At 53.2% G+C, this 55,925-nt stretch overlaps 3 protein-coding genes across 7 annotated transcripts; all 3 read left to right on the top strand.

Moving 5' to 3' along the window:
* The first annotated feature begins 3,070 nt into the window (after positions 1-3,070).
* Lbhd2 (LBH domain containing 2) lies at positions 3,071-8,482 on the top strand. Of its 2 annotated transcripts, none has more exons than XM_041633059.1 (4): positions 3,071-3,235; positions 4,937-5,018; positions 6,791-6,947; positions 8,198-8,482. In XM_041633059.1, the coding sequence occupies exons 2-4, from the start codon at positions 4,950-4,952 to the stop codon at positions 8,305-8,307; spliced, it is 336 nt and encodes a 111-aa protein (XP_041488993.1). In that variant the 5' UTR covers positions 3,071-3,235; positions 4,937-4,949; the 3' UTR covers positions 8,308-8,482. The 2 variants fall into 2 exon arrangements, with proteins under 2 accessions (XP_041488993.1, XP_041488992.1); XM_041633058.1 differs by having other exon boundaries at positions 8,177-8,482.
* Positions 8,483-14,954: 6,472 nt separating this feature from the next.
* Positions 14,955-28,390, top strand: Exoc3l4 (exocyst complex component 3 like 4). 4 transcript variants are annotated; one of them, XM_041633299.1, is made up of 13 exons: positions 14,955-15,088; positions 18,848-19,001; positions 19,437-19,849; positions 20,705-21,359; positions 22,328-22,439; positions 22,624-22,746; positions 23,019-23,119; positions 23,273-23,353; positions 25,074-25,188; positions 25,730-25,849; positions 25,929-26,081; positions 26,681-26,802; positions 27,908-28,390. In XM_041633299.1, the coding sequence occupies exons 3-13, from the start codon at positions 19,453-19,455 to the stop codon at positions 28,089-28,091; spliced, it is 2,163 nt and encodes a 720-aa protein (XP_041489233.1). In that variant the 5' UTR covers positions 14,955-15,088; positions 18,848-19,001; positions 19,437-19,452; the 3' UTR covers positions 28,092-28,390. The 4 variants fall into 4 exon arrangements, with proteins under 4 accessions (XP_041489233.1, XP_041489232.1, XP_041489234.1 ...); XM_041633298.1 differs by having other exon boundaries at positions 14,961-15,088; positions 18,919-19,001; XM_041633300.1 differs by lacking the exon at positions 14,955-15,088 and adding an exon at positions 17,949-18,136 and having other exon boundaries at positions 18,919-19,001.
* Positions 28,391-39,528: 11,138 nt separating this feature from the next.
* Tnfaip2 (TNF alpha induced protein 2) lies at positions 39,529-50,694 on the top strand. Its single transcript, XM_041633271.1, has 12 exons — positions 39,529-39,685; positions 41,806-42,169; positions 42,404-43,034; positions 44,791-44,905; positions 45,017-45,139; positions 45,285-45,385; positions 45,946-46,044; positions 46,442-46,565; positions 47,287-47,409; positions 47,630-47,785; positions 47,903-48,024; positions 49,170-50,694. Exons 2-12 carry the CDS (start codon positions 41,821-41,823, stop codon positions 49,309-49,311), a joined length of 2,085 nt encoding a protein of 694 aa, XP_041489205.1. The 5' UTR covers positions 39,529-39,685; positions 41,806-41,820; the 3' UTR covers positions 49,312-50,694.
* Positions 50,695-55,925: the final 5,231 nt, after the last annotated feature.

Raw genomic sequence — 55,925 nt, 5'->3', positions numbered from 1 at the left:
CAGACAGGTGAATGCAAATGTGACAAAACGCCATTCACCTGGTTACCTAGGAGACAGAATGCTGGTGTATTTCCCACTCAGTTTATGTTTTGGTATAAAAGCTGTTTGGAAAATAAACGAGAAACATTCTTCAGGATGTAAACTCAGGATTTCATGAGGGATCATGGAGAATCTCCCTCCCGATAAAGCCATGTGAGTTTTGTCTTTATTCCCGCGCCTCCATGCCTGTCCAGAGAGAGATAGTTTATGTTGGGGTCTGGTCAAGAGAAATAATCTATGGTCCAGGCTACGGACACTGACATGTCAGGATCACAGACGACGAGATGGAAGTGTGCTCAAGAGGGTGAGCTACTGTGTGGCTGGAAGGCTAGGTGGGGACGCATGTTGCACACAGCGGTAGAATGATGTAAGCGGGATGTATGCACAGGGGTGAAGCAGGCACTGGAAACACGGTCGTTGGTTGTTCTACCATGGTGGATGCATGGAAGAGAGAAGAAGTATCTATATAAGGTAGGCGGCTGAGTGGTGATAAACAGATAAATTGTAGATTGATAGAAGATCGGTTGTATATGGATGAAGAGTCAATCGGTAGAAAGTGAATGAATGGGACTGGAGAGATGACTCGGAGGTTAAGAGCACTGACTGCTCTTCCGGAAGTCCTGAGTTCAATTCCCAGCAACCACATGGTGGCTCACAACCATCTGTAATGAGATCTGGTGCCCTCGTCTGGCCTTCGGGCATACATGAAGGCTGAACACTGTGTACATAATAAATAAATAAATCTTTTTAAAAAAGAGTGTGAATGAATGTATAGATAGTAGGTGGGCTGTAGGTGACAGATGGTGGATGGTGGACATTTGGTAGTTAAAGCATAAAGCATAGATGCAAGGTGGATAGTTAGTAAGTTGGTTATGTTGGGTCTATTCAAATAAAGTCAAGTGGAAAGTGCTCATGGCCACAGGATCGGTGGATGGATCATGAGTGATGGGCAAGAGCATGTCAGACAGAAGGTGGGTGGGGCACGGATGGTGGATGAGAGCTGTCCAGAGGAGCAGAACGAGAGAATGGATAGATATTACAGAGGGATTTATCCGACATAGCCTGGGAAGTCCAGCCCTGGTCCTCTTCACACAAGAGAGGCTGAAAACTGTGGTTGCTCACTCCCCGAGGCTGCATGCCCCAGCAGTCCTAATCTGGTTCTGAAGACCTGGGGAATTCCTGCAGAGCCAATGGGCTTCAATCCACTCTGGGAGGCTGAGGAAGTCGGGTGCTGATTTGGTGAAAACAGCAACAACCGTGGCAGTAGCAGCAACAAAGTGGATGAGTTCACCAGGGGGCTGTGAAGACAGCCAGGCTAAACCCCCCTAAAACTTCCTTATAGTTGGGCCTCCACCAAAAACTACTGTCTACACTTAGACTGGGTCTTTCAACCAAATTAAGAAAACCCCCACAGCCGTGCCCAGAAACTTGCCTCTTGGTTGATTCCAGAGCCTGTTGAGTTCACAGCCAAGAGTCACCATCGCAAACGGCAAATACATGGTTGCTAGCTGAAGGACACCAGGCGGAGTGCAGGCGGACGATGGAGAGTGGATAATGATGGGTGGACTGAGGGGAGGCAGAAGGTGGCCATGTGCAGATGGAGAAAGGCTAAGTAGTTGATGACGACATCCTGGAAAACTAATTCATGAAACCCGAATGGTGGATGGATGGACAGTGAGGAGATGGTGGCTGGCCGGAAGGCAGCAAGCGGTATGTAGTGGATGATTTGATGTACAGATGGGTCAATGGCAAGTGGATAATGAGAGACACCTGAAGATAAATATGAAGTGACAGGGAAAGCTGGCTAGATGAGAGATGAGTGGGTAGCGCCTAGATGGCAGCGGGGAGGAGCAACGGTAGCTGCTTCTCTCGTCTGTCCTCAGCGGGCAGAACAATGCTTGACACAGAAGCGGAACTCCATGAAGAGTGCATAGATGGCCAATGATACTTAGGTAGATTTGGGTTTAATAGTGAGCTATGGCAGATAACGGGGGGGGGGTGGATAGTGTGAGGTGGACATGGACCAGGTAGACATGCGATCAACGAGGTCAGTGGGTGAATGAGATGGAATGCAGTTCCTATAAATATGGATGATAGTTGATGACTTGTGACTGATCAGATAGAAGCTAGCAGAAAGCTCAGGATACATGGATAGGAAGCATGTAATGGACGGTTGAAGCTAGGAAGTGGCACATGGAAGCGTGAAGTTATCTGCTGGAAACCTGTGGCACTGAACAATTCTGGAGAGATAAGTGGATGGTAAGTGGATGTCTGTTAGATGGGTATTTCGTAGTATGCTGGTGTTCAGTAAATTGCGTGTGTGCAGTCGTTGGATGGTGTGTGGTGATGACGGGGTGTTCATAGTTAGTAGTATTGGCTGACGATACCAGTAGATTAACAATTACATGAAAGGAGGATGGATGGATGACTAGGTATTCGGGTGACTAGTGAGGGTGGATGGTGAATGCAGTAGGATGAGCGTGTGAGGGATGGAGCAGAAGAGCTGTGTGGTAGGCAGCAGTGAGTGCGTGTTAGCTGGGTGATGGATGGAGAAAGTTGGCAGTTGAAAGGTAATGGTGGCTTGACCATAGAATGCATGCTGGGCTGTTGATGGTAGGCAAGAGGTGATTTGGCTAAGCAGAAGTGGATGTTGGTTGTAGATCTCTGAGAGAACTGGGACGTTAGAGAGTCCACAGTGGATCCTAGAAGGAGAATTTTGTGGATTACTTGTGTAGGGATGATGCACTATGGTCTTGGGGGGCAGAGTCGCTCACCAGACCAATTGTCCCGGCTCTTTAGAACCTTCTGCGGAAATGGGACTGGGATGAGTATGTGAGAGGGAATGGGAACAATCCCAAGCTGCCCCACTTCCTTTCCTCTTCATTTCTTCTTCAGGTGCACGGTTGGAGAAAATCCTCTCCTTACCTAGCTGGCGCCACATGACGCTACACCTTACATTCGAATCTTGAGATTGGGGGAGGAGATCTGAAGTGGTCAGGACCCGGTTCTGGCGATAGGGTGTTGTCTAGGGAGGTGGAGGCTAGGTCCTTCCGGTAGCCCTGCAAAGCAGTGGGCGGGAGTGTGAATGAGGGGAGGGCTGCTAGCGAGTGTGTGGGCGGAGAACTCGGAGGAGGATCGAGGGAGGCGAGCTCCCTAGCCAACGTGGAGGCCCCGCAAGCGCCAGCGGCGAGTGTCGGTGAGTGTGCGGGAGGCGCAACGCCCCCTCCCCACCCTCACCCTCCGGGTTCTGTCCAAGATGCGCCTTGGCAGTCAGGGGCAGGTGCGTGGGGAGGAGGGCGAGTACAGTAAGGAGTTAGTGGGAGAGCCCCGGAGAAAGGACGGGCGTGGGTCCCACGGTCCCCCTGGCAACCTAACGCGGGACTCTGGACCAAGAGGCCCTCTACTGCCAGCGGTCCACCACACCTGGCCCTCCTGCACCCCAGAGTGGATGGAAGTGTTGGCAGCACTAGCAGCTGTAGCTTCGGACACCAGGCACTGGGCAAGAGCAAGGCAGCCTGTGGGCACTTGCCCTCCGCTTGCCGCCCCGTTGTAGATCCACCCTTGCTGCTGTGTTGACTCCCCAGGTTTTTTCTGGAACTATCTTCTTTCTTTCTGCCTCTTTCTCTTCTCACTCTTCAGCTCTTCCCCTCTTTGCATAGCCTCTATGGCCACTCTCCTTTCCTCTTTTTCGAATGTATCTGAGACATCCTTGGGTCTCTGTTCTGGGATTAGCCGAGGTTCCCAGAACTCGGAGGTTTGCAGGATCCTAAGGGGGAGTCTTGGAGCTGGAAGCAGCAGTCCACGGGACATCCCATAGGCGCTGGGCAGAGGCACTAGTGGCTATTACGTGGCTGCTTACTGCCCAGGGATGCCCGTCATAGGCGTATGGCCCCCTTCCAGACTTCTCTAGAACTCCATGGAACTTGAGCTGGCTGAGGTGGCCATTTGGGAAAAAGGAACATCATTTTCCAGACCAGCAGATGACCTTGCTAGAGTGCCCCACCCCCACCTGAATTACCTGCCCTCCGGCAGGGTGTCTCAACCATTCCATCCCGCTGGGCACTCTTTTGCCTTGGCCCAGACTCCTAGTTCCCAGGCCTCTTGCCTGTGGCCCTGTGCTGCCTGTCCTCAATTTGACCAATGCCTCTTAGACCCCACCCCCATTTCTTCCTCTAGCCTAGGCTGGGCCCCAAGAACCTACTGCAGTGTGTGTGTGTGTGTGTGTGTGTGTGTGTGTGTGTGTGTGTACGGGACACGGAGGGGGGTTCTGACAGTGGGCCTGTGTTTTCTGGCAGGGACTGTCTCCAAAGTCCTCCGTGTGGAGGCTCTGACCCAGTCTCCCCAACCTGTGCCTGGCCTAGGTAGGCATGGCCATGTTCAGGCAAGATGTCCACTTCCCTCTGGTGGTAGACCCTCAGGGCATGGCCCAGGGGTCTGTGGGTGTAGGGGTGTTCTTGGAGAGGACTGGGTACCTTGGCCTCCGACGGGCTCAGACTCAGTCACGGATGTTCCCAGCCTTCTGACTCTGACCCGTTTGGGTCTCCCCTTCTGCTGTGTTCTCTGCTGCTTCTCACCACACAAATCTCTCCTTCTGCTGCCCTGCCTGCTGTTCCCTTAGGGAGGCCTTGGGCCAGCTGATCTGCCTCCAGGAAGCCTTCCTGGCTCTCAAGGCTCGGTCAGTCTCTCCCCCTCTTGCCGTACTTCTCCACTGCCTGGGCACTGGGTGGCAACTGGCTGGTGCTCTTTCTATGAGGGAGCAGTGGGAGCAGCATACCAAAAATCAGGCCTATGCCTTGAGTATTGGGCCAGGCAAGGGTAAGGTGGGGTAGGTTCCTGGAGAAGGACAGCTCGCACTGACGGCGGTGGACACCTCATTTCTGCTCTTTGTGTCACCCAGTGCCGGCAGCAGCATGAGCATCCCACAGCCAGCTGCACCAGAGAGTCCTATGGAGGGCACCGGAGGAGGCCCAGCAGGGACGGTAAGTGAGGACAGGGGCAGGAGACCAGAGGGAGCAGCCTCACTCTCTAGCCTATGATGTCAGGTATGTCTCCCATTTCTGCCAGCCTCAGTCTACCCTTCCATGTGGGGAGGTCACTGCTATCTTTATAGAAAATTGGGGGGTAAAGTCATTGAAAGCAAGCTACCCTGGCTTACTTAGCACCCCTTCTGGACCTGGGGATACAAAGGCTTATTCCCCAAGCACATGACCACACTTTGCCCTCTGCAGGGCGATGCAGCTTTTTCTTTGTTTGCTTGTTTTGTTTTGTTTTGTTTTGAGACAGGGTTTCTCTGTGTTATAGCCCAGGCTGTTCTGGAACTCATTCTGTAGATCAGGCTGACCTTGAACTCGCAGAGATCCTCCTGTCTCTGCCTCCGAAGAGTTGGGATTAAAGGCATGCACCACCACCACACGGTATGATAGACAGCATTTTTAGGGTGCCCTCAGGTCTAGCTTTTGTCAGGGATGTTGATGCAGCAAAATGTTTAAGTCTATACTGGGGTGCACTGATGCACCCCTGTAATCCTAGTGGTCCAAAGAGTAAGTCAAAAAGATCAAGACCAGCCTTGGCTACATAGTGGGTTTCAGGCCGGTCTGGGTTGTGATAGCCTGTTTCAGAAGTAAAATAAAATGGGAATCTAATCCCTGCACAAAGAAGCAACTGGATCTTCTGTTCCAGAGCTGACTTAGGTCAGTGGAGCCGGTGAGGGGGGAGCAGCCTAGACTCTGGGCTCAGCTACCCTGAAGGTCCAAATGGCCTGGCCACCTCCCCATAGTGGCTACCCTCCAGGCAGAACCCCTGACTAAGGGGCAGGAAGTAAAACGGCACGTGAGGAGGCATCCAAGATGGGGAAGGAGGCCTGACTTGGCTATGGCGGCTTAGGGGCAGTCCCAGGAGTGTTCAGCAGTGGGATTAGGAAAGGGTCCCTGCTCTGCTGTCATCTGAAGCCTTTTGTTCTTCCATTCCTCAGATGACCCAGACTGGTGACACCTGTTCTCAGACCTCAGGGCCACCTGCTGTACTTGGCTAAAAGGGCCCTGGGTAGAGAGAGCATGGAAGTGTGTCCAGTGACTCTAAGCAGCCATGTGGGGGCAGTGTAACAGCCTACCTGCTCCGTGCTGCCTTCCTGGAGGCCAGCGTGCCTCTGTGGGAAGGAGCACATACACCAGGTGGCCGTCTTTGCCAGAACTCCAGGAAGATACAAAGGTGGGACGACGCGGGTAGGCGAGTAAGGACCTTGGGGCACCAAGGAGTGGAGCTGTGTGAGACAGCCTCGACCTTGAAAAGCCTTAAATAGGGTGTGGAGGTGCTGGGGGCACCCAGAGGGCGTGTGGGCATTGAACAATGAACAAGAGCCAGCTCTGATTGCCATGGTAACCATCTTCCTAGCTACTCAGCCTGCCATGTGGAGGGAGGAGGCCAAGGACCCAGCAGGGAAGCCCCCAGAAAAGAGTTGTGCTGGGTTCCAGGTACTGGAAGCAGCTGGGGTGCTCAGTCCCGAGCTCCCTCCTGAGTGACTTGGTTTCTATGGTCTTAGGGTCTGTCTGTGAAATGGGCTTCTCTGGGTCTGAGCCCAGGTGAGTGCAGTGATGTTCGCTGGGTGCCTATTCCCTCGGGGTGGGAAGAGGTAGGGGCTATTCACCCTGCCTGTTCTTGGCCTTCCTCTTAGGGCAGGGTGCAAGGAGAAGAGGCAGGGGGCCAGGAGTCCATGGCCCAGTATTGCCCTGAGCCTTCCTCACTCTCCCTATAGGCTGCAGTAGGTGTCCGGGAGAAGGGCCCTCGGCTCTGCCAGCGACTGCCCTCTATTGTGGTGGAACCCACTGAAGTGGGTGCTGTGGAAAGTGGGGAACTGCGTTGGCCACCTGAGAGTACCCAGAAAGGTACCCCTCAGATCCAGGCTGCTCCTGGTAAGAGGACATTTGACTTGTCTCAGAAACCACACCCGCTTGCTGTCTGTGTCCCATAGGTGTGGGACCCCTGCCCTAGCTCACACCCCAACATCGTCTGCCCAGCGCCCGAGCACTGCTGTGTCTTCATCTGCTCCCCCTGTTACCATGCCTCCTCCTGTCTGTGTCTGTCCCCTGTGCACGCCTGTGGCTCCATCACCTGAGAGGCGCACCCTCTCCTATCATCCGGCTTTCTGTTCTTCCTTCCCTCTTGATTCAAGACCTTTGGAACAGCGCACATCGCCCACAGGGACCCCGAGGGGCGAGGGTAAAGGGGCACATTTGGGAACATGGATTTGTTCCTCGTGTCTTGGCAGCAGGGGCCCTGGTGAAAGCCTAGAGCTTCTAGAGGAGGGCAGAACAAGATGGGGTCAGTCCTCAGGGCAGGCAAGCTGGCAGTGGAGGCCTCTGGAGTGGCTCTTAGGCCACTGAAAGCTGTGGGCATGTGGCTAAGATGTACCTGGTAATCTTTATGTCTGGAAGCCTCTGGAGGATCTCCTATGGGGGAGTGAGCTCAGCTCCCATGAAGGGTGCTCAGACCCCACAAACACTCCTCCTCTCCCCAGGCCTTAGTCCCTGGGAGTAGCCATCACAGTAGCGCCTATGTAGATTGGGCCCTGAAGGGGTCCATGCCCACAGCCCCCACTTTTACGCAAAGCTCCTTCACCCTCTGTCAGACCAGCATCAGAGATAGAGGCAGCAGGAACTGGTCCTTAGATGACCACTGAGGCTTGGGCTCTGGAGAGGTCCTGGATCTACCACCTTTCTCTTGGCCATACCCTGTCCTGTACTTCAGGGCAGGGTGGGGGTAGGGTCGCTTCTGCTCCCAGAGCTAGGCTTTATCCTTTTCTCTCTCTCTAAAACAAGTGTATCATCACCCCTTCCTTCCCATCAGCCCTTGGGAAGAAGGGGCTGCCCTACCCAGGTGTCTGCCAGAGGCTTACCTTGTATCTCTAGGACCAATCCAGCTGCAGCTCATCACCAATATAAAGGCCTGTGTGTGTGTGTGTATGTGTATGTATGTGTGTGTGTGTATATATTGTATATATATACAATATATGTGTATATATATACATATACACACACATAACACACACATATATATTATATAATATATATACACACACACACACACACATATATATATATATATATATATATATATATATATATATATATATATAATGCAGTTCCTTCTTCGAGTCCACCAGGAGCACCAGGAAAGACAGCGGATCATGATGGCATCGAGGGTGCCAGTTCTGGGCACCAGGAAGTCCCTGGTCCAGTAACAGATACGGGCGTGGCAGGCTCTGCTTGCTGACCACCAAGAGGCCCTCGATCCCAGGACGACTGACTGATTCACAGAAAGGCTCGGCCAACCAGGACACCCAGCGCACCAAGCTTCTTGTCTGGCTAGGTGTGGCCAGGACCTCAGCCCCTGCCTTTGTGCTCCACTGCCCAGATCTGGAGCGTACCCCTCTTTGTTCAGTGGCTTGAAACAGAAATAAAGGCACCCTTCCTGGTGGCCATGGGCGCCCTTGGTGGGTACTTGAGGTGCTGAGGACAATTTGGGTCTGACCAGTGGCATTCTAACCTCTCTAAGAGCCTTGGCTGAGCAAGTCGGAGTGTTGGATGGGTAAGTGCTTGGCTCTTGGTCTGGGAGGGGGAGTGGCAGGCTGAGCAGAGAGAGCCAGAGGCTCGGGGTGGTCTCTTCAGGACCGCAGAGTAGGCTCTTCTACTGCCTCTCTCTGTTCTTCCTCAGCTAGACTGCTATGGCCACTCTTCCTGGTGGCCTCCTAGCCCTGCTGGAGATTTCCTGGGGCTAGACACCCTCTTGTGCCCTTCGTACTGGTGCATTAGGGCACAAGGATGGTCTCTAGGGTAAGAGGTCTTCCAGTCTGGACCTCATGAATTCGAGCAAAAGTCCTATTTCACAGGTGAGGAAATTTAGGAGCAAAATGAGGTGCCATGGACTAGTTTTGGCAAGGGCTATGTAGGGACCCTCAGGCTGGTAATTCACCAAGCTGGCCATACATGGTACCCATGTGGGACCTTTGGTGGGCAAGCACCTTGTCCTGCCTTGGAGGATGGCTTTGGCCCTCCACAACCTTACATGGACAGACTACGTTGGCTATCTCACTGCAGGAGGGGATCTATGGTACCTAGTCAGGGCTGGCTTGGGGAGCAGAAAGCTGACCAGGCCTAGAGGCCTCCTCATTGAGTATGTTGCCAAGCCACTAGGAAGTTTCCATAAATGTTAGCTTAACAAAGCCCCCAGGCCCAGGCCTCACCCTGAGTGAACTGAAAGGGCTGCGGGAGACATAGGCCTTCTGTTCTCTCCTGGCCTCCTTGCTAACCTCCAGCCCGCCTTCCTTCTAAATATAGCCTGGCCCCCAAACGCCAGAGGTGGGAGGGGAGGTGTGGAAGTCTGCCTGGGAGTCTGCTTTAAATTTAAAACCGTGGGCGCTCTGGGTTCGGTGCCCAGGGTGTCTCCTTGGGCCCTACCCAGCTCTTCACAGTTTAGAAGTGTTGCTGTTCTAGAACTTTTCTGTCCCCAGCCTTTCCTGTGGGTCCCGGAGCCAGTTTTGAGCAAGGGCAACGAGATAAGAAATAGGGAGGGAGTGTGGGGACAGTCAGGGGTTGCTGACCTTTGGGAGGAAGCAAACTTCTGCCCACTTCGGGAAGCAGAGCAGAATGGAGCAATGGGATGACGCCACCTCTCTCTAGGGGAGGAGTATGCCCAATTAAACAGGGTCCCACAGAAGACAAGTCCAGAGCCCTTAGAGAAGGTCTCCTGAGATCCCAGCCCAAGCTGTCTCCGCGATCTACCAGGGTAGTGGCCGAGCACTGATGACCCATTCTGGAGTTTCCAGAGCTAGAGGTGGCGTGGAGGGTCGGTTCTCTGTCCAACTCTCTCCAAGCTGTGGGAAAGAGCCTGGGTGGGGCCAGAGTGGACGCCACACCCACTCAGAAGCCCAGTCCAGCCCCCTCCTCAGCTCGCTGGAGGCGTGAAATCGTCCTGGAGCTCCCCCTAGCGTCCGCCGGGGTCACTATGGAAACAGCAGTCGCCACCTTCTGGTGCATTCACATCGCTGGCGCCGCAGCACAGTGGTCTCTAATTGGCCTGTGGTAAAATCCACCCTCCACCCTCCCACCCCCCATCCCCCACCCCAGCCCTCGCCATATCAGGGGCAGAAGGTGAACTCTGCCTCCCTAATCTTTGTCTTCAGTCTGGGCCTCTTTACATTCTGGGCAAAACTGACCCAGAGACAAGCAAACATCTGAGGGGCTTCCTGTTCTTACCTACCTAGAATTCACATCATCCCAGCAATAATCCCATTTTACCAAAGAGTAAATTAAGGCTCAAGTACAAAGATGTCTCTCTCAAGGCCGTCGGGAGCTGGCTTGAATTTCGGTTAGTGTCCTAGCTGTGCCTCTCTCTCCCTCCCGACTGCCCCCTCCACAACCTTCTTCTGACCTCAGTTTGACTGCCCAGAGCTTCTCTGAGACTAGGTTGGGACTTTTCCACTGGGATTTTACTAACTTTTCCAGGGGAAAGCAGCGTGGAAAAGTAAAGGAAACATCACACGTGTCTTGGTGATGGGACATCCTGTAATCTCAGCACTGGAGAGGTGAAAACAGGGGTAGGAATTCAAGGTCATCCTCAAGTACCCAACAAACTGGGCTATCTGAGACCTTGCTTCAAAAAACCAACCGACTTGGAACTCAAGACGTGGCTCTGCTCCACCAGAGGACTCAGCCTGGTCCTCAGCACCCCATGGTGACTCTCAGTCTTAACACCTGTTCCAGAAGATATGGCATCAGGAATGCGCAGACATACATGTAGGCAGAACACCCGTATACATAGAAAGCAAACAGTTTGGGGCTGGAGAGGCAGCTCAGCCAGTTAAGAGCACAAGCTGCTCTCGCAGAGGTCCTGGGTTCTATTCCCAGTACCCACATAATGGTTCACAACCATCCTTAGCTCCAGTTCCAGAGGATCTGACCTCTGCAGTCAAAATACTCACATAAAATAAATTTGTCTAATAATTTTTTAAAAAAAATAAACATTTAGAATTGGGTGGTGGTAGAACACACTTTTAATCCCAGCACTCAGGAGGCAGGGACAGGCGGATCTCTGTGAGTTCGAGGCCAGCCTGGTCGACAAGAGCTAGTTCCAGGGCAGGCTCCAAAGATACAGAGAAACCCTGTCTCAAAAAAAAAAAAAAAAAAAACCAAAAAACAAAAACAAAAAAAAAAACAAACAACCAACAAACAAACAAAACATTTAAAATTCTACTTTGTTGAAAAGAATGTTTAAAAAACAAAAATACCAACCAACCAATCAACAACAACAAAATAAAAAAATCACTGCCTCATACTAAAAGTGGGTATGGGAAGTCTGGGGTTCAGTGAGACTTTGGGGAGGCCCAGGAACAATCTTCCTGGTCTTGGGTATTAGATTTTGAGGTTGTACAAAGAGACAAGGCAGAAAAAGCCAGAATCTGGCTGCTCAGACATTTTCAGGTAATTTGAACTTGGAGGTCCCAGGACTCTCGTGTGACTTGGACACAGTCCTGGTCTCTCTGGTGGTCGGCGGGTCCCTGAGCCTAGGGCAGTCCCCTTACAGGGAGCCAATAGGCAGACCAAGCTGAGCTGGGAGGAAAGGTACAGGGGCTGACTGGGCAACTCTTGGTCTTAGGCTGGGGTTTCCACTGCCCCACTCTGTAGTTGTTTTATTTGCTTTACTTTTAACACTTTTGGCTCTTTGGGGGCCCACCACCCTGCTCCCAAATAAATTCATAGATACTTATTCTTTCTTATAAATGCCCAGCCTTAGCTTGGCTTGTCTCTAGCCAACTTTTCTTAACTTAAATTATCCTGTTTACCTTTTACCTCAGGGTTTTTATCTTGGTCTATTCTATATGCTTTGCTTCTTACTGCATGGCTGGCTGGGTGACTGGGTGGCTGGCCCCTGGCCCTCCTCTCCTCCTTCTTTCATGGTCTTCTTCTTCTATCTATTCTCTCTGTCTGCCAGCCTGTTTCTCTCCTGCCTTGCTATTGGATGTTCAGTTCTTTATTAGACCAATCAGGTGTTTTAGGCAGGCAGAGTAACACAGTTTCACAGGGTTTAAACAAATGCAGCATAAAAGAATGTAACACATCTTTATATCATTAAATGAATATTCCACTCTTGTGGAATATTCCTTTACACTGTGTGATGATATTTCACTGTGATTGGTTTAATAAAAAACTAAAACAGCCTATAGCTAGGCAGGATTTTCAGGGCAGAGAGAACACTGGGAAGAAGGGCAGAGTCGTGAGGAGTTGCCAGCCAGACACGGAGGAAGCAGGAAAACAGCACGGGCAGAGTAAAGTAATAAAGCCACGAGGCAGAAAGCAAATGAATGGAAATGGGGTTATTAAGTTATAGGAGCTAGTTAAAAACAAGCCTAAGCAATCAGCCATGCTTTCATAATTAATAAGAAGTCTTCGTATGGTTATTTGGGAACTGACAGGAAGGACAGAAAAGTCCCCCTACATTCCACAGCATAAACAAATGTAAACATCCTAAACTAATACTCTATAACACCATTCGCCTAGGAGCCTAGGGCTTCTCATTACTGAAGGAGTGATTAACCCAAAGGCATCCTGGCGGAGGTGCCAATGGCTCCTGTCGAGCTTGGTCTGACTCCAGACAGCATGGGGTGCTGTAGCATGCCTGGTATCTTTGGATCTATTACTCATATGTTGACCTCTTAGCCCCAGAACCTGAGAATGTGACCTTATTGGAGACAGAGTCTTTGAAAAGATAGTTAAAATCAGGTCAGTATGCCAAACTGAGATTTATGGCTTTAACGAGGAAGAGAATTTCAGGACTAGCCAGTCTGAAGAAAAGCTGGGCATTTTTACTAAAGGTACTGTAATACAGGATTACACATGAGGATCCGGAGAGAGCGGGTCTTACGTAAGTGAGGACATGAAGGGGGAGCAGAAATAAGACATGCCTGCGTGAGGGTGTAGCCTCCTCCAGGACTCCGCAATGAGCTGCCTGAGCTATTAGCCGTATACACCATTTTGGCAGCTCTCACGTTACATCTCAGACATCACTAAGAATGCTCTCCCCTCCCTCCTCTCTCTTCTGACAGGTGAGTGGTGATGAAAGAGATTCTTACATGGAACTATAATTTGAGAAGGTTTCTCGAGGAGTTTAGTATATGTCCTTTCTCTGTAAGTGAAGTTTCTGGTGAGATCCTTAGGAAATCAAAGGTTGATAGCTAGGAGGGGAGAAAGGCCTTAAAGAGGTGTTGATCATGCCAAGATCTCTGCCTCTCTGTTGGTGAGATGCTTCCACCAGATTCCTGGATCAGGAGCTCCTTTTATTTCTCATGTCCCACAATTTTCCCCATCCTTCTACCTCAGGTAGAGAGAAAGCTTACCTAGTATTCTTACAGCCCTGAATTAGATCCCCAGATATGAGTAGGCTCACACAGGTAACCCCAGCACTGAGGAGGTTCACACATGTAACCCCAGCACTGAGGAGGCTCACACAGGTAACCCCAGATCTGAGGAGACTCACACAGGTAACCCCAGCACTGAGGAGGCTCACACAGGTAACCCCAGATCTGAGGAGGCTCACACAGGTAACCCCAGCACTGAGGAGACTCACACAGGTAACCCCAGAACTGAGAAGGCTCACACAGGTAACCCCAGATCTGAGGAGACTCACACAGGTAACCCCAGCACTGAGGAGGCTTACACAGGTAACCCCAGCACTGAGGAGACTCACACAGGTAACTCCAGAACTGAGGAGGCTCACACAGGTAACCCCAGATCTGAGGAGGCTCACACAGGTAACCCCAGATCTGAGGAGGCTCACACAGGTAACCCCAGATCTGAGGAGGCTCACACAGTTAACCCCAGCACTGAGGAGGCTCACACAAGTAACCCCAGAACTGGGAAGTGGATGCTGGAGGAGGAAAAATTCAAGGTCAGTAGTCCCAGCTACAAGATAAGATCCTGTCTCACAAAAAAAAAAAAAAAAAAAAAAAAAAAGAAAAAGAAAAGAAAGAAAGAAAGAAAAGAAAAGAAAAGAAAAAAAGAGAAAAAGAAAGTCTTTAATCCTAGCACTCAGGAGGCAGAGACAGACAGATCTCTGAGTTTGAGGCAGCCTGGACTTACTAGGTGGCCTCACATGTAATATACAGACAAGTACACACATACAGAGGAGCACACAAAGCCAGGAAGGCCCCGGACTGTGTGGTGCTGTGTCCTCAACACCCAATACTGTAACTCTGGAGCATTGATACTACAACCAGCACAGGATGGGACAGGACTGAGTGTGTCCTTGGATTTCCCCTGAGTTCAAAAGTCACAACTGGCCTCCCCCAGACGCTGTGACTGCTTGTACTGCCTCTGTCTAGAAGGTGCTTCTCATTCCCGAGTGTGACCCTCTGGGACCCTAGGGCCCTCTCCTTCCAGCACTCTGGAACAGTATATGGCTTGTACCTGCTCCTTCAGGCATGACCGGGAACTTCCCTGACAGGTCTTCCTATCTGCCCTCTGCCTCGTAGCTCTGGCAAACATAGGTGGGACTGATGTGAACTTCCTAGATTGGAGTGGACAGAGGAATGTTTCTGGGCACTAGGGGGCTGAGTGTTCCCCAACCCCGCCCCCCATCTAGGTTGCCTCTGGCAGTGGGAGGGTCTGGCAGTCCTCAGTGGGCCCCAACAGCAGTGCCCCCACTGCTACAACAGAGGGCCACCCTCCTCTAACTTTCACCTCCCTGACCTCTCCTTCACTAATCTCCACCTCCTTAGCGAACCTAACCCCTCCAGGAGCTCAGGGTCCGGCTCAGGCTGGCTCCAGAGCAAAGGTGGAGGCCTCTGGAATGGAAGGGGCGGGACTTTTCTGAAAGCGAAAGCGTGGGGTCTGAGTAGAAAGTGGGCGTGGGCGGTCCTGTGGCTGGGAAGTCCCAGCTGTTGGTAATCAAATGGGCTGTTCTGAAGGCCTCCTGCCGAGACCTGGTCTCGGGATCCTGCGTGGCTGCCTTCCCCAGGACCTCTTCTGCCTGGGCAGTTAGTTATCGGCTCACATACCAGGTATGACCCAGTCAGGTGGGGCAGGAGGGTTGAGGGCGTTTGGGCAGTGGGTGGAGACTGCTCTGGCTCTGTCAGTGGCCTTTCTGGCTAAGGGTCTGGGTTCCAAGCCTGGGCCAACTGAGCCACAGTGTTAGCTCAGTCACAGAAGGTATGCACATATCCGAGTGTGTAGACAGCCACACGCGGTTACAGAAAGCAGAGCCACGCATGGGCATGCAGATATGCACATAGACACAGGACACACACACACATATTACAGAATAATCATACACACACACACACATACACCACACACACACTCAGGGAAGCATGAAGATGTGCAAAATGGAAGCTCACCCACGTGTGACTGTCCCACAGGTTCACAATCACGTCAGAGCCATTTCGTCTTCCTTGGTCCAGCTGACATTTAACGGCCCTTCATGGATCTGAGCCAGGCTCATTCCACGCTCCCTGGGTCCCTTGGTCAAGGGGCCGAGACATCTCAGACCACATAACTATCTAGGGCCGGAGTTAGACCCAGAAAAGAATATGCTGTGTGCTGGGACAGCTGGTGAGGGTTGGCAGCTGGGAGAGCTCAGGTCACTGCTAGAAGCAAGGGCAACTGACCCAGAGGCATGGAGGAGGGGTAACTCTGAGTGGACAGAAGGGCAAGAGAGTGACAGCGTGATGGGCAACCCTTGACAAACCTGAGGAAGGGCCTTGTGTGCCAAGGCAAGAAGTCTGCTCTTCTGTGGGCAACGGCAACCTAGGGGTGTTTATATTTTGGCAGCTATGAGGGGAGCCTGCATATTTTTTAAAAAGTTTGGCTGGCATATAAGATAGCTACTGGTTGTGTTTGCAAAATCAACACATGAGGTTTACCAAACTCTTTTGTTAGCCCATAATAGCCAACCTTGGGATTTCTAGTCAGACAAATACAGACAACTAAAACAGCAACCCGAGCTGTTCCTCTCGGACATTTGCAAACTCCCACGGGTGACACCCAGGACCACCGAAACCATCTATTCTCATCCTGTTCCATGCTTTCGGGAAAGGCCCCCTAGCTTGCAGGGAACATTTCAAGGCAAGAGCGTCACAACCTCTCTGCCGTCGTTATTCCTGGGGCTTTGATGGATAGGGGATGACCCAGTCCTAGCAAGTGGGGAGGAAGGATGTGGTTTGTTCTGGAGAAAAACTGAGACAGTAGGGGCTGGTACAGCTCTACTAGGGTAGCAAAGGATAGAAGCAAGTCTGGGAAACTGGGGAGTCTAGACCTAGCCTCATGGTCACAGCTGGAGTTGCCCATGGTGATTTTCCCGGCCCTTGCCCCTGGCCCTGCAGATGGGACTGTAGCTTGACCTGGAAAGAGATGAGCCCAGGGCCCGGACTGGCCTGAATCTGCAGGATCCTGGAGCTGAGTACCAAGCTTCAGTCAGGGAGTGGCTGCAGTGGAGAGAGGAGATAGAGAGCCAGGGATGGGCCTTGTGGCCAACAGAGGGAAGGCATGGTGGTGAAGTCCACAGATCAGCCCAGTGGGCACCAGAATGGCACCTAGCCAGGCCAGCCTCACGTGGGGCACCCACTCACACTGCATAGTCCATACTTTTGAACTGTGCTCTGGGATGAAAGAGAAGGGAGACAGGCAGACAGACTCTCATGCCTGGAAGAAACTACATCACAGTAGGGACAGTCCTGAGGGGCCACTGAGAAGATGGCACAAAGCTGAGGATTACTTGGAGGCAGGGGACTCACTGGGTCCTGAAAGCTGGGTCCGATTTGGAGATCAGGAGGGGACACAGCTTGCGGGGGGGGGGGGGTGTTGAAAACTGCACATTCAGCAGGATGGAGGGGGTCCCATGGGCTAACGTGCAGACCAGGAGTGAGGCAAAGAAAGATCAGTCCAGAAGGTGGGGGGGAATTTGAATGCCCAGCTATAGGACTCAGGATAGCTTGAGGGTATCAGGGAGTCAGAGAAGGTTTTAAAACAGGGGAGTGACCCATTTGGTTTGGGGGAGGTCAAGAATGGTTTGGGTAGCTGCTGAGAGCTGCAGAGCCAAAAGTGGCATGACCACCAGCCAGAGAGGCTGACCGCAGCCAGAGAAGCTGGCCACAGCCAGAGCCAGAGAGGCTGACCGCAGCCAGAGAAGCTGGCCACAGCCAGAGCCAGAGAGGCTGACCGCAGCCAGAGAGGCTGATTGGCGGCCTTGAGGGCCCTATAGTGCAAACCTGGTTTTATATGAGGGTGATTGAGCAGTCTAAGTGAGTCCAAAGACTCCTTATAACCTGCCATGAAATTCACGTGTTCCAGCTGCCCTTCCTTATCCAGAATCTGTCCCAGACTCCCCTGCAAGGACTGCCAAGTCCGACTCCTGTCTTGGGGTCCTCACAGGGAAAAGAGCACTTTCGGTAGCACCCAGTCCTCTAGTGCTCATGAACACACACTAATCACCCTTTGTCCCTAGCTTCTGGAGAGACCTGGTTGGGCCAGGCTGAATGGCTTGAGGCTGGATCCTTCCCTCTCTAAGCACCCGGTTTCTCAAATGGGGCAGATAAAACTCCCCAACTTTGTTGTCATGGGGATCAGACCTTTGTCAGCACTGAAGTGAATGCACGCATGGGTGGGGCTTAGTAAACAAAGGGAAACTCTCCCCAGTCAAGGCAGGACCCACCTGTCCTTTCTCAGTACCCCTGAGAGAACACAATAGGCCGTCTCCCACACTAGGTGCTGAAGGGCTCCACTGAGGAAGGAGCCAGAGTTTGCTGTGTATGGGTCACATCTGTGTGGAGCTGGGTCCCTGAACTGGGTGCCAGGGCAGGATAATGACCTGTGACCAGGGTGGGGCTGATAAGGCCACAGCCAATCACTTGAGCCTCTCTCCTTCCTTGAAGCTACTGGTGGCCTCTGGAGCTCCAGAAATGTAGGCCTCAGCTGACTCTGTCAGATACCTTGCTGGAGGGCTAGAGCGTAGGGGCTGGCCCCTGTCCAGCATGCCTTAAGTCCCAGGAAAGCGCAGTTCCTTCCTGACTCACCCAGGGATCTGGCTCTAGCTCCTACCTGGATTTGTCCTGGTATGATGGGGGAGTCCTGAAGAGGGCTGGGAGCTATGCTTCTGCTTTAGCTAGCCTTTCTTCTCTTTCTTTCCTCCTTCCTTCCTTTCTTAAAGATTTATTTGCTTTATATTATGTGTGTTTGTGTGTGTGTTTTGCTTGCATGTATGTCTGCATACCATGTGCACACCTGGTGCCCTTGGAGGTCAGAAGAGCACACTGGTTGCCTTGGAACTGGAGCTACAGATGGTTGTGAGCCACTGTATGGGTGCTGGAAATTGAACCTGGGTCCTCTGTAAGAGGAACGAATACTCTCAACCATGGGCCATCTTTTCAGCCCAGTCCAGCCCTCTTTTGGTTCAGTTTCTCCAAAGGCATACGGGGAGCTTACTAGCCCAGTACCATCCCCCACCCATGTCTAGCTTGCACAATGTGGTGGGCAGAAGGTTCCAGTAGCCAGGAAGGCTGTCTCTTCTCTCCCCACCCCTAGCTAAACACACACTCAGAAAGCAAACAGTTAGGCTTTGCTAGCTGGAAGAGAATATGGTGGCGGTGCCTGCCAGCAGCCCAAGCAGTGTGTCTCTCATGCTCTTGAGCCCACTACTCACTCCATAGGGTGAAGGTTGGGGGGTTTGCAAGAGGGGGGAAGAGCAACAGGTAGGAAATGTATTGGGATTCCTCAGCTCCAGGTTAAATATAGACCTGAGGCCCCTCCCACAACCTTCCCTTCAGGCTGTATGGTGAAGATAAGTGGTTGGGTGCCTGTGGCTAGGGCCCTAGGGCACCATTGTACCCTCCTCCAGGCTCCGCGGAGTCTCAGAAGGGAATGCTTCTTAAGGAGGTTCCTGTTTGAGCAGAAGTGATCCTGCGTCTTGTGCTGACAGAGGTGAGAAGTGGGGCTGGGGGAGGAAGGGATGGGGAGAGGTTTTGGCCTTAGAATCTAAAATCCTAGACATCTGGGATGTGGGTACTGGACCCTGCCCTTGTGAGTTGTGGGTTTCCCAGAATGAGTGATCAACATTCCTAATTCAGTGAGACCCACTCGGGCTCAGTAAAGTGGCCACCTGGGAGAGAGTCTTTGGGGATGGCACCAGGGAGGCAGTAGCTGTCTGCATCTTAGCTCCAGCTGCACTCCAGCTTGCAGAAGGCTCTGGCCAGCCCAGTAGCTGGCAGACATTTCCTTTTCCATAGAAGAAATCAAGCCTTCCTGCACTCCTGGGTCCTCCTGAGCCCCAGAGAGCTTCCCTGGGCCTCTGTGTCTTCTTCCTGGGCTGGGCAGCCTCCAGGCCTCTTGAACTGCTTTCTCACACCCCGCCCCCAGCTTTCCTGCTGCCAAGATGCCATTGCCATGGACAGTGACCGCTGGGCCAGAGCTCCAAAGCCCCAAGGAGCCTGGGAAGCCACAGACCCTAGCTCAGGGCACCCGGAAGTCCAACAGTATGAAAGAGCCAAGTATTCACCACGGGGACACTCTGAAACCCAGCCTGAGCACCCTGAAGCGGACCTTCTTCCGGACCAGCCTGCCAGCTTCCACCCACAAACCTAAGGAGGACCAGGGCCTAATCAGGCGAAGTTCCCGCCTGTTCCGGTCCTTGAGACGGGCCCTGGATGAAGGCCTAGCTGCTGGGCACCCTCAAGTCCCTGCAGTGACAGAGAAGCCTTCCAGTGTCACTGATGGTATCTGTCGGCAGGCATCCACGGGGATGGGACCTGAGGATCTGGAACTCCAGGAAGGTAGGGTCTCATACAACAGTGTGAGAGGAAACTGAGGGCAGAGAGGGTGGGAGCTGAGCCAAGGTATCCCCACATACCCAAATCCTGCCTTCTGCACCAATTCTTCCAGGATCTAGCAAGGGAAATCTAATATACCCACTGGGCAAACAGAAAAGTCAGGCTCAGCTAAGTGTCTTGCTGGTGTCTTACTGCTAACTATAAGAGAGGTGGGATTTGAACCCAGATCTGCATGGCCTTTTACCACTTGGCCCCTTGAGCAAACTCATCCTAATTATTAGGCACTGATTCTCTCAGATCACAGGGTCCCAGAGGACCATAGGGCCACTATCACCTGGAGAGGCAGCTAGAGGGACTGCTCAGGTGAGCACACAATGAACTTGAACTCTCAAAAGGGATCCATCAGAAGTAGAGAAACTCCTCCAACAAGGGGCAGGCAAAGAGCAGCCCAGCAGAAAGGCTGACTCTGGACATTAGGACAGGACACACCCAGTTGAGCTCTGAACCTATTAGACCTGCAATTACAGCCACACATGAGAACACCAGGACCAGTTCAGCAGAGATGGGAGTGGGGGTGTGTGCAAGATAAAAGGTACCCGGCCCCATATTGCCGTGCAGTCAGGAGATGACCCAAATTGTTGTTTTCAGCCAGGTTTTGAATCCTGGCTCTGCTCCCTCAAACGTGATTCTAACTAAGCAAGGTCTTCTGGCAGGTGGAGCAGTTCAATGGCTCACAGAACATTTGGGTAATGGCCAGGCAGCCCAGCCCAAGACTCTGGGAGCAGCCTAGATGTCTAAGTTGGTTCCAAGACCCTGTGCTGGTCCCTCCATTGACCCCTTTCTCACCTGCGCTTGCAGAGAGCAAATCCGTGACAGACCTCATCACTGAGAGGCAATTAGTGAAGGCCTTCGAACAGTTGCGGTACCTGGAGACGCGGCTGGTAGCGGACAAAACCTCACGCACCTTTGCGCAGGACCCCACCGCCTATGCACGGCGCGCTATGGACGTTTGCCTACATTACGACGGAATAGCCGCGGAGATCGGAGCCATTGTGCGCGAGGCGCTGGGTTCCGAAGGCGTGGATGGAGAGGCTCTAGCCGAACTGGCCCAGGTGGTGAACTTGGAAGAGGAGGCCCATCAGGCCCCCCAAGCCGACGGTGACTTCTTGAGTACGCCCCGCCACTGGCGTCGGCACTGGAAGGACGCTGTGCAGCGCAGCGCCCAGGAGCGCGTGCAGCAGGCTGGCGTCAAAGTCACCCCAGGGGCTGCGGAGGGCTCTTCCGACCTAGCCCAGCTTCTGGCTGAACTCGGTAGCGTGGTTCGCCGTGACCTGCAGAAGGTGCGATTAGAGATACAGCCCGCTTACGAAGCCACCGATTTCCCGGTGTGGGAGACCTACTTGCGTGCCTTTCACAGCGCGGTGGCCCAGCGTTTGCAGGAGCTGGCGCGAGACGCCCGCGGCTGTGAGCAGCTCTATGTGCTGTTAGACTGGGCCGCCAATGTGTACGGCAGGTGAGACCTGAAATAACAGTATTTACGGCAGAAGCGGGACCATTACCCACCAGGAGACCTTGGGAAACAGTTGCCAACACACAGGGCACCTTTCTTCCCCATTCCTTCGCAGGCAAAGCGATGGGGCGCCAGGAAGACTGGGGATTTTGTCACTCTTTCTCTTGTGCTAGACTGTGTGCTCCCATCCCAGGTTTTCCTAAAGGACCACGCAGCTACAGGTTCCCAAAGCTAGAGATCTTTCATGTGCGCCTCACACCAGAGCCAGGACCCCCAGAGAGCCCTGCTAGTCCCTAAAGCGACTGCAAATGCATTAGAAAAGAGCGTCTTTGCAGGCAGGGCACCACTCGGAGTGTGGGTTCAGCCTCCTTTCCCTCTGGATGAGCATCCATCCATCCCTGGTACTGTGTAACAAGAAGGGTGTTGTGTAACAAGGGTGCTTTAATTTCCCAGATGAATGGGCCCCAAGTTTGCCACAGGCCAAAGGTAGAAGAATACGCGAGGGAGAAGGCTGCCCAAATCCTGGCCTCTTTACATTGCTGTGGTCAGGCCGTCATTCTCGGGCACCCTGATTTGGGTTACATGGTGATGTGTGTGTGTGGGGGCGGGGGGGAGGGCTGTTGCTTAGAGCTCAGTCTTTAATGTAGCTAACCACGAGGGTAGAGGTCACATTGAGGCAGTCTGGCAGAGGTCCATCCGAACAGCTCCTTAAGCCTTCTGAGCAGGCCCAGCTGGATGCATGAGTGCCAAGAAGTCCAAGGCAGCCGGCAGAGGCTTCTGGGATGGGAGGGAAGGGAAGTGATGGCATAGATCTAGAGGGTAGAGGACTGGAATGTGTCAACAGAAACGGAGTTCAGGGACCTAATGATGACTTTGGACTTTGAGCCTGGTTAGGGAGAGGAGGCAGCTGGTGGGGTATCAGAGCTCCTCCCGGGTCCTCAGCAACTCTCCCACCCCATCTTGCTTTTCAGTCCTGACTTCCTAGGCGCCCCAGACTTGGCACTGCCCACCGAACCGCTGCCCCCACTCCTAGAGCCTGCTTTGTGGGCCCGACTGGAAAGTGACTACACTAACTTCCTAGAGGTGAGGCTGGGGAGGCTCCGGGCTCCGGAATTGGGGTTGTGCTGGAGGCAACTGTAGGCGTGGTCTGTGGGTGGGGTCCAGTGACGCTAGTCCTTCAAGGTGCAAAGTGGGGCTTGGAAGGCAGAGGGAGCTCTTACCTTCCTCGTGGATGGCTTCTAATCGCAGCCCACTCCTAATCCCACAGACAAAGATCACAAGCTGTTTTGATAGCATCTTGCATCTGGAGCAGAGTCGCTGGGAAGCTGGCGAGGAGCTGGAAGTGCTACAGGGCCTCTACCATACGCCCCTGTCCATCGATGTGCACATGGTGCGCACGGGAGAGGGCTGAGGAGGGGCTTGGTTCTGGCCTCAGGCACGTGGCGGAGATCCCTCAGAGCTAAGTTATACTGAGAGGGGAACCTGTGGGGGTGATCTAGGCCCCTGAAGCACATGGCCAGTCTAGGTTACAGCTCTCGGGTCTGCCGGTGGACTCTCGGATTGGGGTGGGGGTGACCCTCACATTGGGGCAACTGAAAACTGCAGACAGAGGTGGGCTGGGTTCGAGACTCTACTGCACTCAGCGTGTGGCGTCCCTGACAGCTCGTGGCTGAGCACGTGAAGGCGGCCGGCGCTATCTCCTCGGAGCTGGAGGCCACCACCCTGCAGATCTGCGCACGTGCGCTCTGCCTCTTTGTGCCCAGGTGCGGGTGGCATTCTCAGCCCGGGAAGGGTGGGAGATGACACGGCCAGGAGTGGGCGGGGTCCACCGGTCTGAGTGTGAGACCCTCAAGACTGGTGAGGACCTAAGAGGGCGGACACCCGAGGTCAGAGGAATGATCCTTTTCGATCCCCAGGTTTGAAAAGGCATTTCTGGCGTCGAAGGCGGTGAGCGAGTGCTACCTGGGCGCTTACATTAACGCTTGCGTGGAGATGAGGTAGGTCGCCCCAGCTCCAGGGCGTTGCTGAGCACTGCCAGCAGGAGGCGCGCGAGCACAGGAAAAAAAGATCCGAAGCAGCGAAGTCTGGGCAGGCGGGGGTGGTGGGGGGTGCGGAGACGGGGGTGGGGGTGGGGTGGGGGGGGAGCGGGGGTTTTGGGGTAGTACCTCCTGAGTGTTGATTCTTGTGGGTTCCCCGAGGCCTTCCCGGATTGTCCCCTCTCCGCCCTGGCCCTAATGTGTTCAACAGAGCTAGGGTCATGGAACAATTGGGGAATGTGGAGCTTCAAGGCTGACCAGAGGCTGAGGAGATGGGCATCCCCTGATCCCAGGGCTCCCCGCTTATTTCCTTTATCCCATGATTTCCTCCATCCCATTCCGTTCCTTTTTTACCTCCTCCTCGGAGAAGCTCCCTCCTTGAACCCCATCCTGGACAATCTCGGGCGCCTCTACTCTCAGAATGCAAGGCCCTCCCTTTCTGTTTCGGAGAGATGGCTACCTTGCCCTGACCCCAGCCACACTGGGTGCGCTCTTCCCCACAGATATGCTAGTCTGGGGAATGCAGCCATTAACAGAAGGCACGAGATCTGGGTTTCCTGGTTGGTTCGAATTCCAGTGTTGCCCACTGTTGGCTGTGTGCCCTGGGACATCACTTCATCTCTGTGCCTCTTGTCTTCTAACAAAGCCAGAGCCTGCTTCCTCAGACTGTGAGCACTCAATCCATATGAGCTCTTTATGAGCGCTTGCGACACACCAGGCATCATGTGCCTGCTTCATCCACCTCATCCCAAGGCCAGGGTACCAGATACAGATGGACAAGTGGATACTGGTACAACCAGGAAGTCACACAGCTAGAATTTAAACCAGCTCTGCCTGTGTCCCAAGGGTGGCCACACTGATGCTCTGCTTCCCAGTATGCTCTTGGCTAACAGTACCAGGCTAGTCTTCAGCAGTGGGGGTGGGGAATGGTGAGGGGGGAAGGGGGAAGGCACGGGAGGGGGGAGACATGGACTATATGACAATGACCACTCAGCCCCAGGAAGTGTTCTCCATCTGATAGATTGAACTGTGCACTGGATAGAGCCTAGTCCTCAGTTTTCTCAACAGTGAAGTGGAGTACTGTCACCCTCAGAGGCAGTGATGAAGTTCAGCGGGGAGCTGTGCCAGACATGGCTGGGTGACAGTCCCATCCCCAAGGGGCATGGAGGGCTGGCTCAAAGCTGCCAGATGGGACCTCTGTCATGGAGTTGAGCTTCCACTCTGCTGCCAGAGTTTAATTGGCTCCCATGACTCTAAAATTGTCCCCTCATTCAGTTCTGCTTCCATGGCTGCTATTCTGTACCCCTCCAGGATCTGCCCTTCACAGCAGTCTGAATCAGCGGTTCTCAACCTGTGGGTTGAGACGCCTTGGTGGGGATCGAACAGCCCTTTCAACAGAAGTCCGTGTCAGGTGTCTTGCATATCAGATATTTACATTACAATTCATAACAGTAGCAAAAATTCTTACAGTTATGAAGAAGCAACAAAAATAATTTTATGGTTGGGGTCACCACAACATGAGGAATTATATTAAAGGGTCGCAGCATTAAGAAGGTTGAGAACCACTGGTAAATGAATGAAGTCCGTGCAGTGCCCAGGCTGCAGGGTTACGCTAGCTGGGTCTTATTCCCCAACCTCTTTCCCCCTGCCCAGCTTATTACTTGTCTTGGCCCCTCCCCAGAACCAGCCTTCTGGCCAGGTTCCCTGGAACCGTAAAGGAACTGGAGAAACCCCTTGTGGCTGCCACCAATAGCTTCCAGAAGCACCTGCTCCACATGGCACTTCAAGACATACAGGTGAATTGGAGGGTTCCATGCCCAGGGTGCCCTCCGTCCCCGGCATTCCTTCAAGACATACAGGTGAATTGGAGGGTTCCATGCCCAGGGTGCCCTCCGTCCCCGGCATTCCTTCAAGACATACAGGTGAATTGGAGGTTTCCATGCCCAGGGTGCCCTCCGTCCCCGGCATTCCTTCAAGACATACAGATGAATTGGAGGTTTCCATGCCCAGGGTGCCCTCCGTCCCCGGCATTCCTTCACCCTAAGTGAGTTTCCCAGCTGAGCAAGGGCAGTTGGGAAGCACCTGCCACCCCACTGTAATCCCTTCCTCTCTGTGACCAACACCCGAGCTCTGGGATGGTGGGCCAGGAAATATTCTTCAGCACAAGCAGGGCCTGACAAGACACTAAACCCAAACCATGCCCACTGAAGGAGGCATTCTGGGAAAGGCGCAGTGATAAAATCTGTGCCCAGGAAAGAGGATGGCACAAGGGAACCTGGCGGTGAAGGGGGTTAGGGATGGCAAACGGAGCTCACTCCCATATCCCTCTGTCCCCAGCCACTATTCAAGATGCTGCATACCAAGAGCTGGCTCACACAGGACACACTGCGTCCCCTCATGGTCAAGGTGGTGGACTTTGCACATCATCTTGAGCATGTGACCCCACTACTGGCACAGGTACCAGGAAGTGGGGTGGCTGGCATAGGTGTGCAGAGCCCATGCCTTTTATCCTGACCCTAAACCCTCACTCTTCCAGGAGACTCTGCAGGAGGTTCACCGTTTTGTGGTCCGCGAGTACCTGGGGCAGGTGCTGAGGCCCCACGAGAGGTTCAGTGGCCTGGATCGTGTGAACGGTTCCCATAAGATGAGCCTGGATGCTCAGGCCATTAGCAGCACTTTCCAGGGCCTGGTAGGAGCAACATCTGAATGTCAAGCAGGGCTCAGCCTCTGGCCAGTCAGGCACTTCCTATTCTCATCCTGTAAAACAACAAAACCCAGGGGGGGTGTAGGAAAGGGTCATGGAGAAGAGAGCTTACGTAGGCAGGCAAGTTCTTCAGACTACACTGGGAAGATGGGGGAGGGGGGCGCTGTATTCAAGAGGTGCAGGCCCAGATGTCCCCATATTTGTGCACAGTTGCGGATGAAGGTGAAGAAAGGATGAAGATTATGATGGGCAAGATCTGTGGGCGGTCTCTCCCTACTCGGATTCGGGACAGTCTGAGCCATACCCAAATTTCTTATCTGGGTTGCTGGTCTCCTACTGTTGGCAGGCTCCACGCTGCACGTCCCTGGTCAGGGCGAGGATTTCCCATCTGTGCAGACAAGAAGCCATCTCTACAGAATCTTTGCAGATGCTCACTCTGTCCTTTGCCCCAGTGGCATCTTATTATGGGCAAACCACCCGCGGGAGATACATGGGATGGGTCTAGCAGGGAACTAAAGGAGGGGTTGTACGTAAGGAGCTCCACGGGGAAGTGGACCGCAGCACACATCTTCCTGTCTCCTCAGGGCTCTGAAGCCAAGTGGTTGGACCAAGCCATCCTGTGCGTGGCTGAGATCCTGGGCGAGACCTACAAAGACGACATCCAGCGGCATCTGGAGACACTTATACGCAGCTACCCAGACATCAGGTTTGCAGGCCTTCCTCCCCCACTAGCTTCTGACCGGAAGTCAGGAGTAACTGGCACTCGCGCCTTCAGCAAAGCCCTGTTGGCTGTGACTGCGGACGAGTAGGACAGGGAAGAGCCACTTTATCCCAGCTGAGAGAACTCAATGCCTCAGCGGAGCAAACCTGTGTGCGCATGCGCACGAGGGAAGGGCACAGGGACTGTAGGCAAAAGGGCCGTCTCTCCCTGTGTTCTCTATCAACCGTGGACAACGAGGCTTCCCCTGTCCCCAGGCACAAACCCTCTCTGGAATCCCTCTGAGGCTTCGACAGAAAGGAGGCTCGGACCCGGACCCCGGGTTATGCGGGGTGCTTAGTCATCGGAACCCGTAGGGATCCCGGTTCGGTTCTTTCCAATGTACTCAGAGATTCCGGGATGGAAAGCCGCTGAAAGGCCTGGTCCAGCCCCTTCCCTGGCTCCCAGCTGCGGCTGCGGGCAGCTGGTTTGCTCTGCCAGATTTGGTTCAGGCTGACGATCCCATCTAAGTTTTCAGTTTCCCTACCGCTCTTTTGGGGTTCCCCAGCCCGGGTTTGGCCCTCCCTTCCTAGCTCCAAGCCCTGGACAACTGTGAGGAACCAGTAAGGAACAGTGGCTCAGGGTGCCACTTTGTACCTTCCTCTCCCCCACTCACCGTCCCTCTCCAGTCTCCCGATCCCCCACCCCTGCTGCTGCTTTGTCTTGCACACTGCCAGGACATTCTCCTGGCCTCCACCTCCACCTCTCTAGCTCTCTGTCAGTTTCTGGAACCTTCCCTAGATCAGATTCCTTGCTTCGCCTCTGCTCAAAGCTTCTTTCGACTGTGTGCGTGCTCCTTCCCCTGTCTCATGCCTGTGTGCTTCTAGGTTCAGTTGCTGTGCACCCCCAGCTCCACAATCCCTCCTCCTTTTAGAGCTCTCATCCCCTCCCCGCCTGGGAGGGTCCCAGCCTTTTAGCCTCTTTGACCCAGCTCCAGGAATGCTGGCTGAATCATACTTCCTCCCAAGCCTGGTTCATGTCCTCTCTAGGGGCGGGCGGGGCTGGAGGGTACCAGGGTCACCGCTCTACAGTAAGGACCCCCATGTCTCTACAGGCGTGACCACGTACTGGCCATTCTGGCGCTGCGTAGACTCGGTCGCCGTAGGAATCATAACCTGTTGCAACACACCCAACACTTGCTGAGGGCAGCGCCTGAGATCAGGCCCTCCCCACGCCGTGTGCTCTTTGAAGAGATCGAAGTGCCCACCTCCGTGGACGTGCTGATCACGTGCATCTAGGCTGAAGGGCAGGCAGGAGATGGGTGGGCGGAGGGTCTGCCACCCTCCCCGTGACTGACCCCAAGAAGGAAACCCAGTGAGTCATTCTGGCCCTACCCGCAGCTCTGAAGCCTGGAGTCATGGAATCCTTGATCTCAGTTAGAGGGAGTCAAGAGTGGAGGCATTCCAGGCATTTGTGGGGGAGTCTTTTGGGGTGGCTGAGGCTTCCAGGACTTCAGGCCAGGAGGGTTTCCTTTTCTAACTGCCCGGTGTATCCTCACTACAGTAAGTGGCTGAGTATTCTAAAAATAAATGTGAATTAAAATAGTGCCTACAGTTGGGTAAACTAAGCTGGTCGGTAGGCGTGGTGCTGGCAGGCTGTGGTGACTAGCTGATTGGGAGGCACAATGCTGGCAGGCTGTGGTGACTAGCTGATTGGGAGGCATGATGCTGGCAGACTGTGGTGACTATCTGGTTGGTGCTGGCCGACTGTGGTGTCTAGCTGGTTGATGTTGGCAGACTGTGGTGGCTAGCTGGTTAGTGCTGGCAGACTTTGGTGACTATCTGGTTGTGGCAGACTGTGGTGACTATCTGGTTGATGCTGGCTGATTGGTGACTAGCTAGTAGGTCAGCCCTTTGTTGACCACTGAATGAACTGGATGGCTGATGCAAGTCCTGAGCTGGAAAAGCCCCTGCCTGTAGCTGCGGATACAGGCTTTTAGGGGCTGGAGAGATGGCTCAGAGCTGAAGAGCACCAGTTCCCTCTCCAGAGGACCCTAGTTAGGTTCCCAACACCCACATGGTAATAAGCCGTCATTTGCTCCAGTTCCAGAGGATCCAGTGCGTTCTTCTGGCCTCTGAGAGCATTCGCATGTGTGGTGCACAGATATACATGGGGGTAAAACACCTGTACATAAACTAAAAACTAATAAATTAACAAAGCCAGCCCTTCACCAGGACCCTGGGTCCAATAACCTCAGATACAAGCTGGTCTTGCCCAGAAGGGGTGGTCAGTACTCTGCCCCATTCTAGGCAACCTGAGCCCATGTGACCACCGGTTCTGTGGTTTGAGGAATTCTGGTTTCACATAGGAGGGACTTTCCAGTGATAAAAGTTGCCAGATTACAGTGCACTCGTGGGTGGTGGTGGTGGATGGGTGGGAAGGTAACCATTCAGATTAGCCGTGGATACAGTTCTGGGAGACACTGCAACTGCCCTCTATCTAGATAACTGCTGAAATTTGTCTGTAGTCTGAGGGGCACGGCTGGGTACCTATTTGCATTGATGGCTCCAATTTCCAGGGATTGACAGGGACTTGATGGCATAGGCTGGGATGGTTTTCTTAACCCTGCTGTTCCCAGCAGGCTTCCCCTGTAGCTCTGGGCCTGATTCTAACACTAGCTTGTGTGGGGTCAGGTACCTGCCGATGGCCTGGGGTCCCCAAAACCTAGTGGTTTCCTTCCTCAAGTGTAAGACCAGGGCTCTAAAACACTGCAGTATGAGGTGGGCGGGCAACACATCTTTCCCTGTTCTCCGAGACGCCTCTCCCTGTGCTGTAGACAGCCAGAGGGTACTTAATGCCCTGGACAGTCTGGCCCTTCCCTGTGCTGGGATTTAAGTGCAGAGCATGTCTGGGTCTGCTGGGAGCCCTGGGGTGGAGACCCAGAATTCTTAGCTCCTTCCCAGAACAGGTGTCGGGGGCATTCTGACCCCCCACCACAGGTGTCTCAGGGCTGGATGCCAGGGGCAGGTCAGCCCAGCGGGGGAGAGCCAGACCTCTGTGGAGAAGGGTAGGCCAGGCAGGAATGAGGAAGTGAAGTTGCTGAGGTTCCCAGGCTCCAAAGCCGGAGGTGAAGGCCTGGAACTGTTGACACTTGATAAGCAGTCCTTCCTGCGAGTAGGGAAACTGAGGCCTGTGGAGGGCAAGTGGCCTTGAAACCTCACAACCTAAAGTTAGGGGTGTGAGAGGCACCTCTGTCACAGAGGAGGGGAAGTGAGTGACTCACTGGCCAGGAGACCCTGCTTGCTGCCACACACACCCCTCGGTGACCGTCAGAGTCCTGCTGGCACTACAGACAGGGTTCTCGGGTGATAGAAAACCTGATCTTAGATGAGTTCTCCCCAGAGACCCCTCGACCTCCCTGCACCCTACTTGTGAGTCCCAGGCCCCTCCCTCTCCAGGTCCAGCAGGGGCCCATCCTGCTTGTCCTGTCCCACCTAACCATAGGCAAGTCTCTGTACCTGTCTGTGAATAGGCATGCTGTCAGTACCTTCCAGCCAGAGGAGCTAACTCAGAGCTAACTGAGGAGGGTGGAACAGAAGGTAACCATAAAGCCAGGCCCCTGGCCTCCCTATGACCCCATGACCCAGCCAGGCCATAATCTGCGAGCCAATGTTGGGGGATGATCCTGAGTGCAGAGATGGGGCTGGGGCCGGATGGAAGCGGAATGGGACCTTGAGCGTTTAGTAGAGCAAGAGGTTGGTGGGTATGTCTGGTTAGGAGAGACAGGTTCGAAGGGTGTGCCCAAGGCTGAGCAGCTTCCCATGGCACAGGGAAAGACTTGGGCCTAGGCCTTCTCAGAGCCTCCAGACTGTCTTCCTGAGGGTCCCTAGACCTGGAAACAGGGCATCTGGGTTTCCTGACTGAAAGTGTACCTTGTGCAAGGAGCTTCGTCATGTGTTCCTATGAGCCTGGCGGTGACTAGGGCCTGAAGACCTTCCTAAGTCTCAGTCACGGGTAGCCAGAGACCAAAGGGTAGAGTCGGAGACTGAGGACAAGGGGGACAATGAGAGACTCTGCTGATTCTGGCTGGTGGCTCTTCAGTCCTGAGAGTGGTGTGATTTGGGAACCTCCTACCCCTGCTACCCAGAGAGACTCCTTAGGGCATCTTCTTGGTCATCCTGCTATCCAGGCCAAGCTTGAGGGTACATAAACTGTCTCTCAAAGCTGTCTTGGGACTCACTGATTGTCTGGCCGGTAAGGTGTGTGTGTGTGTGTGTGTGTGTGTGTGTGTGTGTGTGTGTGTGATCTGTTAGCCCTTGTCAGCACAGCCAGCCTGTCCCACAGGATGGAGCCTGTCCCCAGCCTCTTTGCTCTTCTCATATGCAGGGCAGCCTGGAACCACCTCTTTGCCTCTCAACCTCCATGCCTAGCTCCTGTCAGCTATCCCTTAGTCCCCAGCCTCTGCCTGGCCCTCTCTTCTTTCCTTAGAACTCAGCTGATTTCTCACAAGGCCTTCTGTGATGATCCCTCTCCTTGTCCCCTGGGCTCAGTGTGCCAGGCTGAAACAGCCACAAGACTGGGGACATGGACCAGTTGTCTCAACCCTGCCCTCTGCAGCTAGCAACCTCTGGTCCCTTTCCTTTCTGAGGCTTAGTCCCATAAAATGGAGTAGCTCATAGGGAGTCATAGGGACAAGTCAGGCTGTCCACAGAGGTCCTGGTTTGTGGGTACTGTAGGTGGCAGTGAGCCTGTCACCTTCGTGCCTTCCCAGCCTCCCCCTCTTCCTTCCTTGCCTGCTAGTCCTGGCTCCTTCCTTCCTGGCCCCAGACCTCAGCAAGCCACATTCATTGGGGAACACCCTCGGCGACTTTGAGGTGTTTCCTGCAGAGCTTCTCATCACTGACCGGGCTGCAGGGGGTGGGGGTAGGGGGTGGGGGCAGGAGGCAGCACTATACTCTATTCCCACTCTCATTTCCTTCCTTTGCTACTGCACACACACATACACACACAGAGAAGAAAAGAAAACCACAAAAACAAAAAACCCTTGGGAACTGCAGCAGGCCACCACAGTCTCCCACCATCCATCATTAGTCATGCGGAGGGGCAAGGCTGGCCTGCCTTGTGACATTGTCAATCTGAGCAGGAGCCTGGCCACCGAGATAAAGCAAAGGGACTGCAGGTGCTGATAGCGGATTCCACAGTGCTCCAAGGGTAGCCTGGCTTTGTAGCGGCTAAAGTGTCTGGGTGGGAGGCAAGCACACCCGTGTAAGAATGGCCAGAGGCTCAGCCCAGACTTCTGTGTCCCAACTCGTGATGGGAACTGAATGCACACACCACTCCCATCCCAGTCTACGTACCCTACATCACGTCTGGACCTGTGAAGCCTGGACCAGGCAAGATCCTTTTGTCTGTGTGCAGATAAACTCACCATCCGCTCAAAATATTTATCATTGCCATGCGGTGGTGGCGCCCACCTTTAATCCCAGCACTTGGGAAGCAGAGGCAGAGGATTTCTGTGAGTTCGAAGCCAGCCAATAGAAAGCAAGTTCCATGACAGTCAGGATTGTTACAGAGAGAAACCCTGTCTTGAAAAAAAAAAAAAAAAAACCAAAACAAAAACCATTTATGGTGTCTAGTTTGCTTTTTTTTTTTTTTTTTTTTTGAGACAGGCTCTCCCTACAGAGCCCCAGATGACCTGGAACTATATGTATGACAGGCTAACCTTAATCTCACAGAGATCTGCCCACCTCTACTTTCCAGGCGCTGGGAATAAAGGTGTGTGTCACCATGCCCGCAGGGGTTTTTAGTTTTAGTTTTAGCAACATTACCGGTAGCAACATATTCCCCTAGGCCCAAACTTAAAATGTAGTTAAAAGACAAGATTTAAACGTCTAATATCAGGGCCGGGAATGTAGCTCAACTGGGAGAACACTTAGCTAACATCCATAAAGCCCTCAACACCCCATAAATCAGACGTGGTGGCACATGCCTACAATCTGAGCACTCAAGGAAGAAGATCAAGAGAAAATCAGGTAGGTCATCCTTGGGAGAGAGTTCCTGGCTAGCCTGGAATATGGCATCCTTCCTAAAATGACAACTCACAATCCCTGGGGGCTCACAAGGGGGTGCTTATGAGAGGCGACATATCTGTCATCGCTGAGAACCCCGATTCTGCTTAGGGCGCCTGAGCTGGAGGCTAAGATGATCCAAACATCAAGCCTTGACGACCCAGGCTTTCTGAGGGATGGAAGTCACCAGAAAACAAAGCTGGGATTCTGGGAAGAGAAAAGAGAAAGGGGGCTGTTGTTTTTGGGGATGCTCACTTGTGCCATGATAAGGCCTGGTTGCTCCCCATGGAATCACTCTGTGGTTAAATCTGACTCTGGATGCAGATAGTATGGGGAAGACCTGCCTAGCGGTGTGACTCTGAGTTCCGTCTTTGCCTGTAAAACTGAGAGCTTCACAAAGAAAGCACAGGGAGAGGGCTGCTGAGGAGGGCTTAGCCCATTGGAAACAGTTTCCAGGCAGCAGCAGGTGTTTCTCTACAATGTCTCCTTCAATCCACACTGCCAGCTTTCTGAGCAGAGAAGCTCCATTCCTGGACCATTAAAGGTCACTAATAAGCCACAGGCACGGGTGATGGAGCTCCCTAGGGCCCAGATTATCCACAGACCTCAGCATCCTAGCCATCTTTGTAAAGCCTGGGATTGCCAGGAGAGCTCCTGCCAGGTGGCCCGCCTGTGCTGTTGAGAGAAACTTGAGTGGATCACACTCCCCAGCTAATTCCTGTAAGTCATGCCGCTTCAGAGAAGGCCCATGGCAGCAAGGACTTGAAGGGATGGAAACTTTGCTTACATCACTGCCTGAGAGGCTGTTGAGAAAGGCTGGCCAGTCTTCAACGCAACAGCTGGGCTTAGGAAGGGAGCATCCTTGCCTACAGGCAGGGCTAGTACTTCCAGGAGGTGGCTCCGCACTGCTCTGGAGACCTTCTAGCCATTAGCCCCGCTTTCTCGCAAGACCACCACCACCATCGTGTCCTGGGAAGGGGAGGGGGACGCAGCAACTGTGAGTGACTTCTAGCAGAACTAGGGTGGGGCACTGCTGGCTGATGAGTGGCCTTTGGTGATTGGGTATGTCATTAAGGTGGCTTCTTGACTGGCCTGTTCTGGTCACCCTATGATCCCGAGGATGTCAGCAGATCCCAGTCCCTTGCAGCTGATGTCCTGAGCAAGTTACTTCCTCTCCCGAGAAGGCTGGGAAAAGAGAGGTGCCCCCACCTTGGTGCTCTTCTCTGAGACTTAACTTTCCTCATCTGTCCACAAGAAATGTGGTGGCTCTGGCCAGTGTCAGGAATGCATGGGGCATCCCTAGGAAACAGAGTACAACCAAGGTCCTAGGTTGGTTGATGGCCTGGCTAGTGAAAGGAAGAAACCATTGTCCTGACAGCCAAGGTCAGGCCAGTGGGAAATGCAAGTCATCACAGAGGGGGAAGTGGATCCAGTGACAGGGGAGGACAGGAAGACACCCTGGAATGCCTTAGTCCTCCTTTCCAGAGAGTGCACTCCACACCAGCACAGGCCTTGTGATCAAGGTGACCAGCCACACCAGCTGGTGCAGCCTCTCCCCTGGGCCAGGTTTTCCACACCTACCTGACCCTCCGCCTGGCATTTGTACCTGCTGAACTCTGCCCCACAATACTGGCCCTTCTGCTTTTAGCTTCTCCTTTCGAGAACTTCCTCCAGCTACTTTCTCAGCCAACCAGGGAATAAATAGAGAGAAAGTCAACAATGTACCACCTTTATTATTCTCTGCCCAGAGCTGGGCTGGCCCTTTGTGCCGCCTATGATAGTTTAATCAGTTGACTGAATAAGGGAATTGAGAGGTGCCCTCCATCCCGTGACAGAATGAACTACAGCGCCTCCTCTTTCCTCATGGAAACTCTTGGCTTTCCTGTGCCTGGCCTAAATATATCAAGCTGTATTTCAAATACGGAGTAGCCCTGGAGGAGCAGGACAGCAGAGGGCCGCTCCATCCTGACAGATGGCAGGGCACATCTGTGCTTCAGTTTCCCCGTGCAAAGATACATTAGACAGCGCCTAATTCATATGGCTGTGATGAAATCTATTGACCACAAAACACTCAGAGCCTGGCCTAGCAGCTCTGGAGGTCAGAAAGTCAACCGTTCAGCCACATGAACCAGAAGCTGGGACCCAAATGGAGCCTTTGAGTTCAGTGTCCCTGCATCACTATACACAGCAGCCAATGTGCCCATTGAGGACAACAAAATATGGTCCATCCATAGGACCGAATGTAATTAGGACCTGAACAGGCAGGAAATCCCACCCCTCTCAGCAAGTTGATAGGCCTCTAGTACATCATGTTAACTAAGGCAATCGTGTGAGCGGCTTCTTGGAGAAATTCAGTTTGGAGATTGCCTTTACATGTCAGCGTCTCACCCAACCTGAAACCAAGTTATGCTGTGCTCCCAGATCATTGCTACAGTGTATCCTTCCCACTTCCACACTGCACATCCAACCTGCTCAGGATGCACCGGCCTCTAAGAAAAATCGTACAGCCTATCTTACTATACTTTGGACTGCCAACATAACTAAGTCTTGCAAGCTCAGCTGAATGTGCAGCTTTGGCTATACTATCTTTCCTATCCTACTTCTCCTTTGTGACTGCTGCAGGACACGATTCCTGGGGACAAATGTCCACCCGCTCTACCAGTGAACAGACCAAAGTACATGTTAAGTCCAACTTGGTGAACCAATGAGTTTTATTGGGGTTACATACAGGTGTATGGGCGAAAGGTTACTTAGAAGAGGAAAAATGACTCAGGCAGCCATTATCACCAGAAGCCATCACCAGCATGGCTGATGGTTCTTAACAGTGGGACCTGGAGCTCTTACTGAGCATCTTACAGGCAGGTCACTGAAGGCTGGAGAGGGTCATTTACAGGGAGCTCAGGCAGTCTGAGCCTCTATGAAGCAGGTCTGGCTGACGCGTTTCTTCCAGGCTGTTTGACTGGTCTGATTTCCCCAAGAGGCCCAACTGTAAGCATCTTCTAGGCTGCTCAGCTTATCTGAGAGCCTCACTTAGCAGTTCTTACAGCTAATATACATGCTTAAAGAAGGAAAAGCCAGCTGGGTGGTGGTGGCACACGCCTTTAATCTCAGCTCTCAGGAGGAAGAGGTAGGCAGATCTCTGTGAGTTTGAGGCCATTCTGGTCTACAAGAGCTAGATCCGGGGGACAGTCAGGGCTGTTACACAGAGAAACCTTGTCTCAAAATACAAACAAACAAACAAAAAAACCAAAAAAGAGAAACCTAGTGAATCTGGTCAGTTTTAGGGACTTCCTGAAGCTATTCTGAGTTATTTACTTCCCATCTTAATCAACTTTGCTGCTCCATGGGATGCTTCACCTCCTCTTAGTCCACCTTGTTAGTTTACCTCCCTGGAAACACCATGGGTGTCCTTGGGGCTTCACTCCACAGCTGAAGCTTTTAATATTGAGGAAACTGCTGCACAACAAATCCATGCATGCCCTTGACTCAAGACAACGTGTGTGCACCGGCTACGTTGACCAGATCTAGGATCACGTGCCAGAAGCAGTAAGGAATTGTAAACAATGCCCTACCCCTACACCAAGCCTACCCAACCCCCTACAAAATATGTTGGAAGCAACTTGTGGTTACAGTTTAATAATACCTCATTGTGGTGTTTTTATTTTTATTTTTATTTTTTGGTTTTTCAAGACAGGGTTTCTCTGTAGCTTTGGAGCCTGTCCTGGAACTAGCTCTTGTAGAACTCACAGAGATCCGCCTGCCTCTGCCTCCCGAGTGCTGGGATTAAAGGCGTGCGCCACCATCGCCAGGCTCTCATTGTGGTTTTGTATGCTAGTCTGAGTAGGTAGGGCCAGGAAAATTTTCTTTTTCTCCTTTATAATATTCCTGCAAAAGATTAGGACCAAAGTTGCTCATTCCTGTTTGTTACATTTACTGTGTTGTTCAGTATATAGCAAGAACAGCCTAGATTCACGACTCTCTTTTTAAATTAGGACTCTTAAATTGGACTTCTTTTAGACTGGACCTATTCTAGATTGGACTCCTAGAACAGGAGAGACCCAGACTCTTGGATACACCAGGTCCACTCTTGAATAAAGGCAAGAGTTAGTCTTTCTCTTCATGCAGTTCACCACACATTCCCAAAAGGACAAGGGCCATATTCATCCACTCATGGGATCCATGCGGCACACATAGCCATAGAATGGGGTTGCCAGGGGCTGAGGGGATAGAAGGGAATGAGCAGTTGTTGTACAATGGGGACCATGGTTCAGTTGATGAGGAGCACCTGCTGCTCTTGAGGAGCACCCAGGTTTAGTTCCCAGCACCCATATTGAGCAGCCGCACAAATGCCTGTAACTCCAGCTCCGGGGATCTGATGCCCTCTCTGGACTACTGAACTTCTGCACTCTCATGTGCACATACAGAAACGCACACACACTGCACTGAATGCTGAAGACAGAATGTTCAGCACTGCTAAAATGGTACATTTTGTGTTATGTATATATTATAATTAAACACACAAAAGAAAGAGCCCATGATGGTGCTAGCCTGTTATCCCAGTGCCCAGGATATAGAATAGAGAGAGTTTGAGTTCCAGGCCAGCCTGGGCTATAAAGCTCTTACCTCAAACAAACAAACAACGAGCAGGAACCCTGGGCTGTGTGCAGGTAGTTTGCCACTGCTCCCAGCCAGGCACTGGCCCACAGGACTTCTGTGCGGGACTAGGAGACTTTGTTGCTCTGACTTTCAAGTTGCCAGGAATTGGAGCTGGGACAGCAGCTTTTCAAGCAAATTGTTCCAGCTACTTCTCTCCTGTGGGATCCATCTCGGCTGACCTTTGGTGGACTATGGAGAGACGTTAAACTATCTAGGTCCCTGAGGACCACATGATTTGTGGCCCTTGGATACCCACATAGCCCAATTTCCACATTTCTTCTCTGTTGGAAACTTCCCATAGGACCTTTGGCCCTCACCCTGAACTTAGAGAAGCGCTAAGTGTGCCCACACAAGATGGGTGGCACTAGCTCCTGCCAACCCTGGCTGCACTCTGACGATGTTACTGTGGGCATCTTGGGACAAAACTGTCAGTCCAACATCAGTCCCATAGAGCCCAGAGGCTCTGAGCGGATGCAGGTGTTTGAAGGTCTGGCTTCCCTCTCTCAACCCTACCTGTGGAGTTTCCCAGCCATTCCCTAACCTGTTTGAAATTAGGAATTGGATGGATACAGCAGAGGCTGGGGAGACTCTAGTGAGGTTGCACGTTGTATCAAGAAGCAGCCAGGAGGTGGTAGGCTAGGACTCCTGGTTTTCTGTCCTCTTTTGTCTTTGGATAAGTGTGGTGGAACACTAAGTTCTTGGTCTCCTTTGGGTGCCCTGTGGAACAGAGGCAATAAACCCCAGTTTGAGCTCTGTGGGCTAATTTGAAAATGTCACCCATTAGGACCTTGGGAGAAGAGGTGGCACCTGACTTTTATGTTAGTTTTTTGAGACAGAGTCTCACTGTATAGTTTTGCCTACCTGGAACTTGCTATGTAGACCAGGCTGGCCTCAAACTCATAGAGTCTGTCTGCTCTGCCTCCCTAGTGCTGTGATTAAAGGTGTGTACCACCATGCCCAGCAATTGTCTGTGCTTGCCTTCTACAATCTGCCTAGGGATAGGATGCAGGAGCGACTTAAACATGGCACTTGGCCACTGCTCCCAGGAGGAAGAGGAAGTTCTGAGTGTCCAGGGACAACCCCTAAACATAACCCCTACTCAGCTGCCCTTCTTCTCCCTTCAAAGTCCAGCTTAGGCTGTCAGGGGAAAAAAGAGAGGACCCAAACAAAAGACAGGGAGGAGCCGAACTCTAAGTAGAGGCAAAATAGAAACTAGTGTCTAGCAGGGGGAAATTCCTGAGTGAGCCCATCTTCTAGGGGGCAGAAATTCCTAAGGAGTGAAGCACCCCGCTTCCTACACTGGCCTACAACCCCAGCCTCCCTAGGCAGATCTTGAGAAAAAGCCTGCAGGAGGAATTCTAATGATCTGGCCCAAACCCAGCCTGAGAAAGCTTGCCAGTGGGAGCCCCGCAGGAGGCTCAGTGAGGGGTGTCTGCCTGTGTGACCTCTGGGTAAAGATGAAGCCTCCCCTAACACTCAAGGTTGGGTAAGGAGATGTCTTGAGAGATCCCAGTACGATCGGTGTGCCCCGCTGCTTTAGGACGCCTCCTTCAAGAGGCTTGTCTTCCAGGCTTCCACGGACTCAGTGGTTCTCAGATGGGCTCCCCAGACCTAAGTAGGTGCTGACTTTTGTGACGCGGAACAGCGACTCTGGGCGCGCGCCTCTGCTTGGCAGCCAATCAGAGACCGTCGTGGGACAATGGCCCCGCTCTTGGCGGAACTTGTGGTCCCCCTGATGCCTTTCCCTGCGCGCACACAGTCGGGCCACGCTCAGCCAGCTCTGCCACGCTTTTCAAGGCCGTTGGGAACAGCGAAGCGACCCCGCCTCTCTCTCTCTACCGTCCCGGCCCCGCCCCCAGCTCTGGACTTGCTGGGGTCCTTGGCCTCCGCCCGCGGATTTTCCGCGGTTACGGCTCGTGGGGCAGGCGGAGCCCGGGCGGAGCCTGAGATTATTTCAGGCTCTGCTCTGGCCAGGGCCAGGACTAAGGCGTCCTGTCCCGGACACAGTAAGTGACCTCCACCGGCGTGCCCCTGTCCCTACCGCTCTGTGTAGCTTCCTCTCGGGTTCTGACCCAGAATCTCCGGCAGGACTCCCCGAGGGAATGGCCTTGAGTGGCCAAGAAGACGCGGAATATTCCGAGGTCCCGTGACCTCCAGCATACTCACTGGTAGGGCCTTAGAAGTTTTACTCTGAACCCCTTGAGCCAGGGACCCGGTTCCCGGCATGCAGCACAGGACTCTCTCCGGAGAAAGGCAGGGTGTAGGAGCGGGGACAAAGCTAGGGAGTCTCAGGTTCATAATGGGAAGATTCCAGCACCCGCGGGATTCTCTGCCTGGGTAGTCTCTAGTGAGACATGGGCACGCTCTCCTATCACCCGGTGAAAGAGACAGTAGGTTGCAAGACCAGTGAGGCTCACTGTGGACCAGGGGCATTTAGAATGAAGGTAGGTGACACTAGCTGCAGCCATTCCTGTGCCTCTGAGAAGGCCCCTTCCTGTCTCAGTGGGTCCACCTGGAGCCATCACCTCATTACTCCTGCTCCCTGGGGAGCCTGAGGTCACAAGGACACAGGGGACTCACTCTATGAGGTCCATCTGGTGCCAAGTTCCTGGCCTGAGATTTTGCCACATCTTCTGAGCAGCACTGTGAGTAGCTGGGCTCATCCTCATTTCACAAATGGCAACACTGAGGCCGACTGAGGAAGGGGGTTGTTCAGCCCTAACACTGGTGAGATACGGTAGGGCTGAGCCCACAGCTGGTCCCTCTTCCTGTACCCACAGACTAACCCTGCACTGAAGGGCAAGTGCATCCAGATATTCAGGTTGCTGCTGGGTAGCTCCATCAGCTAGACCAGCCTTTTTGGGTGTTTGCCATGCAGATAGGCAAATAGGGTGGCACAGGCCTTAAACACTGCATGGTCCTAAGTGGAATTGTCAGGCCTCGTGAGGTTTTAAAAAGTGGGGTCTCTCTGTTTAGGCCACCTAGTGAAGGATGTCAAGAGCTGGGGTGGAGGAGCCCAGGCTTCCTGTCTAATCAGGGTGCTCTACCCATGCCCCAGTTATGGGACAAGCCCCTCAGGAAATGGGCCGGGTAGTCGAGCCGGTGGAGGCAGAGAGGCTGTGGGAAAGTGGCCTTATCTGAGCCTGTGGAGCTGGCGGTGCTTGGGGCAAGCACCTCCTATTGACAGCTTCAGTTGCTTCTTCGTGATGATGGGTCTATGGCTGTTTCAGGGCCACTCCAGGGCATTTTGGTGAATTGAAGCTACAGGTTGGGTGGTGTATTCTTGGGGATGGGGCAGGCAGGCCACCCCCTGATAACGGGCCACACCATTTCCTCAGAGGCCCTGCTGCTGTCTGCTTCTCTCTCTGAGCTAGCCATGCTTCTTCTGGTGGTCTTCCTTGCTCCGACAACCCAGATACAGCAGGGGATGTGGAGACCTGGGAAAAGCCGGCCATTGAGCCAGATGCTGTGGCTCAAGCTATTGACCACAAGGTTATTTTAAGCTAAATAACACCCTTGCTGAGGAGAGAAGAGACAGGATGAGCACCCAGGAAGGGCATAGAAACAAGCCTTTGTGCAGACTGTGTCAATACACTTAGAAACAAGCAGTGTAAGGTGGAAACCAGCTGTGTGGGTCCCACACTCAAGTTGCAGTGACACTCCCCTCCCCTGGCATCCCTGTGTCTTACTGACATGTAAAAAGCGTCCTAGGGTCCTTTGCTCAGAGTCTGGAGTCCCCAATACCAAGCAAGGATAGGGGACAGGTTCTATTCTTCTTGTGGTCCCAGTACAACAGCTGTGCTTTGCTGGTGGTATATATCTGTGACCCCAAAGCTAGATAAGAACTGTGCAAGGAGGCACAGGGAGGAGGTGGAGGCTGGTCTCAGTAGGAAGGGTGCCCGTAGCGTGGCTGTGAAATTTTTAGACCCATTCTTGCTGTCCCAAGGAACAGCAACCTGTGCCCTGGCTCCTCACCAGAGTCTGATGGAGTAGAAAGGTACTCACTTCTCATGTCCCCTTTCCCTCCAAGTAGCTTCACTGTCCAGGGAGGATTTCCCCCAGTACAGAGACTGCCCCCTCAGTCTGGGAGGTCTCGGGCCCCCAGCATCCTCCTAGCCTGGGGAGACAAGCTGTGGGCACCACAGTACCACGGCCAAGGAGGAAGCAGGGTTCTGGTGGCTGTCCAGGTGAAATGGATAGAGCACTGTCCAGGCTGTGAGCTGGCCGTGCACTCGGGCCTGGGAACCATTCACCGTCATCTCTGAAGGCTTTGTTTTCCAATCTGCAGGCCTGAGCCAGGGCAATGCTGAAGATGGTGACTTTCTTCCAAGGGCTTCCTAGCCAGAAGTCTGTGCCGGGGACTCTGGACCTCCCTGGAAGCCCCCCAAAGTCACGCTCCACATCTGAGGCAGAATCAGAGGGCTCCATGTCAGAAGCTTCCTCTGAGGACTTGATGCCATCCCAGCATACTGGGATGGCTCCGGATGGGGAGGAAGAAGAGTCTGCAAAGAAGGAGAAGAAGAAGTCCAAAGGACTGGCCAACATGTTCAGTGTCTTCACCAAAGGGAAGAAGAAAAAGAGCCAGCCCAGATTATCAGATCCTGAAGTCCCCCCCAAATCCAGCCCCGAGCTAGATGGTCCACCGCCGACAGGTAGGCTGTGGGGGTAGCTGAGGCTGGAGTAGCACGAAAGAAGCATGGTGCAGATTTGGAGGGGAGGGGGTCATAAGCCACTCGGCCAGGTGAGGCAGCTAGGCGAGTCACCAGTCTAGGAGATGGGGTTCTCTGCCCCCATCTTGTCGGGGGCCTTGGCCTCCTCCCTGGGATCTCAGCCTCCTCTTGTCTCTGGTGGGTTTGTGATCCTAAACGCGGGTTTCTACACTGCAGTGGAGGAGGTCAAGGAGGCCCTGGAGAGTGGGCGGCTGGAGACCGCGTGGCGGGTGCTGGCATTGGAGCGGGAGCTGGAGGCTGAGGCAACTGCGGGTGGCACAAGTGAGGAGGAGCTGGTGCGCCAGCAGAGCAAGGTGGAGGCGCTGTACTTGCTGCTGCGTGACCAGGTGCTCCGGGTGCTGCGGCGGCCACTGGAGGCGCCACCTGAGCGGCTGCACCAGGCACTGGAGGTGGTATCACAGCAGGAGCTGGAGGACCGTCGGGCAGCCACGGCACCCGCGGTGGCGGTGCTGGCAGCTACGCGCCCGCGGTGCTGGCTGCAACTGTGGAGGGGTGGCGTGGCGGAGGTGGCAGCGGAGCGTTTGGACGCGCAGCCAGCCGTGGTGCCCGAGGGCCGCTCGGAGGCCGAGAACAGGTTCCTGCACATGGGCCGCACCATGAAGGAGGACCTGGAGGTGGTGGTGGAGCGGCTGAAACCGCTGTTTCCCGCTGAATTCAACGTTGTGCACACCTATGCCAAGAGCTACCACGAGCACTTCGCGGCCCACCTGTGCACCTTGGCACAATTCGAGCTGTGTGAGAGGGACACCTACTTGCTGCTGCTCTGGGTGCAGAACTTCTACCCCAAGTGAGCTTTACCAGTGGATGGGATGGGTCTCCTCTGTGGAAGGGGTGCTGAGACACTAGAGGCAGACATTGTTGATGGGAAAGCCGGTGTTGGGGTGAAGGAAGAGAGCTGGGACTTGTACCCAGCGGCTTTGCACTTCAGTTTCCTGGACCTTTGCCACTTCTGCAATCGGGGAAAGGGAAGCACAGAAAAAGGGACTCGGTCATTCGTTCTCAAGGAGGTTCCCGATCTGAACAGAGATGAAACAGGGAGGGGCTGTGGCAGACACAGCTGGACACGGAGGAGGCCAGAGCACCAGGCGTGAGAGGAGACCAGATCTGGGGGAGTCAGGGAGTCTTATGTATTGAGTCAGTTCACACTTTAATGGATGTACTGTCAGGCAGGGAGGGGACAGAACATACAAAGAAGAAGTGGTAGGGAGGGTGGTTTTCCAGGCAAGAGAAGTGACATTCTGGGAACCAAGCTGTTGTGTCTTAACAACCCCAAGGAAGGGAGCTAGCTACAGTGGAGTGGCTCTAGGTGTCCCTCTTGGGGACTGTCAGATAGACAGAGATCTCAATGGGAGACCATTGAGATCTGGAGCACCTCAGAGGAGAGGCTGACTGTGCCAAAGGTGGGCAATTGGTACTCAGCTGGGCCAGCCTCAGCATCCTTTGATTGGCCCAGAATGTGCCTGTCAATCACGCCAACTGGGGGAGAGACTTGTGTTAAAGGGTGGAAATGTCCGTAGCACTAGAGACCAGGGATTCGTACTGACTCCCCAGACCTGAGTGTAAAGTCTACCGGAGGGCCGACTGGGGGTTCCGACAGTGTGAGCAGTGTGTAAAGCACCTTGCCAGGTGCTGAGCCAGCCTCCTGTGGGAGGGCCAGTGACAGGGCACAGCAGGGTGATAGGTGAAGAGCCAGCAGGATATGGGGAAAACAGGCAGGGCCGTCCACAGACAGCTGGGCCCTGAGCTAGTTCCTGCTGGTTTGTCCTGACTCATCAGGAAATGCCAGGCACTCACACCCCCTGCTTGGTCACCTTCCTGCCCCTGTGATGCTTTGGGGTCTCCTAACTTGGGCACAGCTAGTCGCAAGACAGGAAGCTAAGGCTAGCCTGAACACGGAGCCCAAGGGGAGGCATGTTGAGGCCTAACCCTAACCCTAACCAAAGTGCGGCTCAAGTGCATGCAAACTAGGTGAAGCGCGCAAAGGGTCATTCCTAATGTTCCAGGCAAACAAAGGGCCTTAGGCCATGCCAAGGCTGGGCAGGTCCCCTGGGAATTCTGCGGCCACTTGAGGCACCAAGAGAGTTCTACAGAGCAGTTCCAGGTCAACCCTTCCTGTTGAGCCACAAGGCTGACCTGATGGGAGTACTGGGCTGGCTTGACAGGCAGAGGGGGCCAGAAGCTGTGTTGCATCTGTGCAAGCGGGGAAGCCTGGTAGACACATCAGACTTGAGAGCTGCTCTAGGGTGAAGACACTGTTGGTGGCCAGGGCAGAAGCAGGGAAAAGGAAGAAGATCTTTCAGTGAGCTGGGCAGGAGAGAATGGGGCCGGGCGGGGGTTCAGGGCACAAGGACTCGGTAACTGGTTTAGAGCAGGAGGAGTGACTGGGGGTGATACAAAGAAGCAGGATGACTCCAGCCTGAACTCAACTGAGTGTGGTCTGACATGGGGAGGGGGAGGGGCAGAAGATGCAACAATGTCTGCAGCTGGACTAAGCTGCAGGGCTGCCACTGTCGCACCCCTCATGCCCGTGTCTCTGCCTACAGTGATATTCTGAACAGCCCTAAGTTGGCCAAGGAGCTACAAGGTATCAGGCTTGGGGGCCTCCTGCCCCCTAAGCAGATCAGGTTGTTGGAGGCTGTGTTCCTGTCCAATGAGGTGGTGAGTTCAAATGCTGAAGGCGGGGCCTGAGAGGGCAGCATGGAGACAGACACTTCTGCGTGAGCTTAGTAACAGGTTTAGTGCCACTGTAACCAGCCTCTTTTCTCCTAGACCAATGTGAAGTTACTGATGACCCGAGCTTTAGAGCTAGAGTCTCAGCGCTGGGCCCGGGATGTGGCTCCCCAGAGCCTGGATGGCCACTACCACAGTGAGCTGGCAATCGACATTGTCCAGGTACCCCTAACTGCCCCTCAGACCCACAGAACAGCCACAGCTCACCTCTGCTGGGCCCCATGTTCCAGCATGCACTTCCCTCCCATGCTCTGCCCCTGTCCTAGTCTAGAGGGTACCTGCTATACTTACCTGCTGCTCCCTACAGATCATCTCACAAAGCCAGGTCAAGGCTGAGAACATCACCTCCAATGTGGGGCTACAGATAAAGCAGTTGCTACTGGTGGAGCTGGCTGCACTGCTGAGGAGGTACGTGTGTGTGTGTGTGTGTGTGTGTGTGTGTGCGTGCAGCACACAGGACCCCAGCACCGCTGGGAACCATGGGTCTCTCTGTGCTTAGGATGTCAGCTATAGCCCAAGTCTTCTGCCCTGCCCCAGTCCAGAGCACCGAGAACCTCGGGTGGGCTCCCTGACTTTGTCATCAGCAGAGCTCCCTAACTGAGCAGTTTGTGGCTTAGAAGAAGATACGCCACGAGGCACAGAGAGCTTGCTGCTCCTTCCCATGATGTCCTCTGAATTAACTTCGTTTCCTCCCCACCCTTAGGCGTCCCAGTTACAGAGGGCGCTGGGGAAGAGGAGGGGGTTGGAGAAAGAATGGGGACCCTAGAGTCAGGCAGCACTTTCTCTGGAGCCCAAATGGGGCTCTGCCCCTCTAGCCTCAGTTTTTACAGCTTGTAATATGATGTTTAGGAGCTTATGGTCCCTCCCTTGATCCCTGGGGAGATCAGCAACCCACAGACTGAGAGGAGTGGCTTCTATTGTCCCAGTGTTTGAACTGGTCCTAAATGTGCCCCTTCTGGTTTTGTCAGTTACCAGCGCACCTTTGATGAATTTTTAGAGAAAAGCAAACTGTTGAAAAATTATAGAGCCAACATCATCGCCAACATCAACAACTGCCCGTCCTTCTGGTGAGAGTATTGGGCAGATCTGCCTCATGGAAAGAGGGCAGATGGGAGGTGGAGCCCAGAAGGGGAATTAAGAGTCACAAGGCTGTGGGGGAAATGACAGGGCCTGGAGCAGCCACAGCTGAGGGGTGGAGTCAGCAGGATGCAATTGATTTATTTATGAGTTTAGCTTTATAATAAAATTGTGAACAGAAGGCGGGAAGAGCTAGAGACTAGCCAAAGGCGGAAGGGGTGTGCCTGGGGCACGGGGCACACATGGGAAAGCTTGAGCTAGATCCCACCGGGAGTGGAGAGCTACTGAGGGTCCTAGAGCAAGGACCTGATTCAGGAAAAGTAGGCCAAGGATCACGGTGTTGGAGACTGGGCAGGCTGTCATGACCCCCTTCTGTTCCCTCTCCAGGACGTCTATGGAGCAGACATGGCAGATTCCTCAAGATTCCCTGAGGTACCTGATGGAGCCCTTGAAAGATCTTAAGGCTCATGGCTTCGACACCCTGCTCCAGAGCCTGTTTTTAGATCTAAAGGTATCAAGAGGTTCATTCCGGGGCACAGGAGGGAAATTAGGGAAGTGGTAGTAGAAGACCCCACTTCAGACCTGTGGGCAGTACAGATGGGGATGTGCAGTGTTTCTGGAGATGTCCACGTGATGGGGCCCTAACCCGCTCTCCAGCTGACCCACTGCACATCCTGACTTTGCCTTGGCCTGGAAGGGCCACAGAGCTAGGAACATCTAGAGAAGATTCATCTTCCACTCCCTCCCCCACCATTCCTGGCTCCCAGTTCCTGGGGCTCAGGACCCTTGATAACTAAACTCCATGCCCTGGGTGCCCCTCAGAAAGCAGGGGAGAGGTTCCCTGCTCAACTTTAGGGCTGAAGGTATAAAGGGCGGCCAGTGGGTATGGGAAGTCCATGGGTGACCCCGGATGACCTGACACAGAGCTCAGCCTGCAAAGCACAAGGCCTTGTTTATGCAGAAATTTATTTGTTTAAGAGAGGGGCAGTGGAAGAGAGTGCAGGGCTGCAGACAGGCTGTCCTGCCTCTCCCCAGTCACAGCTGCATGACCTTGGGAGAAAGGTACACACAGACTACCTCTGCTTCCGATCTGGAGCAGGAACCTCAAAGTTAGCCAGCTCCTGGAAAGCCCTTGGGACCCTGTGGTCATGAGTGTCTATGTGAGGGTGTCTGCGCCTGGCTGCCCTTCCTTTCTGTGCGTGACCAGACATCCTGCCTCTTGCCTGCCCCAGCCACTGTTCAAGAAGTTCACACAGACCCGCTGGGCAACGCCAGTTGAGACCCTGGAGGAAATCATCACTGCTGTGGGCGTCAGGCTGCCTGAGTTCTCAGAACTGAAGGACTGTTTCCGGGAGGTGAGGAAATCCTCAGGAATGGACCTGGGGATTGGTGCTGTCTGGACACCCACACCAACTAGCAGTGTTTATACCCCCCACACACATGCACACGGGAAAGGCAGGCACCCATGCTCACACTTTTGTCTCTATGCATTCCTGGGTGTTTTGCCTTGGAAGCTTTAGCCCTATGGGTAGGTGCCAGTGGATGGCTCATCTCCCCTGGCTTCTGCCTGCCCAGGAGCTCATGGAGGCTGTGCACCTGCACCTGGTGAAGGAGTACATCATCCGGCTCAGCAAACGGCGCCTGGTCCTCAAGACCGAGGAGCAGCAGCAGCAGCTGGCAAGGCACATCCTGGCCAACGCTGACGTAATCCAGCATTTCTGCACTCAGAATGTGAGCACATCTCACCCCTACCCTGACACCCTCCCCAAGCCTGGCCAGCTACTGCATTCTTAGTACCCCTGGGGGAAAGGGATAGCTATCATCCTCCAACCACCCCTCTGCCTCCAGGGATCCACTGCAACCTGGCTGAACCAGGCCCTCCCTAAAATCGCTGAGATTATTCACCTGCAAGATCCCAACGCCATTAAGATTGAGGTGGCCACATATGCCACCTTGTACCCTGACTTCAGGTGAGCACTAGAGGCCCTCAGGAACTGAGTAGCTGGTTTGTCCCTGCCAGGTCCCACTATGCTCTGAGCATGCTGGGATGAGAGTCCCCCTCATGACCCCTTCAACTGCTAAGGTTCCACCAAAGAGATCGTAATGTCTGACGCTCAAGATGACTTGGGAACATGAGCTTGTGTCTTGCACCCTCCTGTTCCTGTTAAAGACCTATCTGAGAACCATGGACATTGTTCCTTCCTAGGCTGTGTCCTCTGATAGGAAAGTTTGAATTGGTCTTGACTGGGGTTGACATAGCTTAGCCTAGTCTAGTGTGTGGCTGACCCACTCCACCTATTCAATCATCTATCTACATATTTTGACCTATATACATATAAGCCCCATCCACCTCTACCGACCCACCTATTCTTTGTATTTACCCACTCTTCTGTCCGTCACATATCTATTCATCTCCCTGTCTACCCACCTTCCCGTGTGGTTATCCATCTGTGCTTACGCTAACCCGCCTCTCCACTCTTCTATTGACCCATCTGTCCATCATTCCAGCTATCTGTCCGTTTGTCCACCGACTCATCCAACCATCCATGCAGTTACCCGTCCATCCTTCTACTTCCTCACCAACCCACCTGTCTGCTTACCCAGCTGTGCACTGACCCCATCCCTCATCCTTCTCTCCCGGGACCACAACTACAGTCATTTATCAATCTTCCAGACACTGGACTCTATCTATGCTGTGCCTTGTTCTGGGATACAGGGAAGCATGGGCCTCAGTCCTCTTCCTATAGCTTACAGTCTGGCTAGGGTTAACCATGGTGAGGTAGTGAGGCAGAAAGAGAAAATTCCAGGTTGTAGAGTTGAATCATCTTGAATTACAGGGGGGGCGGTGCTGGTCAGAGAGGACAAAGCCATCTAGAGAGGTAACGTTTAGTTGAAACTCTAGATGGGAAGAAGTCAGCCACCTCAAGGGTGTGCGGAGAGATACAAAGGTCTGATGGGCTGGAGTGGAGGAGGTAGAGAGGACAGGTCACCTACTGGGCAGAGTGACTGACTCTCTGCAGGTTCTGTATCAGGGCCTGGAGTTAGGAGGGCCAGCAAGGACTGTGAGCAGGGTCGGTAATGACCAGTGGGACTGACAGGATGCTCTCTTTGCCAGCAAAGGCCACCTGACTGCCATCCTGGCCATCAAAGGAAATCTACTAAGCAGCGAAGTCAAGAGCATCCGGAATATACTGGATATCAACACCGAGGTGCAGGAGCCATGCAGGCCCCTATTTTCACTTATAAAAGTTGGTTAGCTTTTCCAGATGTCTGATGTGCTAACGAGCACACAGCGAACATCTGGCACCACTTCAGTTGGGGATGATCCATGGCACCGGCACTGTGACCCACCACCGACCTCCCACATTCTTCTAATGCTCCTGCCTAGCCCTGACTCTAGAACAAGACCTGGCAGCCAGGATTGAGCAGACCTCTGTCCAGTGGGGCCCAGAACCCACTGTGGGAAACTGACCTGTGAGCCCACAAGAAATTTCTCGTAAATGATGGTTCATCTTAGGCAGAGTGCCCCTTGCCTTCTATATTACAGTCTGTCTCCTGATGCCCCCCTCAGGTGGCTCTGAGTCGCCCCTCCAGCTTCCTAGGACCAGTGATAAAGCCTCATCCTGCTTCCTGCAGCCCGTGGGCTGCAATGAGATAGAGCTGAAAACACAGGAAAAAGGAAAAGATAATCTCTGCATCTGGGGCCTGGAAGGAGACTCATGAAATGCCATGGCAGAGCCAGCATCAGAACCACTTCCGTAGTGGCCCCTAACCCTGCAAGTAGATCCTGGTGCCACTCAGCCGGGAGGACCGGCTTCTTCACTCCCCATAGGCTGCCTCTGTGTGAGTGTGTGTCTGGACAGGAACATGGGGTTTGCAAGTGCGTGCTTAGCTTCCTGTTGATGCTGTGCCACATTTTCACACACAGAGTGGGTTTGAACCAGTTCTGCAAACAGCGAGGTGTGACACAGGATTTTAATCTAAGTGTGGTCAGGGCCCATTGCTTTGGAGGCTCCAGGGAAGAATCATTTCCTGGGCTTTCCCAGGTTTTAGAGGCTGCCCACATCTCTAATCTGAGACCCTGTACCTTCAGAGCCAGGAGCAGTTACTGTGTCCTTCATGCCACCGCGGTGTCTCCTGCTTCCAATCCTGCTGTGTTTAGGACCCCGGGATGCACTGAATCTGCCTGGAGACTTATCAGCAGCCTTGAGTCCAGCTGCAAATTTAATTCCTGTTTGCCATTTCATCCAATAGTCATTGGCTTTGGGGACCTGTGGGTCCCACAGGGTTGACCCCTGGAAACCAGAAACTCTGTTTCCCATCAAGCACCTGCTACTCCATAGACTCTTCTCCTCTCTGGCCATGAAAGCCCTTCTCAGCACTGAGCCAGCCTTGATTATTCCTCGTGGTTTAAGGCTAGGATTTAAAGTCCCCTTTCCCAGGTACTTGCTTTACAAAACTGGCCAGGAACTGGCTGGTATAAGCAATGCACAAAGGCCTTCATATTTTTGTAGATGTTAACTTGTTTGATGACATTACTATTTGTAATATTATATTTATAGTATTGATTTTGTATGCACGTATTCAGGACAGAATTTAGGGTGGTTGTTTTTTATATAGCTTGATATAAAACTTTTCAAAAGTGACTGTAGAGTGGTTTATTTAAAGAACTGCAAAGTTGGGGGAGGGGTTGGGGTGACTCTAGTAGCTTCTTCACCCTCCTGTTGGCTGCAAACCCTCTCTTCCCTAGTTCTGGTTCATAGTTACAGTCCTGGCTTCCCAGCTCTTGTGGTCCAACCTGGAGAATGCCTGCACCCTTGCATGAACCCAGGCCTAGTCCTTCAGCACTCCCTGTCTCTTCACCTATAAGTTGGAACTGATCACGAGGAAAGGTGAGGTGTGAGCTGCCATCGTGTTAGCTCCATGCTTGGATCTGAGTGAACAAGAAGGTCCTGGTTTGTGCAGGGCTGGAAGGGCATGATGGCCACCTCCTCTGCACCCCAGTTCTGATCTAGGATTTGGGGCAGAGCTGAGTCTCTCGGGGACAAAAAAAAAAAAAGAGGGCTTAACAAATCCACTCCACGAAGTTCAGGAACAATTTAGAGGGTAGTGATGAGTTGGTGCCCCCCCCCATAGAGGGGTGTGTGTGTGTGTGTGTGTGTGTGTGTACGTGCACATGTGTTGCTGCAGAATTTCATGGTATGGGGATGGAATGAATCCCACCACAAAGTGGGCACACAGGCTGGCAGGAGACCCAAAGGACAGGACAGCTGGGCAGGACCCCCTCACTGCTTGCCACTGGCTGCCATCTTTTTTTTTTTTTTTTTTTTTTTTTTGGTTTTTGGTTTTTCGAGACAGGGTTTCTCTGTGGCTTTGGAGCCTGTCCTGGAACTAGCTCTGTAGACCAGGCTGGTCTCGAACTCAAGAGATCCGCCTGCCTCTGCCTCCCGAGTGCTGGGATTAAAGGCGTGCGCCACCATCGCCCGGCACTGGCTGCCATCTTCTGCTGGTTTAAGTCTCCGTCACAGAGCCCAGGGAATTGGAGTCAGGACATTCCTACCTTACCTGGGACTTCCCCGCTAGGATGAAGATAAGGGGACACTAACTGGGTCAGAGGGTCCCACAGAGTACACTGAGCCCCGAAGTGCCAGGGTGCCGAGTGGAGGATAGCAGCGCCTGTGTGACCACAGTGGTCCCTGGCGCTCGGTGGGGATAAGGCCCCAACCTAACTGCCACCTGAGTTCTACCCCAGTCACTGCTCCAGGAAAATCTCACAAAAAGCAGGATTTGTCCCAGAGAGGGGAAATGAGTCACCGGGCTTGGGGGCAGAAGCTCTGTGCAGCAGGCCAGTAGGCCAGCAGGCTCCAGAACTCTGACACAGGGGAGAGGCCACTACCTGATGTCATCTCTGCCACTGGAAGCAGAGTTATCCATCCACCAGGGTTTGCACCGAAGGGCTCATTTCCTTGATGCCCACTGTTTTCAGAGGCCCCACAAACACCAAGTGAGAAAATAGATGAGACCTAAATACAACAGGGTGCCGTGGAGGTGACGCAGGAGGGACCAAGGGGGCGACTCTAGCTGTGGTTTTATGGGGAACTGGCTAAGAGAGAAGACAGTTGGCTGAGAGCCCAGATTTGAGGCGCCCCAGCACAGACCTAGACTAAGCACACTTGGACAAAAGCCGGCAGATGGGAGCTGGGGTGAGTCAGGCTGTAGGGAGAAGGTGGGGGGATTTGGGGGGGTGAAAGCAGGCCCAGGAGGAGGTCAGAACAGGCCAGAAAGCAATGAGAGACAGGCCATTCCAGCTGTAGAGAGTTTCAAAGAGAAGATTTAGTGATTTAGAGACAGAGAAGACCCACTGAGTTCCCCAGGGGAGAGAGGTGGGGTAGGGAGGGCGCTGACTGTGGACAGAGATGGGTTAGCTCTGTGCTAAAAACAATTCATCATGCTGTGGTCAGACACACTACTTACTCCCAGAATTGAGGAAGGCCTTGGGGGGACTGGAGGGCTGGGAGTCTGGGGGACTTGGGGAGGAACTGAGCCAAGCTCAGTTTGAAAGGTCTGCAGAAAGGGGCTGTGGCTCCTTACAAGATGTGAGAAATGACAGCGTCCTGGGTAAGATGGTCGGGCACCCGATCTAGACATCTGTGCACAGCCCTGGGGAGGCGGGGCTGGGGCTAGCAGATCTCATAACTGGGAGCCAGTTGTGCCCTTTCTGGCACTTTATCTGATCTGTAATTCAGCAAGTATGCAAAGTGACAGGGGTATTGGGCCAGTCACTTCCATTGTCCCAGCAAAATACTGGAAACTCCCAAAGTGCCCATCAGTGGGCAGCTGGGAATAATCTCAGCACACCCGACAATGGAGGCCTATGCGGCTGTAGAGAAAGGGAGAAAGGTCTCTCTGTGCTGACTAGAAAATTCAGATCATATAATGTTACGGGAGAGCACGGTACATAAGAGCACACAGTATTCTACCTTTAAATGAACGCAAATGGAACGTGAATGTACATTTGACTCTGCTTCTGAGCGCAGCTATGGTGATTTCATGATGGAGCCACGTGTAGATATTAGTGTTTTATACTTACACACTCAACTGAGGGACCGAAGGCAGGTGTTGCTGGAGACTCAGGAATGGAAAGGAGCCGCGACATTCCCAGCGTAGGATGGTCCAGACGCAGCATCTGGTTGGAGCAGGCACAGCACAGCGTGAGCTTCCTCAGCACACAAGGGCAGAACTGGAGTGACAGTGGGGCTCCTAGCAGAGGCTGAATGCAGGGGAGGCACAAGGGGCTTGTTGGGTAGAAGCTCTCACCGAGAAACCTCAGACTTTCAGCTGGCAGGGAGAATGGGGCATGCGTGAAGGGGTAAGGAGCTCTGACACGGTGCCCTGTGGAAGGAAGGAGCCCCAGCAGGTGGAGGAGTCGGTTACAGGAGTAAGGAAGGGCAGAGACGGGACTCATGTGTCACAGAGGGCCCTCGTGATGGAGACAGGAGCTGTTATAGGTACAGATCAGGCCGGGCTGGGGTGTCACCCAGCAGTGTGGCTGGCATCACTGGGAGTTGAGAACTCAAGGAACTGGTCAGCGTCACATGGATGCTGGTGGGGACACCAGATGCTGCCCTTGGAGAACCCAGATTGAGGCCCAGAGAGACAGGAGCGGATGACAGCAGCCCAAATTCAGAGCGACAGCAGAGTGAGTGGGTGGGTGCGGACCTCAACAAGGCCTTCCCTGACCTGAGGCAAGGGGCTAGTTCTCAGTTTACCAGAAAGACTAGTCTTGGTCTAGAGAGACCCCAGGGGACAGCACTAGGCCTTAGGCTTGTCCTCCTCTGGGCTGGAGACAAGGTCTGTTAAAGAGTCTGTCGGCCCTTCTTCATGACATTACCAAAAGCAGCTGTCCTATCCTGTCCTGTCCTGTCCTGTGCTGTCCCATGTCAAGAGTCCAGTCATCTCTGTGAGTTCGAGGCCAACCTGGTCTACAAAGGGAGTTCCAGGACAGTCAATACTGTTACATAGAGAAACCCTGCCTCCAAAAAACCAAAAATCCAAAGAGAGAGAGAGTGGGGGATGCAGAGGAGTATCATGAGTTCCAGGCCAGCCAGGGCAGGCGGTGAGCCTCGGGGTTAAAATACTGCCTTTAAAAGGATATAGGAGCCAGTGGTAGTGGGGCAGAGGACTGAGGCCCTGCTCTCTGACCCAGCGATGAGCAGATGGAAGGGCTACCTCATGCTTTGCATGCATGTATATCTGTGAACCACATACATGCCTGGTGCCAGGGAAAGCCAGAGGAAGTAGATTCCCTGGGACTAGAGTTACAGATGGTTGTGAGCTGACATGTGGGTGCTGGGAACCAAGGTGGGATCCTCTGCAAAAGCAGTGTGTGCTCTCAACCACTGAACCATCTCTCCAGCCCACCCTGGCCCTGTTCGTCATGTGCAGGGTAATTCAGTCCATTCGCAGTGCTTTAGAAACCAAAGCCACCATCTGCTTCCAGAACCTTTATCCTCTGATTCCAAATTCTGTATCCCTTAACCTGTGAGTCGGGATTAATCCAAAATCTGTATCCCTTAACCTGCGAGCTGGAATTAATCCAAATTCTGTATCCCTTAACCTGTGAGTCAGGATTAATCTAAATTCGATATCTCTTAACCTGTGAGTCAGGATTAATCCAAATTCTATATCCCTTAACCTGTGAGCTGGAATTAATCAGCTCTTCACCCACTTCTTTCTTCTGCTTGTGCCTCTAAGAACTGACCTTATCTGAGCATTCCAAAGACACCACAGGAGTTTTCCACATTGATGACGCTTCCTGATTGGATCTGATTAGCCGGAAGTGTTGTGACAGCCTGTTGCCATCTGTGGCTCCATCTTGCTTTATGCCTGTTCCTTGGTCCGCATTCCTGAGTCTCTTACTGTCAAGATAAGACTAGGAGGTCACTAGGCAAGCATCACTTCCGGCCACTGTCAAAACATCAGACATTCCAGTTCAAACTCCAGGAAAACCGCCTTCTGCACTCAGCCCCAACCTGATCCTTTCAGGTTGTTAGGGATTCCTCACTTGGTCTTGGGAGCAGTGGGTGTGGGCATTAGTCTACCTCCTTTCCGGGTCACTGGCACCCTTAATAAAACCCATCCTTCTCCCCTGATTTCTGGAGCATTGATTTTTACAGGTGACAACACTATTATCCATCAATCTAAAGGACAAAGTTCTGTGAGGCTCAGTGCGAAAGGCCTGGGTTTGCTGTAACAGAGCACCACAAATGTGTGGCTTCAGTGACAGAGTTTATTGTCTCATGGTTCTGGAGACTAGAAGCTTAGGATAACGCATGCACGCATGCACACAAGCACACATGTGCGTGCACACACACGTCTGACATTGTGAAGGATACATTCCACACTCCTCTTGGCTTTGGGTGGGTCTTTGAACTTCGTGGGACTGTAGAGACCTCCCCTGTCTGCCGCCAGCTTCCTGTGCTGTCCTTCTGTCCGCACCTCTCCTTTTGCTCAGGGCACTGGTCACTGGTCACTGGAAGAGGGCTCACCCTACTGAGCTCATCCTAGGCAATTGCTATGTCCAAATAAGGTCACATTCTGAAGGGCTAAGAGCCAGGCCATCAGGGTGAATGTGGAGACACAATTCCCCAGATAGTCCGGTGTTTCCACAGAACCACGTTTGCTTTGGTGATCTGACGAAACCTATGCCTTGGCTCAGTGCCATGGGATGAGTGTCCCAGACTGATCTGGTTTGGCAGGAACTAGTACATGGCCCCTGGTGGCACCATTTCCATAAGGCTGTCAGTCACATATGTCAGACCACGCCCATTGGAAGGGCAACCATGTCCTCTCCTTGAACAGACACATGTTG

Source organism: Microtus oregoni, unplaced genomic scaffold (assembly GCF_018167655.1).
Source record: "Microtus oregoni isolate MIOR12 unplaced genomic scaffold, Mior012 000043F_ref0000047, whole genome shotgun sequence".
In the NCBI taxonomy this organism is placed as follows: domain Eukaryota; kingdom Metazoa; phylum Chordata; class Mammalia; order Rodentia; family Cricetidae; genus Microtus; species Microtus oregoni.
The sequence above is the reverse complement of the archived record's forward strand: the minus strand, read 5'-3'. Positions and strand labels throughout refer to the sequence as shown.

Excerpts from the sequence above, each read along its gene's own strand:
- Exoc3l4 (XM_041633299.1), top strand. The coding sequence starts at position 19,453 with ATGCCATTGCCATGGACAGTGACCGCTGGGCCAGAGCTCCAAAGCCCC. Across the intron at positions 23,354-25,073 it reads AACGCTTGCGTGGAGATGAG|AACCAGCCTTCTGGCCAGGT; the intron begins GTAGGTCGCCCC and ends GCCCCTCCCCAG. Across the intron at positions 26,803-27,907 it reads CGCAGCTACCCAGACATCAG|GCGTGACCACGTACTGGCCA; the intron begins GTTTGCAGGCCT and ends ATGTCTCTACAG.
- Lbhd2 (XM_041633058.1), top strand. The coding sequence starts at position 4,950 with ATGAGCATCCCACAGCCAGCTGCACCAGAGAGTCCTATGGAGGGCACC. Across the intron at positions 5,019-6,790 it reads GAGGAGGCCCAGCAGGGACG|GCTGCAGTAGGTGTCCGGGA; the intron begins GTAAGTGAGGAC and ends CTCTCCCTATAG. Across the intron at positions 6,948-8,176 it reads TCAGATCCAGGCTGCTCCTG|TTCCTTCTTCGAGTCCACCA; the intron begins GTAAGAGGACAT and ends TATATAATGCAG.
- Tnfaip2 (XM_041633271.1), top strand. The coding sequence starts at position 41,821 with ATGCTGAAGATGGTGACTTTCTTCCAAGGGCTTCCTAGCCAGAAGTCT. Across the intron at positions 42,170-42,403 it reads AGATGGTCCACCGCCGACAG|TGGAGGAGGTCAAGGAGGCC; the intron begins GTAGGCTGTGGG and ends TCTACACTGCAG. Across the intron at positions 43,035-44,790 it reads GTGCAGAACTTCTACCCCAA|TGATATTCTGAACAGCCCTA; the intron begins GTGAGCTTTACC and ends CTCTGCCTACAG.